We start from the raw sequence: 72,089 nt of genomic DNA, 5'->3' as shown, positions 1-72,089 counted from the left end.
GATCGAGTGCCATGCTATTCGATCGAGTGTGTTGGCTACTCGATCGAGTAGCCCTAGATCGAAATGCTTTTTCTTATGTCATCCTGCAGCTACTACTCGATAGAGTACGGGGTACTCTATCGAGTACCTACAGCCTACTCCTCATAAATCATCACGAGCTAACACCCATGCGCATACTTGACATATAAAATCGAGTCGGACGACTCCCGACTTCTAATACCCTGCACACTGGTTAGAATATCAAATTCGGCCTTATGGCCAATCATACAGATCCAACTAAGTTTCAAAACAAAAGGAAACAGCTATCAAAGTCTAGCAACCATACCACCATCTAACATCAACTACTATCAACAATCACGAATGAAAATAAAAACAAGGAGTATCACTCCTGCTGCTGCTGCTCGAACATCACCTCATCATCACCACCACCCGAAGTACCAGCTCCTGATGTCCCAATCCCCGCATCCACTCCTCCTCTGCTCCTCCTCCCGCTCCTGGGCCTGCGTACCATGGAGTCAAGCCGCCGTAAGGGAAGGACTGGGGTGTCCCCCACGTCGACTGATCCACCCCGTAGGCATGGAAAACCCCCGAGTAGCTCCCAACTCCACTCCACCAAACTGGATGCGGTCCCTCTGTCCCTATCCCCTGAGTGTACGCCATCTCATGCATGTTCCGGAGTGTCAAAGTAGATGACACTCTCTCCGACAAGTAGCTGGACCGCGTCTCCGGTGTATCAAGATAAGGGTAGAACGGGAAAGGCTGCTGCTGCTGCTGTGCCTCCGGCTGTGTCCTAGCCTCCGGGGCCCTCTCCCTCACTCGTCGGGGTCCCCTCACCACCCTAGGCCTCTCTGCCACCTGAACTCCCGCGTTCTCACCCTTCGTCGGCTCCGGCATCTCCGTGAGGATGGTGCCATCAATGAGATAGGTCTGCAGCTGGCGGGGTGTATCCTCGTCCTCCTCCTCCTCCTCCTCGTCGTCCCCATCCACAGTTACCACTGCCGGCTCCAAGGGCTCCGTGGCTGGAAGATGCTCGGGGGCTGGGATCTTCATCCAACTCATGCCATGTACTCTCCATGCTAGGCTACCGTCAGCTAAGGTTCTCAACCATTTCAGGTCGAGGTAGTACTCACGATCCATGGTAGGCACAGGGGTAGCTAGAGGCACGTCGCCAAGAAGCCTCAAAGGAGGTTAGCTTTTCAGCTAACCGAGTGGCAATGGCACCACACTCAGTGCAGAGAAGTAGAGGAAGCCATCAAGGCAAGAGCAGCACAAACTATGGAAGGAGCATTGAAGACCACTTTCTTGGCCCGCTCCGGATTGAGGTACGACATCAAAAGTAAAACCTCATGGTTATTCAACTTACTGATATCTTTCCGGTCATAGAGGAGGTTTGAAAGAGAACGGAGAAAAATTCTCAAGGTGATGTGATGAACGTCATTAATCAGCATATTGCTCGCGGTGGGAGCTTGCTTCCCAGTCAAGCAAGGCATTAGGCGGCGAGCCGCACTCACCGGGATGTCGGTGATGGAGTCCTTGGGAGGCTTGGCCAACCCAAGGTGAGAGGCAAACAAATCCATGGTCAACAAGAAGCTAGTATTCATCAATCTAAACTCGACCGTCTGACCCGCTGGGTCATAGTTAAAAGAGCTCATGAATTCTAGGGTAAGAAAAGGGTAAGTGTGCTTCCTCAGCCGGTACAAACCAATAAAACCCAAGGTCTCAAATATATGACGGACATCCGTCTCTATTTCCAACTCCTCTAGCACACCGGTGTCTATACACTTTGTGGGTCTCATCTTGCGTTTACGTAAAGCTACAAAACGCTCTCTTTGCTTAAAGTTAACAAAGACCACAGAAGGGTACTCAGGGACTGCGGGTACTACCGGTCCACTAGCCTCCCCCCTCTCAAGTGGATCAACCCTTCCCCGTTTACTCTGACGGGTTCCAAGGTTTAGTCTCGGCATCTGTTTTAGGCATAAGTCCAAACAACTTGTATAAACATCCAAACACTTAATTCATGTAATCTTAAATTCGCATACCCACTAAGCACGAGAATTTCCCAACAATTTTGACATGTGAAGCACATAATTCATGTTATTTAAACTTGAATATTAAGGTAAGTGCACGTGTTTATCAACAGATTTCAATTTTTGACATATAAGCTCAAGCAATTTGTATAAGACATGTTGGCATACACTTTACACAATTCGAGTTTTATACAATCAGCAACTTCACTAACTTGCTAACCAATTCCATGCCCGAGGCTCATAGTTAATGTCATTTAACTTAGATGTTTCGCTAGGTATTCATATATCATCTATAGTTGCCTCAATTTTATCCTATGATCTCAGTTTGTAGCCACTTATAAACCATAATTACGAATGTTTGGCCTGTGGACACATATACTCAAAGAATTTGAATATCCTAGCATGCTTCTAAAGGTTGTTCCATTTACATTACAAACTACATGTCACTAATGCAAGAGAAAGAATAATATATGACAAACCAATATCACCTTCACTATTATATAAAACAACTCAATCAAAATTTTCGATTTGGTCTTTACAAATGTGAGAATTGTGGCATGTATTCATCAATCATTGTTTCTTTTATCATATTGGAATCCTATTTATGCTTACATTGCCAATTACAACATCAATTTTCTCATTCTCGATCACGAATTTCTCATAAGACACTTTTAAGGCGGAGTTTTAAGGCAACTTTCTAAGGTGATAATCATCAAAATTCATACTTCCACATGGTGTACACAATGTATAGTACTTAATTCCATCATCTAATCAAAGTAAAGCAATCAAAAATCAATTTCAGATTTGTAACCCTAGAAATTTCGGGTTCACTATTGCAATTTCCAATCTAATTTTACAACATATAATCACCAACAACCATGAAAAGAAGTCATATGAATCATATTTCAACAATTAAAAGTACCAATTTGATCATTATAATCGAAAATTTCAGATTACTACACTATTTTGACATATTCAAAATAATAAATCACATAAATTGAGAAGAACTACATACCTTGATTGATTAGTAAGATAAAGAAACGAATTAAGCAAGAAAAATCACCCCTAACAATCACTACCAACCCAAGAGAAAGAGAGGTTTTGAGAGGTAGAAAAGGAATTGAGAGTGTTTTTAAGATGGTTGTGTCGAAATATGGAAGAATAAGAAGAAGAAATAGAAAGGTAAAGGGTTTTAAGAAAACCCGCAGAAATAACCGTACAGTAACCTACTCGATCGAGTGCCTGGGGTACTCGATCGAGTACCACCCTACTCGATCGAGTAGGAGCCCAAATCGTCGAGTATCTGCAGGAATTTTCCCACATTCCGACATCTTAGCCTCCTAGTTAGATCGAGTGAGGTCTACTCGGTCAAGTAAGCGCTCGCACTCGGTCAAGTATAGTTAAGTACTCGATCATAGGTACGAAGTAAGTCGAGGATACCTGCAAAACAACACCATGTGTCGAGTCCAACTAAGTTCGGGATTCGACACTAATTATCGCATTCAATCATGTTTCATAACCTTTGTTACACAAAATACAATTCTTCAACAACTAAGAGACATTTCACGTTACGTTATACAAATTACTCAACTCGGTCTACCTGTCACCGAGTTATGCCTAAACCCAGCCGTGCCATTTTATTACACTTACGTACTTTACATACTATTACTAAACCCATGTTCACATCAAATTGAAACGTATAAATATTACACAATTACATACCTCGCGAATTACTTAATCAATTATGTTTATGTGCTATTCTAAGCAATCTATTTTGCATACTTTAAATATATCGCAGCGGAAAAATTTCAACTAACTCATAAATTTTATAACAAACACCTACGTGTTCGCTATCCATATTGCACATTCCAATTCACGCTTTCACGCATTCCATGACGAAAAATTTCGTCACGCATCACATAGCTATCATATAGGTTCACTAATTATTCAAGGAACTCTATAATTTCATCAACAATTACTATATTCGATCCAAGCATTCCTGTTATTAATTCTAACAAAACTTAACCGGAGGTAGCTCCGGTACAATTATCATACAGAGCACACACAGAGACACACGGACTCCACATTCCCCATCCCATGTGACTGGCTTAAGTATCATGGGGCCAAGATTTTGGAATGAGGGCGCCTACCCACCCAAAATCTAGCATCAGCCGGGGCTCCCATCTTACATACACCAGGTTCATTTTATTAGACTCTCTACGTTCCTTATGTTCATTTGCTACAGGTTCCAAAATCGTCGCTCTGATACCACTTTGTAACACCCCGATATCCAGAGGAGCCTTAACTAGGCCTTCCTTAGCATATAAGGGCATTACCATCTCGGTTGCCCGAGGAAAGCAGTTATCAAACGTCAATAAAAGAACTATTAATTTATATTACAAGTGATTTAAGTCAAAATACAATACAAAGGGTACAACTCAAGGACTACTCGCTATGACCAACACAACTCGTGAAGACTCATCCCTGCCCGGAAATCAGCTATCCACATCATCAACACCTGCTAAGACCGACTGCTCACCATAAGGGATCACGGCAGACACATAACAAACAAACAACCACACAAGGTCAGTACTGAGACAAGACAATGCAAAGACCGCTACAAACAACAATACTATCAACGCTACCAAACCCAAATCCAGTCGCCACAACTTAAACAACCTGTCACTGACTGTCCACTGGACCAGCCCTGCCAGTGGGGGACCGCAGCCGTTCCCACCTAAGCCCCGCTCATCGTACGAGCGATAACCCTGCTCATTAATGTGCACATCCCCTTCCGTGGCGGGTTCCACGAAGGGCGAAACTAGGGCGTGAAGTCACTCCCGCAAGTGACCCCACTCAGCCGAGAACGCATCTCGAGAACCATCATCAGCAACCGCAACCACAATCGCAATACACACAAATCGCTATACCAAACAAGTGCAATATTATCACATCGACCGACACACTAGACTGTCTACAGAAACTGAGTAGGCGAACCTACCTTTACGCAACCGCAACCAATCCACGCCGACGATAACACATCCAGCCAAAAGCAAAGCCTATAACCATCATACAAACATCTATTACTAACGAACAAACCCTAGCTATAGAAACAGAGGCACGGATGATGATTATGACATACCTATTGGGGAGAGACAAGGCAAAAGACCGCTACCCGACTCAAGGAACGTTCTTCTAAGGCGTAAGGATCTTCAAGAGGCATCCATGGAGGTTTTGAGGTGAAGGGAAGGGAAAGAGGCGGCTGAAGGATAGGAGGAAAGTGGCGAAAGTGGTTTGCGGATATAACAAAACGCGATATATAACCCTCGCTGGAAACCGGGCACTCGATCGAGTACCCAACATACTCGATCGAGTAACACCCTACTCGATCGAGTACCCTAGCCACTCGATCGAGTAGCCTCTACTCGGTCGAGCACCACTCTTACTCGCTGCTCAAACAGGTTTTGGTATACTTCCCTAAGGTTACTCCGCTCCCAAGGGCAGTCAACGCTGGTCAAAGGTATCCCTAAAAGGGCGGGTATTACAGGTTTCCCTTAATTACCCACTAATCCTAGCTAAGAGACTACTCACTCATTATCAAGGTTAACATGCTAACAAGGTTGTCAATCATATTAACAAGGTAAAACATGATGGATAAGTAAGAAAGATTAGCAATAATTAAAACAAGGATTGAGAGAATTATACCTATGGGGATTCCAAAATAATAACGCAAAGAATAAAAGAAGAAACTTGATTGATTGATGAAGGGTTGTCAATCCTCTAATAATAACCCAATAATATTCAATTACCCAAAAGGAACAAACTTGAACAACAATTAAGGAGAGATCAATGTGAGATTTATGGAAAGATTAAAGAATAATCTATTCTAATCTACTCCTAATTGAATCTAAAAGGAATTTCTAACGTGGAGGTTTAATCTAATCTAAAACTCTCAATTATGATTATTTACAAATGGGGTATATATAGTATAGCTTCATTAGGTTAACTAAGGCTAAATTAGTAATTACATTTTTGAGTTTTAAGCAGGGAAATGCTAGTCTTTTTGGAGGGATGAGCATCTCGGCTGAAGACGTTGCAGTCCGTCCGTCCAAGAAGGGAAGACGCTCGGATTCTTAAGGGAGTGCACGGGCGTCTTTCTGCAAATCTGCTTGGATTGTCGTAGAGGAATCCGAGCGTCTTTGTTGCTTGGACGCTCGGATTGTCATTCTGAACGGGCGTCTTGCCTGTTTGGCCGCTCGGGTTCTGCTTCAGAATCCTTTTCTTCACTTTCTTTTTATTCTTGTAGGATTGGTCTTTAGTTCTTGCTTCATCTTAATACTAGTCCATCAAATATCGTCAATAAGCTTCCAAATATGCACGAAAGACGGGAATTTCCGCCTAATTATCTTCTTTCCTACAAACCATACGAAATGCACTAGGAAAGCAAATAGGAAGGTTTTGACGGATAAAATGGCCATGGAATGATATAATAGTATGCAAAATAGGCTCAATTAGGGGACTGAATATGGTCAAATAATGGTCACATCAAGGGCGTATTTGATTTGGTTATTCAAACTATATTAATACGCGAGTTAAAAGTTGAGAACCAGGTTTACCGAATTACCGCAAAGCAGCAAAATTACACCTTGACATTAATACTGATCAATATATAGCATGTTATAAATAGGTGGATGTATTCTTTTAAGCTGCCATATGGTTTGTCATGTGATGTTTCATCCGCTTACAGCCTTACAAGTTCCGCTCGCAAGCGTTCCGCCATCGTCAAACAAACTGAGCACACACTCTGCAAGTGAGAATCAACTGAAAGAAATTGTTATCATAATCACCTCCACCAATCCACCATCACGCTGACATTGAATTCATGACCAATTTTTTCAGCTTTGTGCGTTATTCATCCTCCAATGTCTGGTAACACTAATTTTATACTTCACTTAATGGGGCAAATTTATAAGGGGGTGACTTTCTGTTTTCTCTCAATTGAATGATAATAAGATATGGGCTTCAACTATAACCGATGCCATCAATTGAGGGGAGTAAAATAGATACCGAAAGCTTTTGAAATAGAGGAGAATAAGAAAATGTAGTTGAACTGTTGAAATAATGGTGTAGATTTTTAAATGGATACGTAAGAAATAAGGTGAAGCCTCCTTTGAGTATAGTATGCATTAGATATGATGTCACGTGGACTTGGCTGTCATGCATTTTAATTTTATTTATAGATAGATATTTATCCTTATACAATTAATGATATTATTGTGTTGTAATTGTAGAAGAAGAAAAATAGAGGAAAATGTTCAAGAGTAGATATGTTGTTGGAAACTCGTCAAAGGGCATCAGATAAATCTGTCAATTCTACTAATTTAGCTTGTAACATGCATGCAATAGTAAGGAAACATAATATCGCGTTATTTTATAATGTTTACAAAAAATAAATTCACTATCTAAATTATTTTCATTATTGCAGGATGAAGTAAAAAGGCTAAAGAAAGAAAGAGAGGAAGGACTTAATCAAAAGACAGATGATGAAATTATTGCAGAAGTTCTAGGAAAAGACAGTCATGGATATTTGCGTTGTTATGCACGTGGTAGAAGTATCACCCAATATTTTGGAGTAAAACCTTCACGGTTGGATCTTGCTAATGAAGTTATGTTAGTTAAGAGAACCACGATGGATACCTTGGAAGAAGCTAAAAAAGACATAGAGACTGCTAACAAAAATGCCGAAGAAGCTCGAAAAAATGCTGAAGCAGCCAAAAAAGAAGCTGAAGCAACAAGAAATGAAGTCGGTGAAAAAATTGCAGCTAATAACAAAATTTGGGAGGAGAAGTTTGCTCAATTGTTGAAAGGACTTTGTATAGGATCGTCTCGCCAAGGTTTGTACAAACTTTACATTTTCTAGGCAAATATAATAATTTCATAGATCATAAATAGGTGGAAAGGATAGAAAAAGCAGCCTCCTCCGTCTTAGTACTAAAACGAAAATAGGGTCAGATATCATTCAATATGGTTTAGTGGGACAAATTTTACGTTTTGCGTTTTTCTATGAAATTCACTTGTGTCTTATATATTCCATATGAGTATATTGGACTCGTCTTAAGCTTAAGCTTAAATGACAATTTGTTTAGAAAGAGCGACGTAGACATTCGTATTTGTAATTTTTGTTAAAGTTTACGAGTTTTTTTCCCAGGTTAACATTTTACTCTAACAAAGCTGACGCGTTGCATCCACATGAAGCAGGCACCTATATTAGATTATTTCAAGCTACATTTTTTAGTTATTTACAAGAAAGAATATTTTTTTTTAATAATTTGAGATGTAAATTTTGGTTTGATTAAAGACATATTTTTTTATGTTTTACTAAATACTTTGGTAATATAAACATATTTTTTTTTGGTAACATGTGAGCATTTTATATAAAATGAATCATCCAAGAGGATATTACAAATCAGCACATATTTCAACGTTTCTAGCAAGGCTAAGTACACAAATTACATTGAATTGCCAAATGACTAAGCCAAGCACAATCAGTTTACTGCACAACAGAATGCACATGATGTACAATTCTATAATGCAGTTGCTTCTTAAGAGCTGCTACCAGATGCTCAGGCCTTCGAAGTAGAAGTTCCATCCTGCAATTGTTGCGTTCAGTCCTCAGCATATAGTACACAGCCATTCTTACCATTCTACAAGTCTTCCTCTGCAACTTCGAATAATGGGTCATAGGGCCATTAAGACGAAGACAGAGCCACTGCTCAATACCATCTAACACCCGAGTGCTATAAACAGAATCCCCAAAGAGGTGTTCATGAGTTTCCTCCACAACTTCACAAAGAATACATCTATCTGACATACAGAAACCCAGCTGGTAAAGTTTAGCCCGAGTATTTAAGGCCATCCTCTGAATCAACAAGCCAATAAATGAATGTTTTGGTAAAATCCAAGTATCCCAAACATCTTTATACCAAGGAACAAGGGGGTGGGATCCCTTCAGCCATTGGTACCCTACACCTACTGAATAACCACCAGGGGTAGTTATCCAAGAACTGTTCTGAAAACCACTTTTCATCAATCTTTTGACACGACATATATTTCTCCAGTTCCAATTGGAATCAGGAGAAGGTACATAAGTATCTCACTGTGCCCCTTTCAAATACACATGATCAATCCAAAGGACCCAAAGTCTGTCAGCCTTTGTATATACCCAATTAACAAGCTTACCTACACTTGCATTATTCCACACCCCAGCTTCCTTTATACCCAGACCACCCTCTTTTTTACTGCAACAAATGCCATGCCATGAAACCAAAGGTGATCCGCTATAATCAGACTCTCCACACCATAAGAAGTTCCTACATATAGCTTCAATCCTCTTAATAACCCCTTTAGGAATTAGGAAGATAGAGGCCCGGTAATTATGAAGTGTGTTGAGGACAAAATTTATAAGAACAAGTCGCCCTGCATAACTAAGCTTTCTTACTCCTATGCCTCGAATTTTAGCCACAATGTTCTCTAAAAGGACATTACAGTCATATTTAGTGATCCTACCAGGTTGGATGGGGACACCCAAATACTTGAAAGGGAGATGACCCTCCTGGAACCCTGAAACCTGGGTAATGTCATACTTCAAATCATCAGCTACACCACCGAAAACCACCTCAGACTTGGATGCATTTACCTTGAGACCAAATGCAACATAGAAGGTTGCTATAACTCTCAGAATAAGCCTAATAGATTTTACATCCCCTTTACTGAACATAAGCAAATCATCAGCAAATAACAAATGAGTTAACTTCAGGATATTGCAAAGGGGGTGATACCTGAAATACCATTGATTAGTTGCAAAGTTCATAATTCTAGTCAAATACTCCATACACAGACAGAATAGCAGAGGGGAGATAGGGTCCCCTTACCTTAACCCCCTTTTACCCTTAAAATATCCAAAGTGGGCACCATTCAAATTGAGAGTGTAAGATGGAGTTGAAAGGGAGGCCATAACAAGTAACCTAAAATTGTCAGGGAATCTCAGGGCCTCTAACATCTGGTCCACAAAAGTCCACTCTATAGAATCATAAGCTTTCTGCAAGTCTAGCTTAAACATACACCTGGGTGATGCTCTACCTCTGTGATACATCCTTACTAGGTCTTGACAGATCAATATATTCTCAAGAATACTTCTACCCTTCACAAAAGCTTCCTGGTTCTTACTGATAATATCAGGTAGTGTGGGAATTATCTGTATGCTTCCCTTTAATTTTAACGATTATAACGAATTTATTATGATGAATACGAGTCATAAAATAAATTGCACAAACAAAAAGGTAGAAAAGAAAACTTGTTTTCGTTTTTTTTTTCTTGTTTGCAACTCCCACTTGTCCTCACAAGTGTATGTGCGATAACCGATTCTCATATCCTAAAATTTCTCCTACTCAATGTAAAACAATTTGCAAAATCTGTATTCACATAGGTCGTATTTTACAAGTGATCTGTATCAAGAGTGGTTTCCCCGACTAGAGAGTAACTTAACAGATAAACGAATCATCATTCGAGCATGGCCATGCATTTCAGTTACAACTCCTCGAGTGGCCCTGAGAAATAACTATACCTGATAAGGGTTGGATATTTTCTTCAACTCGAATCCTGCAGATGTAAGCACGATATGAAATGACCCGAAAAAAATCTACTTAGTCTCCAGTTACGGCAGACCATGAGAAAGAAACCAAAGTCACCCAAAAACTGCCTTAATCTCAAGAGACAGTCGATAGTCAAAAGAATCGACTCTAGGAACACAATGGATGTCCTATCCACGACCTGGAACCGAATGTTGTTAAACATTTAGGACTCCATTACGTTGTCACAAAAAAAATTTGTCCTACGAGGTATCGTTATAATCTCGCATCTGTGATCGATCAGTCAACCGTTTGATTTATGGCTCGTTGAACGCACCATCATTCGACTGCACAATATAATAGCTAGAGTTATCAGCTCATTAAGGCGATTACGGACCAAAACAAATACAATGTAATTCAGTTCACTTTGTGGCGTTCAAAGTTGTCGGTAAAATCCACATGAAAAACAAAATATTATAAAAACGATGAAGTTATAAATAGTATATAAAAATGATAATGTATCAAATCCATAATCATCTACTACAACTCAGGAACATGTTTAATTCCCATGGAAATAACGTGCCCTTCATGCTTATCAAAATTCAACGGTTTAGTGTAGGGTCCGCGATGTTATCATCCGAAGCTATCTTGTCAATCACTATCTCTTCTTACTCCACATAATCACGGATCAGATGAGCTTTCCGATGTACATGTCTAGATTTGTTGCTAGACTTTGGCTCCTTCGCCTGGAAGATGGCACCTCTATTGTCACAATAGATGGTGATCGGGTCATTCGAACTAGGAACTATCGTAAGTCCTTGGAAGAATTGACGCATCCATATAGCTTCCTTAGCTGCTTTCGAAGCGGCATAGTACTCGGATTCAGTGGTAGAATCTGCTAAAACACTCTGTTTGGAACTCTTCCAGCTGACCGCAGCACCATTAAGAGTGAAGACGAACCCGGGCTGAGATTTTGAATCATCTCGATCCGTTTGGAAGCTAGCATCTCACAGAATCGATTGCAAGATAGCTTAGTATCGCCTCCATAAGTCAATACTCTATCCTTAGTCCTCCGTAGGTACTTGAGGATGTTTTTAACAACTATCCAGTGTGTTTCACCTTTATTCTTTTGGTACCGACTCGTCATACACAATGCATATGCCACGTCTGGACGTGTGCATATCATGGCATACATGATTGATCCTATTGCAGATGCATAAGGAACACCACTCATGCGCTCAATTTTTTCAGGCGTCGTGGGTGACTGAGACTTGCTCAACTGCATCCCAGACGTCATAGGAAGGTTCCCCTTCTTGGAGTTGGTCATGTTGAACCTCTCAAGAATCTTATCCAAATAAGACTCCTGACTAAGTGATAACGTCCGTCGTGATCTATCTCGGTAGATTCGGATTCTTAATTTGCGTTGTGCCTCACCCAGATCTTTCATCTGGAAATGGTTCTTCAACCATCCTTTAACCGAAGATAAGAGAGGAATGTCATTCCCAATCAAGAGTATGTCATCGACATACAATATCAAGAAAACAATCTTGCTCCCACTCGACTTGATATATAAGCATGGTTCCTCGACCGATCGAGTGAAACCATACTCTTTTATCACCTGGTCGAAACGATGATTCCAACTCCGAGAAGCTTGCTTAAGTCCATAAATAGAAATCTTAAGCTTGTATACTTTCTTAGGATGTTCAGGATCTATGAAACCTTCGGGTTGAACCATGTACAACTCTTCCTCCAAATAACCGTTTAAGAAGGCGGTTTTCACATCTATTTGCCAAATTTCATAGTCATAAAATGGGGCAATCGCTAATATTATCCGAATGGAACGTAGCATGACTAAAGGTGCAAAAATCTCATCATAATGCAATCCGTGCACTTGAGTGAAACCTTTTGCCACAAGTCGTGCCTTATAGGTATCCGGTTGCGCGTCTACATAATGCTTTATTTTGTAAAGCCATTTGCATTGTAGAGGTTTTACCTTATTAGGTAAATCAACAAGATCCCATACGTCATTCTCATACATGGAGTCCATCTCGGATTGCATGGCTTCGAGCCATAGCTTTGAGTCGGAACAGGCCATAGCACCTTTATAGGTAGCAAGTTCATTACTCTCTAGGAGCAAAACATCATTCTCCTCGACCATACCAATGTATCTGTCCGGAGGATTAGAGACTCTACCCGACCTACTAGGTTCCTCAGGAATATTAACCAGATCATCAGTTGGAGGAACTACTTCCTCCATCTGTTCCTCGGTTGTTGGTTCTTTAATCTCCGATAGCTTGAAGGTTCTATTACTTGTCTTCTTCTCGAGAAATTCTTTCTCTAAGAACGTCGCACTAGCCGTAACAAAAACTCGATGTTCAGTAGGCGAATAGAAGTAATGACAAAACGTTCCTTTTGTATAACCTATAAAGTATGTCTTGGCCGATCGCGGGCCGAGCTTATCCTCGTGTCTCCGCTTGACATAAGCCTCGCAGCCCCAAACCCGAATAAATGACAAGTTAGGGACCGTTCCCTTTGTTGGGGTTGGTGTCCTTAACAGTTAGTGCAAGGACTAATAAACCTCTAAAAGGATCAAAGGGCATACTTTGGTATTATTATCAGTTGATCCACGTTTATCAATAACGGTTGGCTTGCTAGATAAGTTTGACGTTATTGTCATACAGATGGCGGTGATCAACTGGTCCCTAAAAGTCACACCTATAGGATACGTTCGAGAGATGTGACGGTATGAAAATACTGTCATGTAGATGCCAAAATTGACTAACCAGTTAGTCCGAGTTATTTGACTAAGTAATTAGTCAAATACGTGATGTTGAGATATTATATTTAATACGGATTAAATATCATGGGCTAAGGCGAATTAACCAGTTAATTCGTGAAATTAAATATACGTGATTTATATTTAATTAAATGTATATTAAAATAATTATACAATACTGTTTTGTCGGACACGTATTAATAATTCAGCTAACCCGTATTATTAGCGATGCCTTAATTTCCGATAACCGATAACGATTTATAATACAAACCCGTCATATACATTTTAGTAATTAACGAACCGGACCTCGAGTTAAAACCAAGAGGAAGTGGAAGCCCACTTCCCTGTGTGGGTCACGGTTCTCGGCCGAATAGGAGAACAAAAGGAGACCTCCTCCTTCATTAAACCTAATCATCATTTGAGAGAAAATTAGGGTTTCGAAAGAGCATTCTTCTCTGTAGAAACTGAGATCTCTCATCTCGACAAAACTCACATCAGTTCTCCCTATATTGCAAGGCAATCGGAGAACACTGTTCTAGCACAAGGGCATATCTCGGACCAAGTCTTGGGTGCAACGATTAGGAGGGAATCTGCTTAGATTTCGATCTTTACGCGCGCAATTAAAAGGACCCGAGGTTGATTTCTATACAATTATCGTTCCTATTGTTTTATCGTTTTATGACTATAAATTGCATGTAAATTTTACGTTATAGTCCTGCAATTTAAGGGGTAGTATACGGATATTAACCCACAAGTGGTATCAGAGCGAGGCCACGTGAATTTTTCATGTGTTTTTCATAAAACGATCTTGAAACGATTTTGTTTTGGCTAAAAATTTGTCTCGGACCTATTTTTCACTCGGCAGAATTTTTTAAATTTGCTGCGTTTTTTTTTTGTCTTTGCTTTGGGAACCGTGTCTTGTTTACACGGTTGCTCTTGATGTTGTTTTGTCTCGAAAACCAATCCGTGCCATGTTTTGCACGGCTGTTTTGCTTCAAATTTCATGTTGTTTTTACATGTTGTTATTTTATACGGAGATTATAGCAACATGTCAAGTTTTGTCAATTATCAAATTTGTTTTGATGCGTTTTGATCAAAAATTTTAATTGATTTTATCTCGAAAATCAGTTTTCACGAGGGTTTGGGATTTTTCAGAAATTTTTGTACTTGATCGAATAAAGTTTCAATCGATCGAGTGTTTTTTCTGCTTGTTTTTGCTCGATCGAGTCCCTGTTGTACTCGATCGACCCTGTGTCAAAAACCTTTTCTCGATCGAGTCCCTGTTGTACTCGATCGACCCCCTTTCTAAACCTGCCGCTCGATCGAGTTGTCCTCGTACTCGATCGAGTAGTGTTGTTGATATAGGTACTCGATCGACCACCGTGTTGTCGATCGAGCACCTCTGATTAGCATTCCTCTCGATCAACTTGCGATTCGATCGATCGAGCTCCCATCCCTCGATCGAGCACTTATGTCCCTGGATCGAGGGATTTAAATCTTTAACAGACTTTGAAAATTTGTTTCTTTTGATTTAAATTTTCCTTTGGCTTTAATATGTACTTTATCCGGATATAGTACACTCGCTTAATAGTGAATCGGTTCACTCACATACCATATAGTTGTTTTAAAGTGTCTTTAAAATGACGGATTATAATAGATTAAAATTAAATGATAGAAGCGGTTTTATCACACGAATTTTAATCATTAAAAGGTGGTTTGGATAAATTTAACATAATTACGGAATTATGTCACGAATGAATTTGTTTTTAGTTGATGCATTTTTATTTATCGTTTTGTTGAATGCCGTGAATGCCTTTTTATTACGTATTTAATTTTACAAGCGATTGTAACTTAGTGTGGCCTTAGTAGAACGTGTTACCGTAATGATGGAACACGGTCTTGGTTGTATTTTGAGATCTTGTATCTCCGTTTTGGATTTTTCACTTGTAATTACAGTTTTAATTAGAATGTAAATAGGTTTATATTTGTAATTTTAATTGTAATTTTTGAGAAGACCAAAGATGGAGACCGGATGCTCACTCCCGCTACTTGGATCAAGATGGAACATCAAGACAAGCTTTTCGGGTCCAACGGTGGATTCCAAAGTTGTATTATGTTCTTTTACTAGGATAGGCCACACTAGGACTTTTTTTTTACGTTTTTGCATTCATTTATTTATTTTTCGCAACGATAATTTGCATCATATTCCGCCTAAAAACCAAACCACCTAATTTATTGCATGAAAACTGACACATATAGAGGTCACGAGTTAGTTTTCATTGACATTCTCATGTCACACGTTTTAAGCCATCATCCAAATAAATTCATTCACGACAGACGCTAGTTATTCGTTCACTTAAAATGAATTATAATTTTGTTGATGGGATCTTCCTCGTATAAACCAAAATTGAGAACGGTCTTTATAGGTCAAACTCCAATGAGTCCCTTCTTCGTCGGTAGGCATACTATGACCCCTTCTACGTCGGGTAAGTTGGAACCGATTGACCTATTTTATCTCAACACTATGGTCACTCGTACGATCCTGTGATCATGGTGGACTATAGATAGGATTTACGGAAATCTATCGACCAAGAGTTCTTCCTAAAGAATTAGCTAAACAGTTGGCTTATCAATTTACTTTGAAATTGAGTCTTGGGATCACTTGTATCATTCTTGAGGGAGATCAATTATGCAAGTGCGAGAGTCTACATGTTTAAAATGAATTTTAAAATAGACTTAAATCACCTCGATGAGTTGCTTATTTCGTCTTGTTTTTCTTTCTTTTTCGAGTGTAGATCACGTTTTAAATCGCTAAACATCAAATGGATGGTTCAAGTGATAACCCAATGCCAAGTGCCACATTGGACCGTGAGTCCTGGCTTAGGATCTTCATGAATCGGATGAATCGTCTACTCGATCAAGAATGATGGATCCAACCGCGGACGGGAGGCGGCATTACGGAATCTTTGCCGCTGCTGACGGAAAGCTCAAATATCTACTTGAGCCCATGCCGCCACACCCAGTTCCCACGGGCCGAGCTAACGAGATCGCTACTTATAACGATTTCGTCATGGAAGCGGGTGCGATTAAAAACGTGCTCATTTTTGCAATGGAACCCAATTTGCCGAAACGCTTCATAGCCCAAGGTGCAAACAAGATTTTCACCACGCTCACTAAGGAATTCTCGAAAGCACCGAGAATCGTGACCTATGAGCATACCACTCGCTTCTTTGATGCGAGACTCGAAAGGGCCAACCGGTTAGCCCACACATTCTCAGCATGATTGAGAATGTCGAGAAACTGGAGACCTTTAACTGTAACATCAGCGAGAATATTGTTATCGACCGTATTCTTCACTCACTCCACGATGGTTATTCGCAATTCAGAGCGAATTACTATATGAATGATTTGAAGAAAACTCCCCATGAATCGCACTCCCTCCTCGTACATGCACCGAGAAGGACATGAAGTGCGTGGGAGCTCAAAAAGGATGTCCTCGTTGTGTCAAACAAAGGGAAAGGTAAGGGCAAAGCTCCGTGAAACCTAACGATGGGTAAGGCGAAGTTCAAGAAGTCGGGTTCGGGGAAGAGTGGTCCTGGTGAGTCGAGTAACTCATCGAGGCATGACAAAGAGCAAGAGTGAAAACATGGAATGCCATCATTGCCACAAGATTGGGCATTGGAGACGCACATGTCCTGTTTATCATGAGGACTTAAAGGCAGGTCGTGTTAAACCTGTTGGTATGTCTTCTCTCTCTTCTACTTTTATTCATATGATTGAGATTAACCACGCAAGTTACGGAACTTGGGTACTTGATACTGGTTGTGGTTCTCATCTGTGTAATCATGTGCAGGGGCTCCGAAACATCGAACCCCTCGTAAAGGGTGAGGTGGACCTGCGTGTTGGGAATGGAGCAAGAGTAGCTGCCATCTCCAAGGGGACATATGTGATCCAGCTTCCAAGCGGATTTGAGTTGTCATTATATGACTGCTATTATGTACCTAGTCTTTCCAAAAACATTATTTCGGTTTAAGCGCTTGATAAACTTGGTTTTTCATTTGTAATAGAAAACAATGCTTGCATTTTCTCATTACACAATATGATTTATGGCAAGGCAGTTTCCATGAACGGAATTTATGTTTTAGATCAGACCTCGGAAATATTACACGTAATGAATAAAAGGTTAAAGGTTGGTGACAAAGATCAAACATATCTATGGCACTGCCGCATGGGACACATTAATGAGAAACGCGTAAAACAGCTCATCAAACATGGAGCTATCTCGGCCTTTGATTTTCAATCATTTGGCACGTGTGAATCATGTCTCATCGGTAAAATGACTCGTATTTCCTTCAAAGGTGTTGGAATGCGCGCTGCTGACCTATTAGGGCTCATACACACGGATGTATGTGGTCCTATGTCAATCACCGCACGAGAAGGCTATAGGTATTTCATCACTTTTACGGACGATTTGAGTAGATATGGCTATGTCTACTTAATGAAACACAAAAGTGAATCCTTTGAGAAATTCAAGGAATACCAAAATAGGGTGCGAAACCTATTGGGTAGAAAGATAATAACACTGCGTTCGGATCGTGGTGGCGAGTATCTTTCTCACGAGTTTGATCAACACCTAAAGGACTTGTGGGATTGCCCTACGATTGACTCCACCTGGAACACCTCGGTGAACGGTGTATCCGAACGGAGAAATCGAACACTACTTGATATGGTTCGATCCATGATGAGTCACACGGTTTTACCTGATTCATTATGGGGTTATGCTCTTATGTCGGCCGCTCTAATACTTAACCGAAGTCCGTCTAAAGTCATGACAAGACTCCATATGAATTATGGAAGGGAACGGTCCCTAACTTGTCCTTTATACGGGTTTGGGGCTGCGAGGCTTATGTCAAGTGGAGACACGAGGATAAGCTCGGCCCGCGATCGGTCAAGACATACTTTATAGGTTATCCTAAAGGATCACGTGGTCATTACTTTTATTCGCCAACCGAACAACGCGTTTTTGTTGCGGCTAGTGCGACATTCTTAGAGAAGGAATTTCTCGAGAATGCAAAGAGTGATAGAACCTTCGACCTGTCGGAGATTCCAGAACCAAATACCGAGCAACTATTGGAGGAACCAATTCCTTCAATCCCGGCTGCGGTGAATATTCCTGAGGAACCTAGGAGGTCGGGAAGAGTCTCTATTCCTCCGGACAGATACATCGGTATGGTCGAGGAACATGACATAGATGACGTTCTACTCTTAACGAGTAGTGAACCCGCAACCTATAAAGGTGCCATGACCAGTTCTGACTCAAAGCTATGGCTTGAGGCCATGCAATCCGAGATGGACTCCATGTATGAGAACAACGTGTGGGATCTTGTTGACTTACCTGCTAAGGTTCGTCCCCTTCAATGCAAATGGCTTTACAAGATAAAGCATTCTGTGGAAGGTCAGCAAGATATCTACAAAGCACGACTAGTTGCAAAAGGTTTCACCCAAGTGCCAGGTTTGCACTACGATGAGATTTTTGCACCCGTAGTTATGCTGCGTTCCATTCGGATTATCTTAGCGATTGCCGCTTTTCATGACTATGAAATTTGGCAAATGGATGTGAAAACCGCCTTCTTAAACGGTTTTTTGGAGGAAGAGTTGTACATGGTACAACCCGAAGGTTTCATCGATCCAGTACATCCTAAGAAAGTGTGCAAGCTTAAGCGTTCCATTTATGGACTTAAGCAAGCATCAAGGAGTTGGAATCATCGCTTCGACCAAGTGATAAAAGACAATGGATTTACTCGATCGGTCGAGGAACCATGTCTATATATCAAGTCGAGTGGGAGCAAGATTGTCTTCCTAATATTGTATGTTGACGACATACTCCTGATTGGGAATGACATACCTCTCTTAACTTCGGTGAAAGTATGGTTGAAAAACCATTTCCAGATGAAAGATCTGGGAGAGGCACAAAGAATTCTTGGCATCCGTATCTATCGAGATAGATCACGACGGATGTTATCTCTCGATCGAGAGTCTTACATAGACAAAGTCCTAGAGAGATTCAGCATGACTAACTCCAAGAAGGGGTTCCTTCCCATGTCCCCAGGGGTGCATTTGAGCAAGTCTCAGGCACCAGAGACACCGGAAGAGAAAGAGCGCATGACACGGATTCCTTATGCTTCGGCAATAGGATCAATCATGTATGCCATGATATGCACACGTCCGGACGTGGCATATGCATTGAGTATGACAAGTCGATTCCAACAGCAACCAGGTGAACCACATTGGTTGGCTGTCAAGAACATTCTTAAGTACCTCCGGAGGACTAAAGATTGGGTATTGACTTATGGAGGCTCTCAAAAGCTATGCGCAACCGGTTACGCAGATGCTAGCTTCCAAACGGATCGAGATGACTCGAAATCTCAGTCTGGATTCGTTTTTACTCTTAATGGCGCTGCGATCACCGGAAGAGTTCGAAACAAACTGTTACAAAGAGATTCTACGACTGAGTCCGAGTACTATGCCGCGTCTGAAGCAACAAAGGAAGCGATATGGATGCGTCAATTCTTACATGGACTATCTGTAGTGCCTAGTTCGAATGACCCGATCACCATCTATTGCGACAATAGTGGTGCCATCTTCCAAGCTAAGGAGCCTAAGTCTAGCAACAAGTCTAGACATGTACAACGGAAAGCTCATCTAATCCGGGATTACGTGGAGCAAAAGATAGTAGTGATAGAAAAGATTGCTACAGATGATAACATAGCAGATCCTCTCACTAAAGCATTACGACAAGATAAGCATGAAGGGCACGTAAATTCCATGGGAATCAAACGTGTTCCTGAGTTGTAGTACTCTTTTATGGATCAGATTCATTCTCCTTTGTACTCTATACGACATCATCGTTTTGATATTTTATATATATATATTTTGTTTTTCATGTGGAATTGTACGACAATTTTGAACACCACAAAGTGAACTGAACAAACATCATATCTTGTTAGTCCTTAATTGCCCACATGAGCTGATAACTCTGGCAATTATTCTGTGACGTTGGTTGATGGTGGGTTCAACGAACCATAAGTCAACAGGTTGACTGACCAATCACAGAGGCGATTTATACGGATATTTCGTAGGACACAATTGTGACATCGACGTGGAGTCCTAAATGTTTTATAACATTCGTTGCCCGGTCGTGGATAGGACCTCCATGGTGATCCTAAGAGTCGATTCTTTGACTATCGACTGTCTCTTGAGACTACGGCAGATTTTGGGTGACTTTGGTTTCTTTCTCACGGTCATCCGTAACAGGGGGCCAAGTAGATTTTTTCTTGGTCATTTCATGTTGTGCTTAGATCGGAAGGAGTCGAGTTGAAGGAAATATTCAGCCTTTATCGGTACTCGATATTTCTCGGGGCCACTCGAGGAGTCAGAATCGAAATGCATGGCCATGCTCGGATACGGATTCGTTTTATCAGTTAAGTTACTCTCTAGTCGGGGAAACCACTCTAGATACAGATCGATTGTAAAATACGACCTTTGTGGATCCAGATCTGCAAATTGTTTTACATTGAGTGGGAGAGATTTTAAATGAATATGAGAATCGGTTATCGCACCTACACTTGTTCGGACAAGTGGGAGTTTGTTGGAGCTTGTGTCCTCCAGTTAGTGCGGATAACGTCATTGCACATACACTTGTACGGACAAGTGGGAGCTTGTTGGGGTTGGTGTCCTTAACAGTTAGTGCAAGGACTAATAAACCTCTAAAAGGATCAAAGGGCATACTTTGGTATTATTATCAGTTGATCCACGTTTATCAATAACGGTTGGCTTGCTAGATAAGTTTGACGTTATTGTCATACTGATGGCGGTGATCAACCGGTCCCTAAAAGTCACACCTATAGGATACGTTCGAGAGATGTGACGGTATGAAAATACTGTCATGTAGATGCCAAAATTGACTAACCAGTTAGTCCGAGTTATTTGACTAAGTAATTAGTCAAATACGTGATGTTGAGATATTATATTTAATACGGATTAAATATCATGGGCTAAAGGCGAATTAACCGATTAATTCGTGAAATTAAATATACGTGATTTATATTTAATTAAATGTATATTAAAATAATTATACAATACTGTTTTGTCGGACACGTATTAATAATTCAGCTAACCCGTATTATTAGCTGATGCCTTAATTTCCGATAACCGATAACAGTTTATAATACAAACCCGTCATATACATTTTAGTAATTAACGAACCGGACCTCGAGTTAAAACCAAGAGGAAGTGGAAGCCCACTTCCCTGTGTGGGTCACGGTTCTCGGCCGAATAGGAGAACAAAAGGAGACCTCCTCCTTCTGTTAAACCTAATCATCATTTGAGAGAAAATTAGGGTTTCGAAAGAGCATTCTTCTCTGTAGAAACTGAGATCTCTCATCTCGACAAAACTCACATCAGTTCTCCCTATATTGCAAGGCAATCGGAGAACACTGTTCTAGCACAAGGGCATATCTCGGACCAAGTCTTGGGTGCAACGATTAGGAGGGAATCTGCTTAGATTTCTGATCTTTACGCCGCAATTAAAAGGACCCGAGGTTGATTTCTATACAATTATCGTTCCTATTGTTTTATCGTTTTATGACTATAAATTGCATGTAAATTTTACGTTATAGTCCTGCAATTTAAGGGGTAGTATACGGATATTAACCCACACCCTTCCACATTTCATATGGAGTCTTGTCGAAAGCTTTAGTCGGAATTCGGTTAAGTATAAGAGCAGCTGACAAAAGAGCAAAACCCCAAAATGAATCAGGCACTACCGTGCGACTCATCATGGATCGAACCATATCAAGTAAAGTTCGATTTCTCCGTTCGGATACACCATTTAATTGAGGTGTTCCAGGTGGAGTTAACTGCAAAATGATTCCATAGTCTTTAAGGTGTTGATCAAACTCATTTGAAAGATATTTGCCACCCCGATCTGAACGGAGTGCTTTAACCTTTCTACCCAGTTGGTTCTCAACCTTGTTCTGGTATTCCTTGAATTTCTCAAAGGACTCACTTTTATGCTATATTAAGTAGACATATCCGTATCTACTCAAATCGTCCGTGAAAGTGATAAAATATCGATAGCCATCTCTAGCGGTAATTGACATAGGTCCACAAACATTAGTATGTATGAGTCCTAATAGGTCACTAGCGCGCATTCCAACACCTTTGAAGGAAATTCGAGTCATTTTTCCAATAAGACATGATTCACACGTGCCATATGTAGAAAAATCGAATGCGGGAATAGTCCCGTTATCGACGAGTTTCTTCACGCGTTTTTCATTTATGTGTCCCATTTGACAGTGCCATAGATAGGTTTGATCTTTGTCACCAACCTTTAATTTCTTATTATTCACGTGTAATACTTCTGTAGTTTGATCTAAGATGTAAATTCCATTTCAGCATCAGAAGTATTCCCACCTAGTCTTTCAACAGGAGATAATACTGTATTAAAATCCCCTTGCCATAAACAAGGATCATTACACTTACCAACAATCCCCTTAAGAATATTCCAAAGCTTTACTCTTTCATATAAACCATTAAAGGCATAGATCATAGTACGCAAGAATTTTTTTCCCATCAGTTTGAGAAGAAGCCAACATATGAATGTGTTGGGAACTATAAGAAAGAAACTAAATATCAAAAATATTAGGTTTCCACAAAATCCATATTCTACCACCCTTATGCCAGCTGCAGTTAGTGGAGACACTCCAACCATCACAAATAGAGGTATCACGTTTTAAAAGAGTTCCAGGTTTAAGCTTTGTTTCAAGCAAGCCAAATAAACCCACCCCATTATTGTGCATAAACCATTTCACCATCTCTTTTTATTCAGGTCATTAAGACCTCTAACATTCCAAAATCCAATGCTATGCATGGGCATTGGAAGAAGAAGGGTCCTTACCACTTTCCATCACCTGTTCATGTGCAGCAACATTATGTTTAAGAGCGTCCATGAATGTGTAGTTGCTAAATTTTCCAGACAGTTTCACACCCACCATTCCCTCCTGCCTATTAAGTCTAATAATTTGTTTCACAGGGGTAGACTTAACAACAGGAGAACTCCTAACATTATGCAAAGGGGGGAAATTAGTAGGAATAAGAATAGGAGGGGTTTGAACACCTGCAGGCACAGGCACTGATTTCACAATAGGCCTCCATTCAGTTCTTTGCTGGGGATTAGAAACCTTCTTATGTTCTTGAGTACGTACCCTCTTCTTAGCACCAGGTTTCCTGCACTGAGCAGCTTCATGGCCTACCCCCTTTCAGCTTGTACAAGAAACAGGGCGCCACTCATATTCCATAGTAATAGTCACCACATTCCCATATTCATCCAGAAACTTTACTTTCTCAAAGAGCTTTTCATCCATAGGTACCTCAATCATTACTCTTGCATAACTCAGGCGGATTTTATCCTGTGTGTCCAAGTCCATCTCAACATATTTACCAACCAAGTTGGCTATTTTAGGCAAGCAGGAACCCCAAAACTTCTGGGGAATACCATGGAGTTTGACCCACACAGGCACTACCGCAACCTTCTCTTTAATCATATCCATATTCTTGACCCATTGCTTAATAATAACTGGTTTATTATCAAACATGTAATAACCAGATTTCAACAAAGCATCTTTACCACCAGACTTAGAAAATCGAACAATAAAGACTCCATTGTCAAGGAAAGACACCCTATCAATTCCAAAATGATCCCAAACACGGTACACATAATCTTCCACAATGTCCCATGGCGGATTAGCACCAAGAATATAATAAGTAACAGAGTTAGTCCAAAAATCTACCTCAGTTTTAATGTCTTCATGAGAAAACTGAAGTAAATCTGAAACATCCTCCTCCTCTTCAATGATTTCCAAAACTAGGACATCCTTACCTCCTTTGCGCACCTTCCATCCATCTTTATCACCCGGTTCAGCTTCTCCAAGGTTCAGAACAGGGATACCCTGAATAACATTAATGGACTTTGTTTTCCCTGTATCAGACGATGAAAGAGCAAAGTTATGATCTTTTGATCTTGAATCATCAGAGGAATGTAAGATAGCAGCTTTAGAAGATTTGATAGCTGATTTATTAGCAGAATTTAATGGCGAAAAGCGACTTTGTGTGAATTTTAGAGCCGTCATTATTACGATATTATTAGGGTTTATTATAAAAGAGCTTTTCTCTCTCTAACTTTCTCTCTCATTATTTTGTTTTGTCTACTTGTCTAATATAACCATATTGTTTTGCACGTATTCCTCTCATTTGTTATTTGTGACAAGTAGTTTCATAATGTATTTGCCACGCCTTTATTTGTAATTAAAAATTGTTTAGCCATGTGATATAAATATTCTGTCACGGAAAAGCTACATCTCTTAACAGCATTTAGCCACGCAAACAAATATTCTGCCACGGAAAAGCGACATCTCATAACAACATTTAGCCACGGAAATAAATATTCTGCCACAGAAAAGCTACATCTCTTACCAACATTTAGCCATGGGACTTTTTTTTATTGCCACGGTAGTTTCATGTGGCTAACAAGTGTTAGTCACGGGAATATTTGTTTGCCACGAATTTATATGTTGTGGCTAAAAAGGTGCTTGCCACAGGAAAAATAGCTTGCCACGAAATTTAGCCACGTCAATCCGTGGCAAAAAAGAAAAAAATTAGCCACATATTAATTTTTCCCGTGGTTATTTGATAGCCACGGCCACTTGGGCCACGGAAGATTTTCCGTGGCAAACAGCTTTAGCCACGGGAATTTGACACTTGTGCCACAGATTTAAACGTGGCGCAAGTGGTCAATTGTTGTAGTGACACTCGCACATACTATGTTTTTCATCAAGTTCATGCTCCCTCAAGGTTTGCATCACTATTGTTAAGTGCTCCTCGAGCTCCTCCTTTATTTAGAGTAGACCAAAATATCGTCTATGAACGCTATAACGAACATGTCCAAATACGGGCTAGACACCCTATTCATGAGATACATGAATACGGTCGGGGCATTTGTTAAGCCGAATGACATCACTACAAACTCACAGTGTCCATATATTGATCTAAAAGCGGTCTTCGGGATGTCCTCATCATTAATCATCAATTGGTGATACCCCGGCCTCAAATCAATCTTTGAAAAGACACTGGTTCTACTAAGTTGGTCGTATAGATCGTTGATCCTTGGTAGAGGGTACTTGTTCTTCACAGTGACGCTATTCAACTCCCTATAGTCGATGCATAACCTCAAAGTCCCGTCCTTCTTCTTCACAAATAGAACTGGTGCACCCCATGGTAAAACACTAGATCTAATGTATCCCTTATCCGCCAACTCCCAAAGTTGCTTCTTCAATTCTTCTAACTCTTTTGGACCCATCCGGTACGGGGCCTTAAAGATTTCTCCTACACCCGGCTTCAAATCCACCCCGAATTCTACTTCCCTTGGTGAAGGTTGTAGATACCCGTATCTATCGATATTGGAATTTAAAGAAATCTTGCCAGCCACCCGATGACGATAGGACACATGTATTCTCAAGTGACGTGCTCCGTGATATGGATATGTCACATGGATGTCAAGCAAGGTGACGGCGACGGTTTTAGTTAATTTAAATACTTGTTTAAATTAACATTTTGAATGTTTTGAAATAAATAATTATTTGTTTCTTTGCATTTTGGTTTTGAAAATTAATGAAATAAAATTTTTAATTTCATTTATTAACGTTTTAATGATTTTTGAAATCAATCGAATATATTTTATTCGATTTTAATTTAATTCGAGTTTCAAGCTTTTATTTATGATTTATCGTTATAAATTGTTTTGAAAGTTTTAATTTGAATTTAATTCGAAAGTTGTTTATTTTGATTGAGAAATCAAAAATGTGTATTGTGACGGTTTTTATTTATCGTTTATTTCATTTGAAGTTTCGAGTTTTTTTAAAGCGGTTTTTTAAACCCGTTTTTAGAAATGGTTAGAGGAGCGATTTTTGATGCAATTTTAAGCCATGTTTGGCACAAGTCTCGAGGCAAATTAGAACCCATTACCTTCCACCATGATACCATGTTCGAACTCCACCATGGCCAGCCCAAACCCCTTCCCTTTTCCAACCCAAATTCACGTCCAAACCAACCCATCTACCAACCCATGCTGCTGTGTTTTCAGCAGCTCAAACACCCACCAAACATCTCAACACCCGACACCAACCCAGCCTAGTTCACTCCATACACCTAGCCCATGACCCCAACTTTTACCTAGCGTATACTTAGCCATGACATGAGCCATAAGAACCCACAAACTATGCCAAACCCGAGCATTCATGTGCTCTGTTTTCAGCACGTGAGATCGAGCTCTTTAGCTCAGTTGTTACCTATTCCTTCCCTTTGCTTAGCTTCCAAGAGATCAAGAATATCTACCCTAGTCATATCTTTCCATTTCCAACCAAAAAAGATCAGGAAAGATAGGAAAATCGTCAAAAAAAGATAGAGAAACTCTAGTTTCCTAAACCGTGTTATATCGCTTTCCAATTCTCTAAACCTTCGAAACATAGCATCTTAAGCCTATATAAGATTCCATTACCTCCTACCATGAATACCTAATGAAACCTAATGCTAGACAAATTAAATCATAGCCTCATGACTCGTAAAAACCAGCAACCATCTTCATCTACTCCACGAAACACAACCAACCCCACAAAACAGAGCATCTCCCTACCCTTCAAAAAAACACCTTCGAAACCCCATCAAAGGACCATTAATATTCACCATATTTGACGTAAATAATCTAGGTATTTCTCTTGATCGATTCGTACCATAAAGAAACGCACTTGGTAACGTTTTGAGCGTTAAATTGCTCAATACTTTACCTCGCGCGAATTTTAGAAGTTTCTGACCAGCACAATTGTGCTTGGTTTTAATCGTTTTAAAAATGTTTTGTTGTTCAAGGATTCCAAAAAATCTTTCGGATTGAAAAATCGTTAAGAATTGAAGTCGTGGTGATTAGTTGAAGTTCGCTGCGAAAATCGGTTTTACGGGTCAAACGTGTTTGTTTGGTTCAAGTTCGATTTCTTTTGTTGATTTGAAAACCGACGTAGATGTACCCAGAATCTTGTATCCGAGATACATATAAGCTGAGGGCGCCAAAAATCACTCCTTTTCTCCAATGCAGTTTTGTTTTTTTTTGGGGTAAGTTAAGCATATTAGAATCCAAATCTCCAAGTGTTTACATCCTTTGTGTGACATATAATAAAGCTATGCACTCTATGCTATGGCGAAACAAAAACTTTACAATCAATGAATGCTATGAAACCAGCTACTGTCCCTCAGTTTCAGCTTGCTCAGATTCAAACGCTGAAATCTCTGCTTGATATCAATAAGAACTTGCTGCACCACAACTTCAGTCCTCCTCACAAACTTGTGCAGTCGAGCCTCATTTCTGCTCTTCCAAATATAGTATAGGAGAGCAACATATGTAGCACCAAGAAATCTCTTTTGCATCTTCGTGACATTTCTAGCATTAGATAACCAATACACCACATTATCAGCCTGCACTCTCATTCTCAGAGAAACCAGCAGCAATTTGAAGCAGCATTGCATTTAGGAGCAATCCACAAACAGATGTTGATGATCCTCAGGACAAACTCTACAGATTTCACAGATGGAATCCACAGTCACCGCCATTCTAGGCAATCTATCCTTTTTCAATAATCTTTTATGCATAATAGCCCAGCATATGAAAGAAGATTTTGGGATGTTAAGATTATTCCATACCAAATGACACCATGGAACCTCTAGATGAGTCCCTCTCAACCAATCATAACCTTCTTTCACAGAATATTTGATATCAGAATTGAGCCACTTATCATTAGTATAGGCTTGCTTGACATTCTACATGATGTGAGTGATTTTCCTCCAAGACCAACTGTAGTCAGGAGGAGCATGGTAAGCAGTCTAGTGTTTATCTCTCATATACACATAGTTCACCCACTTTACCCACATATGATTTCTTTTAGAAGCAAGCCACCACACGTATTTGCCCAACAAAGCAACATTCCAAACACAACTCTCCTTGAGCCCAAGACCTCCCTCATTCTTTGGCATATAACAGGTATACCACCCTACATTTGGAGCCTTAGCATACTCAGCCTCCCCCCCCCTCCCCCCTTCCAATGCAGTTTATTTCGTTTAATTATCGCTTTTTATATTTATCGTATTAATTATTTTATTTTTGCGATATTTATTTTATGGTCGATATTGAATGAAGGAGAACGGGATTAGTAGCATGCATGAGCTGATGGATGGCTTTTCTGTGTGGTTTTGTTTTATGTTAAGATTAGATTTGTATCATATGCTTGATTATAACAACTTTAGCATGTTTTAATGATTAATTACGAGTAATTCTTGGCATGTCGTTAATTTTAATTATCAATTCGAAGTTATTGATGTTTAATTTATTTAGAATAAAATTCTTGTTAGATTTGCCATATATTATTCGTTCTTATGATTTTCACATGTTTAGTTTAATTGTTTGATTATTTAGCATGTTATTAGATCTAATTTATGTTTATTTATTTTTTACCATGTAAGAATTTATTTGTGATGATTTTCCAGATTGATAATTTATAATTTTAATTTAGGTTAATTTTCGTGATTTATTTCATTTATTTAGTATTTAATTTGCAATTAACGTTGTTTTTATACAAAACCCGCGCAGTGCATGGGTCTGATCTGACCAATTTCGAAATTCCATATCCGTGAAATGCACGGGTATGTCCATGATGTATTTTAAATTGCTTTTATTATTTTGATAATATTTGATTAACTTCGGTTTAATTTGTTTAATTGACTTTAGTTTTTAATTTACGTTGTTTGTAATTTATGTCGCGTTTTGACTGACCACTAACGTTTGCTAATCTATCTTTTGCTACGAGTAAGAACCTCTATCCCTCTCTTTGTTTGATTTTTCTAGAATAGCTAATGAACTCACATGCTAAATTTACTCGACAAGTTAGTTGCACTAAATTGACATAGAACGGAATTCACGTGTTGTGGTTAAAACGTTGTTTTCACTTTAACAAATACAATTCATTTTACTAGCCATCATTTTTCTATGTAGACGCCATCATAGTGACGAGTGTAGTTGCAGCAGGAGCTGATTCAAGGGTTTCCAATTCTGATCAGGCCACAGTCCAAGTCCCTGCAACATCCATTGAACCACCTCCAACTCAGCCAGTCAAGAGGTTCACCAGGTCCAGTTATCAGCTGCATGTATGGCCAGCTGAGGCAGGCCTCAACTGAAAATCCAAGCTAGCTCCCTAAGCATCCTGCCAGTCATCCTAAAATGCAATTTAACAGCAGAAATCCTAGCAAAAGGAAAGCAAGGCAGTCACATGTTGAAGTTAAAGCATAAAGTAACATTTCCTTATTTGGTGAGGCAATTGTGAGGCTCCTTGAAAAGTGTTGCTGCACCTTTTTCCACAAAGCCTGCCATAGATAACAACAAGAAGCCTTGACTTCGGCTAGCCACCAAATGAACATCAAACTGTGCACAAGAGGACAACTGACAGTGACAGCCTACAACCATGCTTTATTTCAGTCTGTTTTACACAATTGCTTTTGTTTTTCACTTGTTCACTTTATTTACCAGCTTGTAAGATAATTTATGTTGTTTGTATTCATCTTAGATTAATTCTTGACCATTTGATGCTAGGGTTTCAAATTGTAATGCCAAGAAAAGACCTATATAAGAGCCTGTGTCTCACCTGTATGAAGCAGATTGTTTTTGAATGGAAAATAGCCTTGAGACATCTCTCATTTTCTTTCAAACTTGTGTTAAACTGTAGTTTGGAAACCTGGCCTCATAATTAACCTGTGAATTGTTGGGATTCATTAATCTCATTTGTTTACATATTCAATATGTGAATAATTAAATTAGTCATAAAATTAATTCAAGATCTAATGCATGCATAACATTATAATGCAAAGTAAGAAGAAAACCGATCTACTTACAATGAGGGCCGAATGAATTATACTAATTTGAACTCCTTCCAAATTAGTATTCTTTAAGAAAAAACCAAATGCTCCAAGAAAACCCTTAGATCCAATGGTAGGATCTACTCCGTAAGGGGTTGTACCAAGGTAATCCCTCTTAATACTTTTACTAATTTGTTACTAGAAATTAGTAGAAGTACCCTAAAATTAACAACTAATATTATTGTATACTATTACTAGTAATGGGAATAATATTAGAGATATGTGTGTTATTCTTTCATATTAGTTCTTCACAAGATCTAGAGAGAATGTAGAGAAAATATCAATATAATTATGTTGTAAGAATGAATGAATTGTAAAGAACAATTCACAATACGATGAGAGAGGAAGGGGGTCACGGTTTCATAGGGTGTATGGGGAGCACACTCTCTTTTTAAGACACCCTTTTTCTCTTATCTAAGTAAAGGGTAGGGTGTTGTTCTTGTTATATGCAAAAGGCACATCATTATGTCCTTAAGCATGCTAATAAAATAATTGATAAAACAACACCCACTATCACACCCAATATTTCGGTTCTACCTCATAATAGGTGACCTCCATTTTAACTTTGTCAATTGTCAATTTGTGTAGTGTGACAAATTGGACATGTTACTAGACATGTCATTTAAATAATCCATTTTTAACAAATTAAAAATCAATATGTAAATGAAATAAATCACATACAAAAATTAACTAGTAATTAACAATTACCATCACTTAAAATGGGTCATATAATTATAAATCACAACTACTTGTATTTATAATAAACAATTCATTCTTATTTCAATTGTTTCATAAACAGTTAATAAACCTAAGTAATAAAACATTTTAATTACTTAGCACGAATCTTATTTAATCGAATTACAATAAAATACGTAATTTCACGCACAAAATCATCCGTTCAATTTTAAGGAATTAATAAAATTGTATCGACATACAATTAATTAACAAATCAATTAAGAGTGTTACCCTAGAGGTATGACCATAAGGGATCAACTGATCACCACCGTCATACGACAGTAATGTCAATCTCTAGTCAGCCGATCATTACCGATTAATGTGGATCAGTTGACAAAAAAATATTACTTTCCCTCATGTATTCTTAATATGAGATTTAACCATGTGATCGCATTATTGTCGAGGACACATACTCCAACAATCTCCCACTTGTCCGCGACAAGTGTGCGTCACCAATTCTCTTTTGCTATTACTATCTCCCACTCAATGCAAGGTGTCTTGCAGGTTGTACTTGCATTTGATCATATCGTGAGTGGTTTTCTCGATCTGGAGAATAACTGTCTGACCGGAATTTATCTACCATAGATACCTTCCGAGCGTGGCCACGCATTTCCAGTTCATTGCTCCTCGAGTGGCCTTGAGATATAAGATAACCTTGACGGGGATGGACAACTCCTATTGCACTCTTCCCTTCGAATATCCATAGCTCATCATGACCCAAAACATGCCCATTAGACCCCAATTACGAAGGTCGTAGAACATCAATCAAAGTCACTCTTAAACTGTGTCATCTTAGGCGAACAATCATTAGTCAAAGAATCGACTCATAAGAATACTATAATAGCTCTCGCCACGACCAGGCTATAAAAATTGCCAGAACTCTATAAGTGGTCATAAGCCCGACAGATTGGCCCATACAATCTGCCTATGTGATCGACTAGTCATCTCTTATGACTCTATGGCACTTGAACTTGCCATCAATCACATCACACTCTAGTTACTTAGAAACGTCACCTCATACAAGCAACTAGGGGCCAATACAATGTTAATCCAGTTCACTTTAATAGGGTTCAACGTTGTCCTTACAACCTATTTGGATATAACAAAGTAATAAAAGAGTTTTAATAAAACTCAAATGATGAATGCATTATCACATATGTAAAATTGATACCATATAAATTACTACATAATCTATAATCCATAATCAATATTGAATACAAATATACATCTCAACTCAATTGAAATGGCATGACTTATCATGTATAGCCTATGAAAAGGCCTTGGTTAGCAAGTTTTAGCAACACTTTGCACTTTCCCTAACCTTGTACCATTTCCCTTTGTGTAATTTTTATCACAACAACCTTTTGAGTACATGTCCAAATCCAATCTAGAGACAGGTTCCTTAGCCTTGGAATCAATCCCACTGTCCTCACAGTGTGTAGGGATAGGACCTTCAGTTGTTAGAACGAACTACCATGGTTCCTCCAATTCATAAAACTGAATCCTAATAACATCCCTTCCTACTTGCATTTCTTCATAATTGCAAGTGTACTCAATTTTCGTTGCAAATATCTCATATTTCTACTGCTTAAAGCGTATCTAGCAGATATCCTCCTTAATTAATATAGCCAAGATGGTTCTCTAACCATCCTAGTATGATTAGAATATGGTTATCGTCTAACTGCTTGCACATAAATCCATATCAATTCTAATCACTTAGATTTATTTCTTTAGTGCTCCAAGAGAAATAATCAATGAACTATATGGCTATATTGAGACTTCTCTCAAAAATTTGATTTGTAATTTTTCGTCATACTCCAAGTATACGAAATTTAAGAATGGTGATACATCTAGGCGTAATGAATTAATCCCGCAGCGAAAGCAAGTGGATTCAATTTCTACATGTTCAATACCTTTGAACATGACTAGACTCTTATCAATATAAGAATATTCATTTAACGCTAATGTCCTCACATAACTATCTTTATAGGTATGGATATCTTAGAGATGTATTATTCTTCTCCTAAGTCTTCCATCATTCACAATGATCATTATGTCCCTTTCATATAAGACTAATAACACCACATTACTCCCACTAAACTCCATGTATAAAAACAACTACACGAGAATTCGAGAAATATTTATCACATGATCAAAACATAAAATTCAACTCTTTAACATCTACTTAAGACTACCTCTTAAGTTCGCATCCTACTTTAGGATAGTTGCGATTTACAAAACTCATGCAAGATGATTTTAAAATCCAACTATATCAAATCATATCCGAATACAATGAAGCATTGTTGTTACGTGCAAAACCCTTGCCACCAACCAACCAAGCTAAATAAACATTTTCATGTTTATGCTTGCTTCGGACTTTTGCGGAGTTGAAACTAGATAAAACAACTTAATAAGTTACATGTTTGTTAATAACATGACTCCTGTCTACTTAGAATTCGAAAAAATAATTACTGATTTTGACTAAGAAGGAACATCTTCCTACGTCTTATTCTCGATTTGTGGCTCTTGAACATTTTCTCCCACTCTGTCTATAAGAGATAATCCTCTTTTCTCTAATAGACAGCATCACGAGCCACTAACCCTTTGCTCTCGTGATCATATAGGAAGAGAGACCACATGTTTTCTTTCGAAACAAGCTACAACTCAAGTACCATGCCTAATCATATCATATATGAATTGTACTTGATTGCTTTAACTATGTTTTGTTTTAGTGGAATAAATAAATACTAGACAAATTGTGATAGAAACAACTTCCAATTTTATAGTAAAGATACAATCATATCGTATAAGATTCTTTATCACTTTCCAATATTATGAAGGTGAACTTGTGATACTATATCACACTCTTTTGGGTGCATAAAAGTCTTTACTTTATTGTTCCCTATAATAACAAAGTACTAATACTTTGGTCATAATCTCTAGGTTTTGATACTTTTAGACATTCATTGAACTTATTCAAGGAATTTCTCTTCTTACCTCATTAAGTGGATACCAAGTATCTACCTAGTTCGTAGGCAAAAGAGATGAAGAAGTAATAACCCCTTTTGATTCAAATTGTATTCGACTATACACTTCAAAGTGTAAATAAGGCGAATATCTTGCTTAATTCATAATTCTTTTCTAGAAAGAAATCATGAATTAATCTTGTTTTGAATACAAGATTTGCACACATACCAAGAGATTCCCAATCAGATGGTTGGGACACTAGTCAAAACTAGTCTCTAAGTGCAATTTCAATCGAGAATCGAGAAATAATTGGAGTCACCAATTTGAGTCTTATACAATGAGTACAATAAAACACTTATATATCTATGGATGGAATGGCAACTACCCTAGTTCCATTCAAGTAAATTTCTGAATTTATTCTTTCTAGTCGTCGTACGATTATTCAACGTTAGTATTCTAAGGATTTATAAAACCCTTGGATTGTGTTATGAACACATCCTCCTCTAAATACCCATTTAGAAAGGTGTTTTTGACGACCCTTTGCCATATTTCATAATCATGAAATGTGGTATTTTCTAACATTGTTCACAAATTTGTATCAAATACTCAAGACGTGATAATTCGCAAGAAGGCCATGTCAATGTCATACATATTCAAGAAGGAATATGTTGGTGTCACACGACCAACTTCCTAGGGTGTATGGGGAGCACACTCTCTTTTTAAGATACCCTTTTTCTCTTATCTAAGTATAGGGTATGGTGTTGTTCTTGTTATATGCAAAAGGCACATCATTATGTCTTTAAGCATGCTAATAAAATAATTGATAAAACAACACCCACTATCACACCCTATATTTCGGTTTTATCTCATAATAGGTGACCTCCATTTTAACTTTGTCAATTGTCAATTTGTGTAGTGTGACAAATTGGACATGTTACTAGACATGTCATTTAAATAATGCATTTTTAACAAATTAAAAATCATTATGTAAATGAAATAAATCACATACAAAAATTAACTAGTAATTCACAATTACCATCACTTAAAATGGGCCATATAATTATAAATCACAACTATTTGTATTTATAATAAACAATTCATTTTTATTTCAAATGTTTCATAAACAATTAATAAACCTAAGTAATAAAACAATTTAATTACTTAGCACGAATCTTATTTAATCGAATTAAAATAAGATACGTAATTTCACTCACAAAATCATCCGTTCGATTTTAAGGAATTAATTAAATTGTATCGACATACAATTAATTAATTAATCAATTAAGAGTGTTACCCTAGAGGTATGACCTTAAGGGATCAACTAATCACCACCGTCATACGACAGTAATGTCAAACTCTAGTCAGCCAATCATTACCGATTATTGTGGATGAGTTGACAATAAAATATTACTTTCCCTCATGTATTCTTAATATGAGATTTAAACATGTTATCGCATTATTGTCGAGGACACATACTCCAACATGAACTCTGTGGTTAATTGATCAAAGTCAGTTTGACATCATTAAGTTGAACCTGTGTCGATCTGTGGTTCATTTTAATTGTGTTGAGGAAAGTTCAACTTTAATTCTGTGTTAATCTGTGGATTTGAGTCTTAAATTTGTTAAGTTATAATCTTAAATTTCCTGTGAATTATATGTGGGAATTTAGGGTCATAGTTATATCTCTGAGTCCTCATACAAGTCACATAATACTTTTGAATCAGTCTGTCCGTAATCTCAGCATTTCAGACTGTTTCAGGTAACATTAAAAATACTTAGATTTCTCCAAAATTCATGAAATTTGGCTCAGTCTCAGTTTATTATTCACATTTAATTACCACAAATTTTCAGAATTTTTCAAGGTCTTTTGATTTTTTAAAAGTGTCCTGCAAGATCCAGTGCATGGATGCCTATCCATAGGGTTTACACTGCAATTTTGGTTATCAGAGCCCAGGTTTAACACAATTCCACCTTTGTGTTAGTCTTAGGTTGAGAGAAGCTGTGAGATCATTATCCCTACCTACATTAAAAACACAAAAACAACCATGAGTGAAGAGTGACTTGCTGGTATTGAGACCAGAATAGAAACATTTGCAGGAAATGTAGACACACTGCCCAATGCTGTTCATGTGGTGATGAAGAGGTTTCCAAACCATGATCCCAGGACACAACCATCTCCAAGAGGAAGAGGCTTCTTTATGGGAGCAGGGAGAGGACAACCATCACCTGGTCATGAGTCAGATTCTGAGGATAGCATCAGAACACAAGAGGAGGCTTTTGATCAAGCAGACAAGAATCTAAAGGTAGAAATTCATGATTTTTCTGGTAGTCTTAACCCTGGTGACTTACTAGAATGGATTAGGGATGTTGAAAAAATATTTGAGTTCAAAAATTACAATGATGTTAAGGCTTGTAAAGTTACTGTGTTAAAGCTAAAAGGTTGTGCATCACTATGGTATAACAACCTTAAACATCAGAGTTTAAGGGAAGGGAAGGAACCCATTAGATCTTGGTCTAAGCTTAAAAAGAAAATGCTGGATAAATTTGTTACCAAGGATTATACCCAGGATCTGTTCATTAAGTTGTTAAAGCTTAGGCAGGATGAGAGACCACTTGAGACCTATTTGAGAGAGTTTGAACAACAAACCTTACAGTGTGAGATAAATGAGAACCCTGAACAAAGGATTGCTAGGTTCTTAGAAGGGCTTGACAAGAACATTGCTAGTAAGGTTATAATGCAACCATTATGATGATGTTGTAAACTTGGCACTCAGAGTGGAAAAAATAGGGAAGTCTAAACCTACCACACCTTACCCAAACCTGTCTTTAGACCCTTCACTGGTGTTAAGATTACTGAGACACCTAAACCAGAGTCCCAAACTAGAGGAGACAAGGAGAAGGCACCCATGTTCCCTATGTCCAACCCACCTCTGACCAAAGAAAAGATCAAATGCTTTCAATGCTAAGGGTATGGTCACTTCAGGAAGGACTGTCCTTCTAAGAAACCATTGAAAAAAATGGAAGTAAAGGAGTGGGAAAGAGAGGTTTTGATTGAGTATGAGGAGGAGCCAGTGAATGAGGAGGCAACTCTTGAGGAGGAACCCAACCAGGAACAAGTCTTGGCTCACCCTGATACAGGCCATAGTCTTGTTTTGTGGAGGGTAATGCACTCTCAATAGGAACCATTGGAGGAGGATCAGAGATCCCTCATTTTCAGGAGTAGATGTACCATTCAGGGAAGGGTATGCAATTTAATCATTGATGGTGGGAGCTATACCAATGTGGTGTCTGTCACCATGGTTAATAAACTCAATCTCAACACCCAGGAGCACCCCAACCCTTACAAGCTCAGATGGTTAAATAAGGGAGCAGAAGTCAAGGTGGATAAACAATGCCTGGTCCCATTTTCAATTGGCAATGTTTATAAAGATGAGATCTTGTGTGATGTGGTCCCTATAGATGCTTGCCACCTGCTGTTGGGTAGACCATGGGAATTTGACAAGAATTCTATCCACCAAGGGAGGAGCAATACCTATTCCTTCAAGCAAGGTAACAAGAAGATCACATCGACCCCTCTACCACCAAATAAGAAGAACTATAGGAGTCCAAGTGTGACTGATTGACTCAATGGAGTTTTATTTCTATTTGAAGCAGAATTGGTTAAGGAAATTTAACAAGAGCAACCTGTCCTCATCTTATTGTCCAAGGAAATTCATGAAGATGTGGAGCATCAACTACCAGCAGAGGTTAGGCCATTACTGGAGCAATACCAGGATGTCTTTCCTGCTGAATTGCCTAGTGGATTGCCCCCACTAACAGGTATTGAGCACCAGATTGGCTGTATTCCATAACAGACATGCATAAAGGTGTGACCCTGATGCTACAAGAGATTGCAGAAGCAAATTGATGAGCTAATGAACAAGGGGTTTGTAAGAGAGTCCCTGAGTCCTTGTGCTGTCCCAGCACTACTGGTATCTAAGAAAGATGGCACTTGGAGGATGTGTATTGATAGTAGAGCCATTGACAACATCACAGTCAAGTATATGTTCCCTATACCTCGACTGGATGACATGCTAGATGAGTTAAGTGGTGTTAGGATCTTTTCTAAAATTAATCTTAGGCAAAGATATCACCAAGTGAGAATCAGGGAGGGTGATGAGTGGAAGACTGCCTTCAAGACTAAGCAAGGGCTCTATGAGTGGTTGGTTATGCCATTTGGGTTATCAAATGCCCCCAGCAATTTTATGAGATTAATGACAGAAGTGTTGAGACCCTGTTTGGGAAGGTTTGTTGTGGTATACTTTGATGATATCCTTATCTACAGTAAATCCACAGGAGAACATTTGAGCCATCTTGAGAAAGTGTTCCAAATCCTGAGAGGCAGCAAGTTGTTTGGAAAGTTAGAGAAGTGTACCTTCTTGGCTTCTGAGATCAAGTTCTTGGGATACATTATCTCTGGGAGGTGAATTTCTGTGGATTAGGATAAGATTGATGCCATAAAATCTTTGCCAATTCCTAAGAGCATCACTGAAGTGAGAGGCTTCAATGGCCTTGCTTCCTTTGACAGGAGATTTATTATGAACTTCATTGTTGTTGTTGCCCCAATCAAAGAGTGTATGAAGAAAGGAGAGTATAAATGGACTGAGAATGCTCAGCAAGCATTCACCCCGATCAAGAGAATGTTGGGTGAGGCACCTGTTCTCAGGCTACCTGATTTCAACTGTTTGTTTGAGGTAGAATGTGATGCTAGTGGAGTTGGCATAGGAGCTGTATTGATTCAGGAAAGAAAGCCTGTGGCTTACTTTAGTGAAAAGCTGAGTGGAGCCAAACTAAGCTACTCCACTTATGACAAAGAGTTCTATCCAATTGTCAAAGGCTCTTATGCATTGGAGCCATTACCTGAAACCAAAACCTTTTATGCTGCATTCAGATCATGAAGCTTTGAAGTACATCAATGGGCAGCACAAGCTAAATCACAGGCATGCCAAATGGGTTGAGTTCTTATAATCCTTCACATTCTCAAGTAAGTATAAGGAGGGAAAGCAAAACATTATTGCTGATGCACTTTCCAGGAGATATTCATTGCTAATAGTCATGGAACAGAAGGTTCTTGGGTTTGAGTTCATGAAAGAGCTGTACAAGGATGATCATGATTTCTATGAAGATTGGTTGGCTCATACCGAAGGGACTAAGGTTCAGGGAACTAAATTCTTGCTTCAGAAGGGTTTCCTGTTCCATGGGAAGAAGTTGTGTGTTCCAAGAGGTTCATACAGGGAACTACAGATCAAGGATGATGTGTAAACACCCACCCCTTACAATATTTTGACAATTTGGGAAATGGCAGGAAAAAGGACCAACTTCTAAATTTGGTTTGAGCACTCTATTGGACTCCTAAATTCATGAAAATTTGCAGTAATTACCCTGGACACCTTAGCTCAATTCTGTGAAAATTACAAGATTTTAGGAGACTCAGAAGTAATTTAAATAAATTACTAAACCTGAACTGACAGAGAAGGAACAGACTGACAGTGTGGGTGTAATTGTGAAGTAAAGGAGGTAAATTTGAGATATAATTGTTCAACTACCTTCCACAGCAAGCACAGGAAGTTAACTAAACAATTTGGGATGTTTAACTCAAGAAAACCACAGCTTAACACATGAATACTCGAGTTGAAACAGACAATAAAGCTCAAACAATCCACAGCATGCACAGGACTGTTCTCACCCTATTACCAGGTTCTTATTCAATACTCACAGCAAGCACAGAGTATCAATAAGCCTGACTCTACCCTATATTTCTAACATAAGATTTAAGAGATTTGAATTGAGAGTAAAACTAAGGTTTTCATTCATAAATCAGTTGCCTCTAACAGTCTGATGCAAGGGTCCTTATATATGCCTTGCTTTTAGGTTAAACATGAAATAAAAGGTTCATCTAAGGGCCAGGATTGTCCCATAAGTCAGGACAAAAGTCTAGATAATATATTACAACGGCAAAAAGATCATAAATGTAAACTAGAGTGAAAACAAATTGAGTTTGCAGAGGACAGTCAGGTGACAGTGACATCTTTGTTGCCTTTCAAGCTTTTCTGTGGTAGTTGTTGCTTTTCCTGCTTATGTGAGGACGAGTGGTCTCCTTGGTCTTGACTTAGTGTCCAAGCACCCTCTGATATATGGAAACTTAAGTTAAAGAAGCCTCACACACAGCTTTTCCTTGGTTTGTCCAGAAATGGCAATGTACTTTTTGGAATCTCTCCTTTCCTGCAACTTGCTTTCAGACTGGTTTTTCAATACTTTGCAATGAGAATTTGACCTGGCTCCCTAGGACTTTTTGATGCTCATATGAGTGTTTTATCAGCTGGCCATGGTGGCAGCTGGTGATTTGCCTTGTACTGGTACTTAGGAGCCTGCAAAGTAGACTGATCAGTGGCTAGGTAGGAGTGGTTATGGCCTGTTGTTGCCTGAGTTGCTTGACCATGGAATAGTTGGTTGTCCTGGTTACTAGCTCCTGCATCAACCCCTCCTGGTTGAACAGGGCTTGTCCTCAAGCCTGTAACCTCCTCATCTCCTGAATCTTCATAGTATGGACTGAGATCACCGACATTAAAAGTCCCATGCACCCCATAGTCACCTGGCAGATCAATCTTGTATGCATTTGGCCCAATCTTTTCAACAACTTCAAATGGACCATCTGATCTTAGCATGAGTTTATTTTTCCTTTTTGCTTGAAATCTTTCCTTTCTCAGATGTATCCATACCAGATCCCCTGGTTCAAATTCTTTCTTCCCCTTAGACACCTTAAGATGTTTCTGGTATTGTTCATTTGTTCTTTCAATCTGCCTTTTCACTGTCTCATGTAGTTTCAGCAATTGCTCAGCTCTTTTCTTGGCATCCAGGTTGATGTTTTCCTTGGGTACAGAAGATAAATCCAGGGGCATAAGTGGATTGACCCCATAGACTACCTCAAAAGGACTGTGTCCAGTTGCAGTTGATGGTCCTCTGTTGAATGCAAACTCTGCTGCTGCTAACTTTAGGTCCCAATCTTTTAGGCTCTTGCTGACAAGACACCTTAAAATCCTTCCCAATGTTCTGTTAGTGACCTCAGTTTGGCCATCTGTTTGTGGGTGGTGAGAGGTGCTGAACAAGAGCTTGGTTTTAAGCAACTTCCATAGAGTCTTCCAAAAATATCCCATGAATTTTGTATCCCTGTCTGATACAATGGTTTTTGGAACTCCATGGAGTCTCACAATCTCCTTCAAGAATAGCTCAGCAACACTTGCTGCATCCTCTGTCTTTTTGCAAGCTACAAAGTGAGCCATCTTACTGAACCTGTCCACCACAACCATTACAGAATCTTTCCCTCTCTGTGTTCTTGGTAGGGCCACAATGAAGTCCATGCTTAAGTCTTCCCATGGTTTGCTTGGCACTGGTAGGGGAGTGTATGGACCAGGTTGGAAAGAACTCTTGGAGTGCTGGCATTTTGAGCACCTTTTGAGGATAATCTGAACATCACCCATCATTCTTGGCCAATAGAATTGGTCCTGTAATATCTCCAAGGTCTTTTGGACACCAAAGTGCCCACCCATTCCCCCTGAGTGGACTTCCCTGATCAAGAGATCTCTGTAAGACCCCCTTGGAACACATAGTTTGTTGCCCTGGAATAGGAAACCTTCCTGTAGTAGATATTTGCTTCCTTGGTTCTTATGCCCTTCAGTCTGAGTAATCCATTCCTCTGAGAAGTCAGGATCTTCCTTATACAATTCTTTCATGAATTCAAACCCAAGAACCCTGTTGGACATAACTGAAAGCAAGGAATGCCTTCTTGACAATGCATCTGCTACCACATTTTTCTTGCCTTCCTTGTATTTGATGGAAAAGGTAAAAGACTGCAAGAACTCCACCCATTTGGCATGCCTGAAATTTAACTTGTGCTGGCCATTGATGTACTTCAAGGCTTCATGATCAGAGTGTAGTACAAATGGCTTAGGTTTAAGGTAATGATTCCAATGCATCAAGGCTCTGATGATTGCATAGAACTCTTTATCATAGGTGGACTATTTCAGTTTGGCCCCATTTAACTTCTCACTGAAATATGCCACAGGCTTCTGGCTTTGAATCAGTACTGCTCCAATTCCTACCCCACTAGCATCACATTCCACTTCAAATAGCTGATCAAAATCAGGTAGCTTTAGGATAGGAGTGTTACACATGAGTTGCTTGATTTTTTCAAAGGACTACTGAGCTTGTTCAGTCCATTGAAACTCCCCTTTCCTCATACATTCAGTGATGGGTGCCACCACTGTGCTGAAGTTCTTGATAAATCTACTGTAGAAGGATGCTAACCCATGAAAACTCCTTACTTCAGTGACTGTAGTAGGGGTTGGCCAAGATTGCATTGCTGCAATTTTCTCTTGGTCAACTGAAATGCCTCTTCCTAATATCAGGTAACCCAATGCAACCTCCTCAACCATAAAGGTGCATTTCTCCAGCTTGCCATACAGCTTCTGCTCTCTGAGGATTTTAAACACCACTTCCATATGCCTAAGATGTTCTCCCTTGCTCTTGCTATACACCAGTATGTCATCAAAGTAGACAACAACAAACTTGCCTAGACATGGCCTCAGCACTTCAGTCATTAATCTCATGAAGGTACTGGGTGCATTTGACAGTCCAAAAGGCATTACAAGCCACTCATACAGGCCATGTTTTGTTTTGAAAGCAGTCTTCCATTCATCCCCTTCCCTAATCCTCACTTGATGGTATCCTTGCCTTAGATCAATCTTAGAGAATATGCTGGCACCACTCAACTCATCAAGCATATCATCTAATCTGGGGATTGGGAACCTATACTTGACTGTAATGTTGTTTATAGCTCTGCTATCTGTGCACATCCTCCAGGTGCCATCTTTTTTTGGTACAAGGAGTGCAGGGACTGCACAAGGACTAAGAGACTCCCTCACAAATCCCTTTGTCATTAGCTCCTCAATCTGATGTTGTAATTCCTTTGTAGCATTTAGATCACACCTATAAGCTGGTTTGTTTGGGAGCACTGAACCAGGAACAAGATCAATTTGGTGTTCAATGCCCCTTAATGGAGGTAATCCACTAGGCAGCTCATCTGGGAACACTTCCTGGAACCTTTGAATCAAAGGGGCAACAGCTGTGGGCACAATAGTGTTCTCTTCTTGGTTTACTTCCCTGGATAACAGCATCAGAATTGGCTGTTCTTGCCTGATCTCCTTAATCATGGCTGCCTTAGATAAGAACAACACACCACTCATTTCTTCTGGGACAATAGGACTGCCATAGTCCCTCTGGTTTGGTGGCAATGGGGTCAGGGTGACCTTCTTGCCTTGATGTTTGAATATGTAGACATTGTCCTTCCCTTGGTGTGTGGTATTCCTGTCATATTCCCAAGGTCTCCCAAGTAACAGGTGACAGGCATCCATGGGTACCACATCACACAACACTTCATCTTTGTACATTTTCCCAATGAAGAAGGAAATAATGCACTGCTTGTCAACTCTCACTCCTGAATCCTTACTTAGCCATCTCAATTTGTTAGGGTTAGGGTGTTCTTGTGTTGGTAAGCCCAGCTTGCTAACCATGGTGGTGGAGGCAACATTAGTGCAGCTACCCCCATCAATAATGAGGTTACAAACTCTTCCCTGGACAGTACATCTACTCCTGAATATCATAGACCTCTGGTCAGCCTCTAAGGGGGCTTGCTGAGAGTGCATGACCCTCCAAAGGAACAAACTGTGCCCTGTATCAGGATGAGCAACAATCTGGTCTGGACTGGCTTCTTTCTCAGACTCCACCTCCTCTAAAACAAGAGCCTCATCCTCCTCATACTCTACCAAACCTTCCCTTTCCCATTCTGCAACCTCTATTGCAGTGAGTGCCCTAGCAGAAGGACAATCCTTCCTGAAATGGCCAAATCCCTGGCACTGGAAGCACTTAATCTTGTCTCTGGATAAGGGTGGGTTGATTTTGGGGTTCATGGGTGCCTTCCCCTTATCCACAGTGGGTTGGGGGGTTGTTTTGGGTGGGTCATTGATTTTGACACCAGAATAAGGTCTGAAAACAGGTTTGGGTCTGGTTGCAACTGGTTTGGTTTTCCCCATTTTCTCCACTCTTAGTGATAGGTTAACCACATCATCATAAGACCATAAAGGTTGCATTCTAACCTCTGCAGCAATGTTTTTGTCAAGACCCTCTAAGAACTTTGCAATTCTTTGTTCAGGTTTTTCATTGATTTCACATTGAAGTGTTAATTGCTCAAATTCTCTTAAATAGGCTTCAACAGTTTTCTCTTTCTGTTTAAGGTTAGACAGTTTGATGAATAAATCCTGAGTATAGTCTTTGGTGACAAACTTAGCCAACATTTTCTTTTTAAGTTTGGACCACGACCTAAGAGGATCCTTACCCTCCTTTAACCTTTGATGCTTAAGATTATCATACCATAGGGAAGCATAACCTTTCAGTTTCAAGACTGCAACTTTACAAGCCTTAGCATCATTATAATTTTTATACTCAAAGATTTTTTCAACATCTCTAATCCATTCTAGTAGGTCATCAGGGTTCAAACTACCAGAAAATTCAGGGATATCTACCTTTATATGTCTGTCTGTCTGCTCAAGATGTTCTTCTTGTGTCCTGTTGCTTTCATCAGAGTCTGATCCATATTCTTCCTCTGGTCGTGGGTATCTCCTTCCTCCCATGGCAAAGCCTCTCCCTCTACCCCTTCCTCTGGCAGGTTGCCCCCTGGGGTCTGGGTTTGGGATTCTCTCCATGACAGCATGCATAGCATTCACCAGTGTACCCATATTTCTAGCCAGATCTCCAACTGTGGCTTCAATGCCAGCTAGTCTCTCTTCACTCATGGTTATTTTTTGTGTTTTTAATGTAGGTAGGTTGATGAACTCACTATTCTCTCAATTCCCAAGACAAACACAAGATGGAATTGTGTTTAGCCTGGCTCTGATATACCAAGTTGATGTGTAAACACCCACCCCTTACAATATTTTGACAATTTGGGAAATGGCAGGAAAAAGGACCAACTTCTAAATTTGGTTTGAGCACTCTATTGGACTCCTAAATTCATGAAAATTTGCAGTAATTACCCTGGACACCTTAGCTCAATTCTGTGAAAATTACAAGATTTTAGGAGACCCAGAAGTAATTTAAATAAATTACTAAACCTGAACTGACAGAGAAGGAACAGACTGACAGTGTGGGTGTAATTGTGAAGTAAAGGAGGTAAATTTGAGATATAATTGTTCAACTACCTTCCACAGCAAGCACAGGAAGTTAACTAAACAATTTGGGATGTTTAACTCAAGAAAACCACAGCTTAACACAGGAATACTCGAGTTGAAACAGACAATAAAGCTCAAACAATCCACAGCATGCACAGGACTGTTCTCACCCTATTACCAGGTTCTTATTCAATACTCACAGCAAGCACAGAGTATCAATAAGCCTGACTCTACCCTATGTTTCTAACATAAGATTTAAGAGATTTGAATTGAGAGTAAAACTCAGGTTTTCATTCATAAATCAGCTGCCTCTAACAGTCTGATGCAAGGGTCCTTATATAGGCCTTGCTTTTAGGTTAAACATGAAATAAAAGGTTCATCTAAGGGCCAGGATTGTCCCATAAGTCAGGACAAAAGTCTAGATAATATATTAGAACGGCAAAAAGATCATAAATGTAAACTAGAGTGAAAACAAATTGAGTTTGCAGAGGATAGTCAGGTGACAGTGACATCTTTGTTGCCTTTCAAGCTTTTCTGTGGTAGTTGTTGCTTTTCCTGCTTATGTGAGGATGAGTGGTCTCCTTGGTCTTGACTTAGTGTCCAAGCACCCTCTGATATATGGAAACTTAAGTTAAAGAAGCCTCACACACAGCTTTTCCTTGGTTTGTCCAGAAATGGCAATGTACTTTTTGGAATCTCTCCTTTCCTGCAACTTGCTTTCAGACTGGTTTTTCAATACTTTGCAATGAGAATTTGACCTGGCTCCCTAGGACTTTTTGATGCTCATATGAGTGTTTTATCAGCTGGCCATGGTGGCAGCTGGTGATTTGCCTTGTACTGGTACTTAGGAGCCTGCAAAGTAGACTGATCAGTGGCTAGGTAGGAGTGGTTATGGCCTGTTGTTGCCTGAGTTGCTTGACCATGGAATAGTTGGTTGTCCTGGTTACTAGCTCCTGCATCAAAGGAAGTCCACTCCAGTGGATTAGAAGGTCATTTTGGGGTCCAAAAGACTCTGGATAGCTTGCAGTAACAGTTTTATTGGCCCAGAATGATGGGAGATGTCCAGGTGATGCTCAGGAAATGCTCCATCTGCCAACAGGCTAAGAGCTCCTTCCAAGGAGGCCCTTATACACCATTACCAGTACCAAACAAACCATGGGAGGATGTGAGCATGGATTTTATCATAGCCTTACCCAGGACTTCAAGGAGGAATGATTCAGTAATGGTTGTAGTTGACAGGTTCAGCAAAATGACTCATTTCACAGCCTGTAAGAAAACGAGAGGATCTTTGTGAGTATTCTTTGAGCTTTATTTCACTAATATTGTCAGGTTACATGGGGTCCCTAAAACCATAGTCTCAGACAGAGATGTCAAGTTCATGAGTTATTTCTGGAAGACCTTATGGAAGCTGCTCAACACCAGGTTACTGTTCAGTACATCACACCACCCACAGACAGATGGCCAGACTGAGGTCACTAATAAAACCCTGGGAAGAATATTGAGATGCATTGTTAGCAAGTCTTTGAAGGACTGGGATTTAAAACTGCCACAAGCCGAGTTTGCTTTCAACAGAGCTCCTGCATCTGCAACTGGTCACAGTATATTTGAAGTGGTTTATGGGATCAATCCTCTGATGCCCTTAGATCTTTCAAGTGTACCAAAGGAAGAGATGAACTATGATGCTACGAAGTGGGTGGAACAAATGATGAAGCTCCATGAAACTGTCAAGAGCCAAATTGAAAAGGCCAATGACAGGTATAAGAAGCAGGCCAAGAGTCCTAAGCAGAAGAAAGAATTCATGTCGGGTGATCTTGTATGGATCCACTAAGGAGGAAGAGGTTCCCTGCTAAGAGGAAGAACAAGCTGATGCCTAGGGCAAAGGGTCCTTTTGAGGTCATTGAGAAAATTGGTCCAAATGCTTACAAGATAGACCTTCCTGGTGAGTATGGGGTACATGACACATTCAATATAGGAGACATGAGTCCTTACTATGGAGAGTTTGATGATGAAGAGGGACCAAGCTTGAGGTTAAGCCCTTTTAAAAAAGGGGAGGCTGCAGCAGGAGCTGATTCAAGGGTTCCCAATTCTGATCAGGCCACAGTCCAAGTCCCTGCAATATCCATTGAACCACCCCCAACTCAGCCAGTCAAGAGGTTCACCAGGTCCAGTTATCAGTTGCCTATATGGCCAGCTGAGGCAGGCCTCAACTGAAAGTCCAAGCTAGCTCCCTAAACATCCTGTCAGTCATCCTAAAATGTAATGTAATTCAGCAGAAATCCCAGCAAAAGGAAAGCAAGGCAGTCACATGTTGAAGTTAAAGCATAAAGCAACATTTCCTTATTTGGTGAGGCAATTGTGAGGCTCCTTGAAAAGAGTTGCTGCACCTTTTTCGACAAAACCTGCCATAGGTAACAACAAGAAGTCTTGACTTCGGCTAGCCACCAAATGAATAGCAAACTGTGCACCAGAGGACAACTGATAGTGACAGCCTGTAACCATGCTTTATTTCAGTCTGTTTTACCCAATTGCTTTTGTTTTTCACTTGTTCACTTTATTTACCAACTTGTAAGATAATTTATGTTGTTTGTATTCATCTTAGATTAATTCTGGACCATTGGATGCTAGGGTTTCAAATTGTAATGCCAAGACAAGGCCTATATAAGAGCCTATGTCTCACGTGTATGAAGCAGATTATTTTTGAATAAAAAATAGCCTTGAGACTTCTCTCATTTTCTTTCAAACTTGTGTTAAACTGTAGTTTGGAAACCTGGCCTGATAATTAACCTGTGAACTCTGTGGTTAATTGATCAAAGTCAGATTGACATTATTAAGTTGAACCTATATCTATCTGTGGTTCAGTTTAATTGTGTTGAGCAAAGTTCAACTTTAATCCTGTGTTAATTTGTGGATTTGAGTCTGAAATTTGTTAAGTTATAATCTTAAATTTCCTATGAATTATCTGTGGGAATTTAGGATCATAGCTATATCTCTGAGTCCTCATACAAGTCACATAATCAATTGAATCAGTCTGTCTATAATCTCAGGATTTCAGGCTATTTCAAGTAGCATTAAAAATACTTAGAGTTCTCGAAAATTCATGAAATTTGGCTCAGTGTCAGTTTATTATTCACATTAAATTACCACAAATTTTGATATTTTTAAAGTGTCCTGCAAGATCCAGTGCATGGTTGCCTATCCATAGGGTTTACACTGCAGTAGTTAGGTGTCTTATTAACGGACTTCCTACTTTTTCTCTAGAACGATTTTCGAGTTTTCCTTAAAACTAGGTGGCGACTCCTTTTTCAAAAACCCCGACGATTATCAATTTCCCACATCCACATTTTGGTGACTCTACTGGGGAGTAGTGTTACTTGAAAATTTAAATGATGGCCAATCGATTGAATTTGTAGTTGTTTGCTTTTTTTTATCATGCATAAACTCAGTTGAGAGTTTAGGTTCGGACCATCTCCCCCTTGGTTTTATTTAAAGGTAAAGAGATGACGTCCAATATACCTGCTTTAAGTACCAAGGCGGTCTTTACTAAATCTTTAAGTACTTGTTCTACCATATTGCTATGGGCTTATGGGGGACTTAGATTCTTTGATGAAGTGGGATAATTGGCATAGGCCCAATTTAGAAGACCGACCGAGACTTAGTTGAGTCTAGGTTCATGCATTCATTCTCGTATGCGAATGACTACTTGTCATGTGAATCCTGTGTCGAGTCTTTTATTTTATTTTAATTTTTTCAAAAATCGCGTTGGTTATTAAAAAAAAGCCGTTTTTGTTTGAAAATTTGAGTCGTGTCCAGCCCATTTTTTCGAAAATCCTCTAGTCCATGTTTTCATACCCGAACTTCTAAACTTACCTCTTTTGGAAAAATTATGTTTTTTCGTCGGAATGTCGTCGAATTAGCATTAGAATTTTGACAAAATAAGCCATTTATAGCCGGCATGCTGCCCATTTAAAAGTTCATTTTAATTTAACCCTTTTCGATTTGAAATTCAAATGAACCATGTTCCGAATCTAACCGAAATCTAGATTAGTGTTTGAGTCAGTCAGGTCAGGTTTAGCCTAGTTAGGCTTGTGGTTGTCTATGTTAGTCATGTCTAGTCTTGTTCGAGGTTCAAGTGAACCATGTCTTATCTAGAACACGACCCAGTTGAGTCACCTAAGCTCACTCTTGGGTCCGAGTCATGCATGTCGACCAGTTGGTCAAACCCAGAGCACCAAAAACGTCTATCAGGCCACACTAGGCGTTTTTTCTCGAACCTATAGACCATGTTTGGTTCAATCACGGGTTAGTCGCACTGAGTCGGTGTCAAGTCTATGTCAGAAAGTTTGTTTGAGTCGAGTTGTTGTCCTTGTTAGGTCAAAGACCCCCTCTTTCTCGCGTGAGACTCCTTCACAAATGAGCCACTTTGTCCATTCCTGAGTTTTAGTCTCTCATTGAGTCTGGTTTCAGTCAATGGTCAAGCCTAACTCAAGTCCATCCAAGTTCATCTCATGCCAGTTTAAGTCGAAGACCCGAACTAATTTAGTTGAACCTTTCACAAACGAACCACCATGTTCAATTCAAGTCCACCCATGTTACGTTGAGGTCCATTTAGGTCGAGGACCCAGATCCAACATCAATTGCATTCTTCCTAAATGAACTACAGTGTTCATTTTTATGTCAAATCCGGTCAAGTCCATTTGTATCCCGCGCCGATAATTAGAGTGAAACCTGCAGGAGCTAGACTCCTAATTAGACATCTCTAATTAGGAACAAAATTACTTTTAATTTTAGTTATAATGGATCTCGTTACATGCATGTTTATAAGATGGCCTAAAAGATGGAAAATTAGAATTTCCTTACATTGCTTTAGGGAAAAATTGGGCAAAAGACAAGGACATTTTCCTCGTGTTGTTCTTGAGCTATAAAAATTAGGATGATCGTCCTGTCTTCAAATTTCCATGGTAGGAAACCTCCTCTTGGTGGCACCCAATATTTGCCCAAATAATACTAGTATTATTAACTAGATAGTAGTAGTATTAAATCTTGTATATTACAATGAATATTATTACTATAATAATAATTGATGTAAATTATTATTTATGTGAATTTATTTGGTTAAATGATCAATAATTTGATCAATTTTTGATTATAAAGCATGAAGAAAAATAAGAGCATTTGCTCCATATAATGGGCCGGCCAAAGAGCTTGTTTTGGTCAATTTTTTTGTCTAAAATTTTCAACATTTTTGTATGTGGTGTATGATGGGTATTTATAGGCAAATTAAGGGGACAATCTAAGTGGAATTTGTCAACTAAATTGACACATGTAGGGTGGAAAAAAAACCTTCGTAAAATCGGCCCACTTGTCAATTTAGGTCCATTTCGATTTCCGACATTTGTCCCACAAATGCATAAGTCTTATATTTAATTATCTTATATAATTAAATATTAATTTGATTACTTAACACGTAAAAAATACAAATTAATAACTAATAATCACTTGACTATTAAGTAATTATTACACCAATTTATCAATATAAATTGTGTCTTATGGACCTTTATTAACTAATTTTACAACCTCTTGTAAAATTAAATAGCTAATTACCTCCGCCTCAAAACATACACATACATCATATAAAACTAATTAATTAAATATTAATTAATACATTCTAATTAATTATCATTTAATTAAATGGTAAATCCCCTTGGCCCGAGTTTGTAACTCGTCATCAAAAATAAATTCACTTGACTTAATAAAAGTCAATCTATACAAGATACTAATTATACTATATCTTATACAAATAATTAGTCTATCCATTTGGGCATCATCCTATAGGTGTGACCTAAAGGGATAAGCTAATCACCGCCGTCACACAACGGTAATGTCAAACTCTAGTCAGGCAGTCATTACAAATTAACCTTGACCAGCTGGCAAATATATATAATATAAATCCCCGATATTCCTTGTACGAGATTTAGTATGTAGACGCACTATTGTGGAGGACGCTCACTCCAACAATCTCTCACTTGTCCGTCACAAGTCTGCGCTACCAATTTCTTGTCCATAATATCTCCCACTCAATGCAAGATGTCTTTTAGGTCATTCTTGCATGTGATCATATCATAAAGTGGTTTACTCGATCAGGAGAATGACTGTCTGACCGAATAATCTACTATAGATTTTATCCGAGTATGGCCACGCATTTCCAGTCACCTCTCCTCGAGTGGCCTTGAGATTTAAAGTTACATGGGTGGACAATCATGTTAACCTATTTTTATTCATTCAATACAGATCACAATGACCCAGTAGATGCCCATTGGCCTCCTTTTACAGTGTGACCCAGAGCAAAAACCAAAGTCATCGGAAAACTGCGCCAACTTAGACAAATAGTCACCAGTCTAAAGAATGGACTCGAAGGAATAAATAGAAATCTTTGCCACGACCAGTCAACATGAGGACTCTATAAATGGTCGTTATCCAGCAAATCGTCTCACAATCTGCCTATGTAATCGACCAGCCATCTCTATGGTCATATGACAGTCAAACTCGTTATCGATCGCCTTACAATCTAGTCACTTCGAGACGTCACCTCATTAAGTAACTAGGGACAAAATACAATGTTAATCCAGTTCACTTTAATAGGGTTCAACGTTGTCACTACAACCTATTTGGATAAAACAAAGTATATAAATTAAAATAAAACTGAACAATAAAAAATAGAATTTTATACACTATAAAAAAACTCAACCGATGAATGCGATTATCATATATAAAATAATTAATACAATATCTAATTATTACATATCTTATAATTTACAGCAATTCAGGCATTCGTCTTAATACAATAGAGACGACATAACTATCATGTTTCACCTGCGACAAAGGTTTGGTTAAAGGATCAGCAACATTTTCATCCGTCCCAACCTTACAAACTGTTCTTTCCATCCTTTCAATGAAATCTCTAATTACATGATATTTCCTGGGTACATGTCTGAACTTATTACTAGACTTGGGCTCTTTCGCTTGGAAAATTGCACCACTGTTATCACAATAAATAGTGATAGGATCTACGGCAGTCGGAACTACGCTTAGTCCCTTCAAAAATTGTCGAATCCACACAGCTTCTTTTGAAGCTTCAGATGCTACAATGTACTCAGCTTTGTAGAATCCGCAACGACCGACTCTTCAAAACTTGTCAAGCAAACCGCAGCTCAATTTATCATAAAGACAAAACTAGCCTAGAATTTCATATCATCCATATATGTTCAGAAACTGGCATCTGTGTTACCTTTTATGCGTAACTCAGAATCCCCTCCAAATACGAAGAACGAATCTTTAGTTCTTCTCAAGTACTTAAGAATATTCTTGACGGCTATCCAGTGACTCTCACCTAGATTATTTTGGTAACAACTCGTCATACTCAAAGCATACGAGACGTCGGGACGGGTGCACATTATAGCGTACATGATCGATCCAACAGTTGAAGCGTAAGGAATCGATTTCATGCGTTCAATATCCATAGGCTCAGTAGGACTCTGTGACTTACTCAAAGTAATCCCACTACCTATTGGCAAAAATCCCCTCTTAGAGTTTTTAATATTTAATCGATCAAGAAGCTTAACTCATAGCTAATATCCTTTTGGTTCTATATCTCTATATCCAGATACCCAAGATGCGCTGGGCATCTCCCAAATCATTCATCTGGAAATGACTTCCCAACCATTCTTTTACTGAAGTAAGCATTGGTACATCATTCGAAATGAGTATTATGTCATCTACATACAATACAAGGAATACAACCTTAACCACACTAAACTTCATGTATAAATACGGCTCCTCGACATTTCGAGTAAAGCCATTCTGTTTAATAACATGATCGAAGCGATGATTCCAACTCTTTGATGCCTGCTTAAGACCATAAATGGATCTCTTAAGCTTGCACACTTTGTTAAGATTTTTAGGATCCACAAAACCTTCAGGTTGTGTCGTAGACCCTTCCTCTTCCAGAAACCCGTTCAAGAAGGCGGTCTTGACATCCATTTGCCATATTTCATAGTTATGAAATGCAGTAATCGCTAACATAATCCTAATGGATCGAAGCATTACAACTGGTGCAAAAGTCTCGTCATAGTGTAAGCCATGAACTTGTGCAAAACCTTTTGCCACAAATCGCTCTTTGTAGACATCTTTATGTTAAAGATCCATTTACACAGAAGAGGTCTAACATCTTCAGGCAAATCTTCCAGGTCCCATACCTGATTGTCGAACATGGAATCCATTTCAAATCGCATGGCCTCAAGCCAGTTTTTTTGAGTCGGGACTAGATATAGCTGCTTTGTAGGTTATAAGTTTGTTACCTTCAAAAAGCAACACTTCATAATCACCATCCTATTAGATAACCCCCAGATATCTATCAGGCTGGTCACTAATTCTACCTGACCTCCTAGGTTCAGAAGGAACTACAACTGAATTGGTTGCAGAAAGAATATCTTTCTGCGTCATCTCCTCAGTTTCTGGCTCTTGAATTTCTTGTGGTTCTTGAATTTCGGAAAATTCAAATTTTCTCCCACTATGTCTTCTAAAAATAAAATCTTTTTCTAGAAAGACAGTATCGCGAGACACAAACACTTTGCTCTCTTCTCGATCATAGAAATATTAACCACGAGTTTCCATTGGATAACCTACAAAGAAACACTTGTCTGATCGGGGAGCTAATTTATCGTCATATTTTTTCTTGACATAAGCTTCACAACCACATACACGAAGAAACGACAAGTTAGGACCTTCTCATTCCATATCTCATATGAGGTTTTCACTGCTGCTTTAGTCGGGCTTCGATTTAGTGTAAATATGGCAGACAAAAGCGCGAAACCCCAAAATGAGTCAAGTAGTTCAGTTTGACTCATCATCGATCAAACCATATCTAATAAAGTTCGATTCCTCCTTTCAGCCACATCATTCAAATGTGGTGTGCCTGGAGTAGTTAATTGTGAAACTGTTCCACAGTTTTTCAGGTGATTATCAAAGTCATGACTTATATATTCCCCTCCATGATCTGATCGTAAGGTTTTGATCTTTCTTTGAAGTTGGTTCTCTACTTCACTTTGAAACTCCTTGAATTTTTCAAATACCTCACATTTATATCTGATTAACTAGACATAACCATATCTACTTAAATCATCACTAAAAGTGATGAAGTAGTTATAACCACCTCTGGCAGTGATTGTCATTGGTCCACATACTTCGGTATATATAAGACCCAATAAGTCATTAGCTCGTGTACCATTTCCAGACAAAGGGGTACGAGTCATTTTGCCAACTAAACAAGATTCGCATATTCCATAAGATTCAAAATCAAATGGTTTGAGACCTTTTATACATATGAGTCTCCTTATACGCTTCTCATTTATATGACCTAATCGACAATGCGTGTGGAAAGATTGATTAGAATCATCTGTTTTAATCCTCTTGTTATATATATGATAAACATCTTTAGTTAGATTTAGAATGTATATTCCTCCAATCGCTATAGCTTGCCCATATACCAAATCATCATATGAAAAGGTGGGACAATTGTTTTTATTCATGAATGTGAAACCTTCTGTGTCTAACACAGAAATAGAAATTATATTCTTGCTTAGAGTTGGTACATAATAACAAATATTTAATTAAAACTCTTGGCCTGATCATAATTTGATTACATATGTTCCTACAGAACCTGCAGCTACTCTAGCTCCATTTCCCATACATAGGTCAATGTCACCTTTTGCTAAACGTCGTACGTTGGTTAACCCTTATAAGTGTTGTCAAAGGTGTGAACCGTAACCAGTATCAAATACCCATGTTGTGGTACTAGCATAGTTTATGTCTATAGTATAAATATTGGAAGAAAAAGAGTTTGCTAACGTCACACGTTCAACTATTTTATCGTCCAAACATTTAGAATAATTTCTTTTAAACCACATCTTGTTATTAACACTTACGATTTTTTCCCAAAACTCCCACTAATTTGTGCATTATTGTCTTCATAAGAGGATCCAATAACGTTTATTGCACAATTATAAGATTTGGGTGAATGAGTTTCAGCTAAATTTCGTATGATTTCGTCTGCCTTAAAGTCTTTATGGAGATTTGCCTCCCGATTATGGTAATGTCTTTTTCCAAGGAAACGCTTCCTAAGGATAAACGTGGTTGTGAATTATGAGAAACGGATTTATCGTCGTTTGATGTCATTGCGCGATAAAGAAAACTACAAAAAACCGGAAAAAGAAAATATTAACATTCATCGTATAAATTACTCGAGAAACAATTTCAACCGAGTTAAAGTAATTAATATTTATATAATGATCTCTCACCTAAATTATATAAATGATTCCAAGATTTGTGTCTAAATAAATCTCGGCCCAGTGACGCCAGACTTACGAGATCTAAATAAATTCGGTGAGTCAACTCCTTGAGTGATTCTACTCCTAGAACTCTCGGTCGATAGATTTCAAGTAAATCCATCTTCTAGTCTCGAAACACAAAATTGGGCCCAGTGTAGCCAGACATACCAATCTTGTAATTCCGTCGAGTCTAACCAACTTTTACATGTAATAACATTTATTACCCTACTTATCCAACGTAAAAAGGGAACACCACGGTGAGCCGCACCTGCCCCCTAATGAAGAAAGGATTCATAGGTGTTACTAATAGGAAGGGCTAGTCTCAATATTTAAACAATGTGAGAGATCTTGTCAATTTATTATCAATTCCCTTTAAGTGAACTAAAACGGCGAATTCTCGATAATTTTAATTGACAATAGTCGAAAAACAAATAAAAAAAACATGTTATCGCGATTCGGAATGAATGCATATAAAAATGTAAAAATAAATCCTATTATGGCCTCCTAATCTAGTTAATATAATTTACTGTTACAACTTCGGAAACCAACTCCTTGGTCCCTTGAACGTCATTGGAATGCCTTCTAACATATCTTGGTATTTTGGAAACTCTGGTGTTCATCAGAACTCCTTTTCGAAAGGCTCCGTCTTCAGGACACCGTCGGTCTTCGTAATAAATAATTACAAGTATAAAAAATGAATTACATAGCACTTCCTATTATACATTTGTAAAAAAAAAAAACTATTAATATTACAAAACTTCGATGCGAAATCACATTTAATTATATAACAAATTGGTATTCCCTTACACTACGGTAATACCAATTAAACTAAATAGCCCATACTAGACAAATTACATTAATAAATTACATAAATTTAAAGACATTTATTTTAAAAAATGCAGATTTAAAATCAAATTTAAACATTTCCTTAATTACCAAATCGCCCTATAAACCTTCATTTTGATATGAAGCTCGAAACTTTGGTTAATTAAGCGATTTTTTAACCATTAAAAATGAAAAATTAGAACTTAAATCAAATTTAAGCATAAAATAACTTCCCCACCTGTTTTCAAAAATTAGTACTCACTAACTTCATCATGATCTCATAACGTTTTATGAATTATTGTTAATTAAATCTTATTTAATCATAACATTTATGAAATAAATCCAAATAAATAGAGATTTTTGTATCATTTTGAAATAAATATTCTGGAACATTTATAGGAACTTAAAATTTCAAAAGTTTTGTCCAAAAAATTTTCTATCAAATATACAATTTAAACATTGTTTTCGCAATTTTTTATCTATTAATTCCAAATTAAATATAAAAATTCGAAAAATCACCAAATAAATTTTTTTAATGATCTGGAACATTTTTCAGAACCTTAAAATGCCAAAAATTTTACTAAAAAGTTCCGATTAAAATTTGAGAAAAATATGGTCACATTTTATCGGTTTTATCACATAAAAAAATAATAAATATGTAACAATTAATCAAATTAATTTTCTAAATATACATCCAATGTATATAACATGCAAGTAACCTTATATAAATTTCTCATGTTAATAAAATAAATTTTAGTAATTTTGAACCAATATAATCACATTTTATTGGTATTTAATTATTAAAAATCACAAATCATTCAAAATTAATCAAATTAATTTTCTAATATTCACTTACTCAAAGTAAATCATGCGTGTGTAAATATACTAAAATTTCATGACCATAATTAACATGCAAATATTTTAGTCAACTATTAACCAATTTTATGCATATTAAGACGGTCTTAAGACGAAAAAATCAATTAATTCGCAATAAAATTTCATAATTAACCAAATTTACCAAACACATTTTTAGGTCAGAATATATACATGCAACAACAAATTTTCATGCTAACCCAATTTTACACAAAAATTCCGATTTTATTAAGTCATCTTATAACTCGATAAAATGGTCGAAAATCAACATGCATGCAACAACAAAGCTCTGATACCACTTGAAGGAGCTAGACCCCTAATTATACATCTCTAATTAGAAACGAAATAATTTTTTAAATTTTAGTTATAATGAATCTATTTACATGCATGTTTGTAAGATGGCCTAAAAGATGGAAAATTAGAATTTCTTACATTGCTTTAGGAAAAAAATTGGCACAACACAAGGACACCTTCCTTTCCCTGGTAGGAAACCTCCTCTTGGTGGCATCCAAGATTAGCCCAAATAATACTAGTATTATTAACTAGATAATAGTAGTATTAAATCTTGTATATTACAACAAATATTATTACTATAATAATAATTGATGTAAATTATTATTTATGTGAATTTATTTGGTTAAATGATCAATAATTTGATCAATTTATGATTAGAAAGGATGAAGAAAAATAGGAGCATTTTCTCCATATAATGGGCCGGCCAAAGAGCTTGTTTTGGTCAATTTTTTTGTCTAAAATTTTCAAGATTTTTCTATGTGGCGTATGATTGGTATTTATAGGCAAATTAAGGGGACAATCTATGTAGAATTTGACAACTAAATTGACACATGTAGGGTGGAAAATAAACCGTCCTAAAATTAGTCCACTTGTCAATTTAGGTACATTTCGATTTCCGACATTTGTCCCACAAATGCTTATAAGTCTTATATTTAATTATCTTATATAATTAAATATTAATTTGATTATTTAACACTTAAATAATAGAAATTAATAACTAATAATCGCTTAACTATTAAGTAAATATTACACAATTTTATCAATATAAAATATGTCTTATGGACCTTTATTAGCTAATTTTATAACCTCTTGTAAAATTAAATAGCTAATTACCTCCGCCTCAAAACTTACACACATCGTATAAAATTAATTAATTAACAATTAATTAATAAATTCTAATTAATATTTATTGATTAATTATCATATAACTAAATAAAAAATCCCCTTGGCCCGCGTTCGTACCTCGTCATCAAAAATAAATTCACTTGACTTAATAAAAGTCAATATATACAAGATACTAATTATACTATATCTTATATAATTAATTAGTCTATCCATTTGGGCATCATCCTATAGGTGTGACCTAAAGGGATAAGTTAATCGTCGCCGTCACACAAAAGTAATGTCGAACTCTAGTAAGCCAATCAATACCTATTAAAGTTGACCAGCTGACAAATATTTATAATATAAATCCCTGATATTCCTTGTACGAGATTTAGTATGTAGACTCACTATTGTGGAGGACACTCACTCCAACAAAACCTCTGTCGATCTACAAATAACTTCAAAACTCTTGTCGATTCCTGAACCCGAGTCACATAGTTTCTTTCCCAAAGTCAAAATCGAGTTGCAAAAGTGGGCTACTTTTTCAAACCGAGCATCTGAGTCAACTCTTGAAGAAAGGAATGTTCAAAACCAAGGTTGATGATTATGAGTCGGAATTTGTATTCGAGTCTTTGTCCGAGTCGATTCTAAGATTTGTTTTTCCTGCAACCATATCAAACTCCGTTTCAATATAAGTGAAATTGATCCCCTTTTCAATCCCGTTTCCATTATCAAACTAATGAAAATGCACAACGCACTCGAAGGGTGCCCTTGGATAGAAATATGTATTCTGTTGTAAATGGTAGGGTACTTTAGGATCCCGTGTCTGTTCCCTTTAGCTATTCCATGTCTGGCAGTAGAAAACCTCCATCAAAACCTGTGCTCAAGACAAGCCTAATAGATGGTTCTATGACAAACTTAGACTAGCTCTTTGTTCCCGTGTTAACGAAGAAAATTAAGCCCATTCCCCACAAGAAAAACCCATCTTGAAGAGAGAAAATGCCAATCTATTCTAATAAGGAATGCTAGTATGAACCCAAATCGATTGGCGAAATTCAAATGTTTGAATATTAATCTAGTTGCAATCGAAGGTGTTGTTTCGATAGAAAAACTGAGAAAAGAAAAAAAAATGAGAAAAAAAACCGAAGAAAAAAAAAGAAGAAAAAAAACAGAAAAGAACAGAGAAAAAAACAGAAAAAAAAACAGAAGAGATGACAAAATTACAAAACGCTTGTGGTTGAATGTCGAACATACAGAAGCCAGAAGTCAAGCCAAGTACCCGTAGTTGAAATTCAATGGGCGAAGTCCAAAACTGTAAGAAGTAACCACTCTACCCATAAGTCCTTCTCGAGATAGTTACATGGGGATAGATGGGAATTTTGAGAATCATTGGCCTCGTGTTGTTACACCCAGTCTTTAGGGTCCAGACATGGAAATTTAAATCCACATTGTTTTACCAACCTATTTGCACTCGGGTTTCGTCAGACCCGAGAAACCTTGTCCAACTACAATGTAAGCCATAAACCACTGGCCTAAGCACAAGAAAATGAACCTTTAGAATGACAGTCCGCTATTGAAGCCTTTTTTGCCAAGCTCCACATCCTAGCTAGAAAATCACAGCCTCCTACACCAACCCCGGACACGGAATTTGACGGTACCTTACAAGCTAGGACGGGATACAGTACGATGTCTTAGGTGAAACCTTGGAGTGTTACACACAAACAAAATGACTATTTTATGCACCTTGATCAAACTATGTTGGATCTGATTTTGCTCCACGCGAATACGTAAGCAGTCCTTCATAATAAGGGATTAAATCCACCACCCACGATGTGTCTTGTCGGTTTTATACGGGTCTTAACCAAAGTCCAAATGAAGACACCTATGTTGAGTCAGTCTTAGTACTCGGTTTAGGCTAGGATGAAGATGTAGATTCACGATAACTAGTTGTCAAGTCTCGTAATGAGTTCTATATGATGATGTTTGCAAAAGATGCTTGGTACCCCGTGCAGAATGTTGGTTCCATTTGACGGAAAGACGAAAGCCTGCTGAAAATAAAGGAGGCGGAGGCAAAAATAAATTAGCCCGCTTAAAAGAAAGGAGGCGGAGACAAAAATAAATTCGCTCGTTGAAAAGAAAGACGGTGGAGGCAAAAATGAATATGCCCGCTAAAAAGAAAGAAGGCGGAGGCAAAAATGATATGAAAACCCGCTGAAAAGAAAGAATGCGGAGGTGAAAGATGAACGATGGTGTAGATGACGGTTCCCGATAATAATGATGATTGATGGTGTAGATATTGTACCTAAGCGGGACGATGAATGATGGTGTAAAATCTGTTCTCGAGGGAACAATCAACGATGGTATAACAATGATGGTGTAGTAATTCATGATGGTGTTCTCGAGCGAACAAACAATGATGGTGTAGAACTTGTTCTCGATGAGAACAATCAATGATGGTGTAGTTTGAGTTTGGGCCATAACAGCAGAACGCTCAATGCCAACTGTAGAGGTTAAAATTTGGGTCAGTGTCTTTTTAGGCGAGTGCCAGTAGCCGAGAATTTAACCATTCATAAGCGATGGTTTGAGAGGTTTATCAAGTAGTGTTTGAAGAGGTTTATCCCGAAGATTTAACCATTCAGATACGATGGTTGGAGAGGTTCATCAAGTTGTGTTTGAAGAGGTTTATCCTGAGAAGTTAACCATTCAGAAACGATGGTTGGAGAGATTCGTCTAGCAGTGTTTGTAGAGGTTTACCCGCGAGAAGTTAACCATTCAGAAGCGATGGTTGAAGAATTGTACCCCCGATGAGTCGATGTTTGAATAAAGACCCGTACACACTTATAGATTTTTTATTTCTAGGTAGCTGGCTATGCCCTCTCTATGTTTATTTACGGGTCATATGTTTGAGTCAGGTCGTGTCTACCCATCCAATCCAAAATGCTAAAATGTGAAATTTCAAAAACTTTTTTTTAAAATTGTTTTCAAAATGTTGGACTTGGAAGAAGCTCGATTTCAAATGTTTGCGAGTTAGTTAACCCATTTCATAAGATATGCAAAGATCAGGTTGGTAACCCATTTATTTTCAAATGTTTACGTTTCGCGCCGAACGCCTATCCATGATATCAAAATTTTGAAATGTCACGGGAATTACATGTTATAAAATTGATATAATATATGCATATATGCACCAACCTGGGGCTCTAAATTCGGAGACTTTAGAACTTATTACAACTGGGGGCTCTGAAGCCATTGCTTCAGAGACCATTTTGAACAGGAGAGTTCTCCGCCGAGCAAGGTGATCCACAACGTATTACAAAAGATGCAGATGAATCGCTCCACAGCGGAGCACAAATGGAAATGTACCCCGACAGGGATAATGCAGTTGACATTGATATTCGACTCAGAAAACATAAGGTAACATTGCTCGGGTTCAGGAACTGATAGTATATGAGATGTATCTCCACTGTATAATGGCAACCTCCTATTGGAAAGCTCCGTTTTGGGCCGAGGGTTGCGGAATATAGAGGCCATGTTTGGCGAAATACGATGCGGGTTTGATTCCATCACAAACGGATAGTTAGGCACCTAAGTACAAGGGTCAACCCAACTTTGAATCGAAATGAAAAAGAATTTGCGGAATGCCAAGGCCATGTTTGCCGAACTATGATGCGGGTTTGATTCCGTCACAAAGGGATACGTAGGCACCTAAGGATAAGGCTCAACCCACCATTGATGCAAGTAATGTAACCATGACGTTCAAAATGCCGTGGTCAAAATATCGAGGTTCAAAATGTCGAGGTCAAAATGTCAAGGTTCAAAAATCAAGAAGGTTCTAAATGTCGAGGTTCAAAACACAAAGGTTCATAAAAACGATCATAGAATAATGAAATGATGTTTTTTTTTCTTGGTTCACATACCTACCCTGGGTTCCCAAACCTACTTATCTCCGGGTTCCCGCACATTTTTGAAGATTCAGACTCCCATGTTCGGATTCTCCAGCCATTCCGAAGTTTTGGACTCCTATGGCCAGGTTCCTAGACCGTCTACAATGTTTAGGGCTCCAATGCCATTATAATTTTTGGACTCCTATGTCCGAGTTACTACACTAGTTTGATGTTTTGGACTCCCATGTCTGAGTTCCTACACCGTTATTGTAAAACTCCGTGTTTTAGAGACTGCTCAAAGGTTAGTCAACAAGAATTTACGAAAATGTGTTTTATAAAAATGTATTTTATATTTATTTAACGAATAATTTATGAGACGTGTATAATAATAATAAAATAATATATGATAATATATGATGGAAGATGCATGAGATGTGACGTATACTACATAGATATTTGTGGTGACGGTATTATACAACTAATAAGGTGATACGTATTATATACAATATTTATATGGTATTTATACAATATTATAATATGACATAATAAAATTAGGAAAGAGCCTAGAAGGTTCTTCCACGTACCTTCTACTAGTATAAATGAGAGCTTCTAGCTATTTTTTGGTTCACTTGTATTTACGTAAACCACAATTAAAAGTAAGAGAGAGAAATAAGAAGAAAAAGGAGCTTTACATCTATCATACGGCCGTCTTAAGGTAACCGTCTCATAAACTCTTTCTCATGATTAAATTAAAAAAATAAAATGTTGACTCGACCATTGACCCGACCTTAACCTAAACTCGACCTAGGGCTGCCGTTGACCACCTATGACCGGCATTGACCACGGCATTGACTGGTAGGGTACGGTTTGGGATTCAAATTATTTGAATTATTGTTGTGTTGTGCATTATTGGACCGAGAAAGAGACCGGAAACCAGAGTCCTTGATTCTCTCGACCCAACCAGGTTCTGAGTAGGGTTCGAGTGAAGTACGGGGGTCATGTTTATGGTGTTATTGGCGGAGGTCAGGAGGGCAGTGGGTTGTGGTGGTCGTTTTTATAGGTGGTGTTGTGTTGTTTGTTGTAAGTTAATTATTGGGATGCGAGTGTCTATTATATTATGGAGTAAGTTTGAGTTAGAGTTAAGTTAAGGGGGAGTGTTTTTATTATTCTTTGTATTTATTTTTATTTTTAATTGTGTATCTTTCCACGCCATGACTAAAACTAAGCTGCTTATATTGAGGTATTATCTATTACACATCTTTTCGGCTGACGTGTTTTCTCCCTTAGGGGCTGCTCGTCATGGGGGTAATTCCTTTCTGTCTTCTGGTTTAATTTTTAGGTCTTCCGCTGTGGTTTAAAGAGATTTTCAAGTCAAGATTTTATTTTAATACTTTGTAAAGTTTTTGGATTCATTTGTATTTGATGTGACTCATATCTGCGTACATTTAGACCCCTACTTGAACCTATTTTGCATATTATTATAGCGTCTCATAGCTATTTTACCCGTCAAATGTTTCCTATTTTGCTTTCCTATTGCTTTGTGTTTGATTTGTAGGAAAGGAGACAATTAGGCGGAAACTTCCCGTCTCTTGAGCCTATTCGGAAGGACATTGAAGATCTTGGTTGAACGGGTATTGAAGGAAGGGCAAGAACTAAAGACCAACATTGCAAGAATAAGAAGTTTGCGAAGGGAAGGATTCTGAAGAGGAATCCGAGCGTCCAAGGAGCTAAGACGCTCGTCCAAGGAGTCCGCAATCCGAGCGTCCCGACTCATCAGCCGCTCGTCCCTCCATGCAAGAATCCGAGCGTCTTACCTCTTGGACGAGCGGATCGTGGTGTCTTCAGCAAAGATGCCCATCTCTCCGAAATACTTGCGATTCCATGTTTAGAACTTAGAATTGTTAATTACTAGTTTAGCCTTGGTTAACCTAATGAGGCACTACTAAAAATACCCCATTTTGATGATAATCAAAGGGGGCTTCGATATTAGAAAATCTTCTTAGATTAGATTAGGAGTAGACTAGAATAGATTACTCTTTAATCTTTCCACAAATCACATATTAATCTCTCCTTAATTATTGTTCAAGTTTGTTACTTTTGGGTAATTGAAGATTATTGGGTTATTATTGGAGGATTGACAACCCTCCATCAATCAATCAAGTTCTCTTCTGTTATTTTTTACTTTACTATTTGCATCATATCAAGTTTGGTATAATTACTTTACTATTTACTCTTTACTCTTTATTGTTTACTTCCTTAAGCTCTTATCATATTTATACTTGTTAATATGATTGACAATCTTGTTGACATGTTTCCTATGATAATGAGTGAGTAGTCTCTTAACTAGGATTAGTGGGAAATTAGGGAAAATCAACATGGGATTAGTCATGCTTAATCTAATATGTTTTCATAATTAAATTGCTTGCTTGTTGTGATGTCAACCTATGCACATGTTATGTTTCATGAAATGCTAAGCCTATGAATCCTTGCATTTATTGAAGGAAATGTAGATCTTAATACATACTAACATACTCATATATGTTTAAATTAATTTGTCATAAAATTAAATACGGATTTTATGCATGCAAACAATATTAAAATAGAGGAGAAATCATGTCCTTACATTGATGATTTCGGTTTTATTGGGCAAAAAAGAAATCTCCTTTTCTTTTGTTCTTGAGCTTTCCTAAGATGGAAGAACAAGATCCAAGTATAGGATCTCTCCTTAGGATTAATACCCAAAGCTTTCTCTTAATTTAATTAATATTACAAGAACTAGTATAATATTAATTAGTAGAAAATTGACCCAAAATTATTATGAACACTTAACAATTTCGGTTTTGTAGAGAGAAGAAGGAGAAGATTATTATTCTCTCTAGAATTGTATTTTGGATGATGGTTGGAATGAATAATCACTAACACATTTTAGTGTAATATTAGGTAAAAATTAGATGAAAAACCATGATGGTTTTTGTCATAAAAACCCGGGTGGAGGGGGCTTAATGGGTGAGCCAATGCATGCCCATATTTGTCTTCACAAGGTTAATAGGGTTGCATGGCTACTCTTGCTTTTTAATCATTATGTTTACCACTAAATTAAACAATTAATTAGCTTAAACCTCTCTTATTATTTCGGTCCATTTAATAATATGGAATCCATATTATTTTTGTCAATTGTCAATATGTCACATGTCATATGTGACATAAATTTGTTACGTATTTTTAACATATTAAAAATCAACGTATTAATAAAAATACGTCACATACAAAATCGACTTAGTAATATCATAATTACTTGTACCAAAAATTTTACCAATTTATAAATCACAACAGTTTGTATTTATAACAATTCATTCAAATTTAATTGTTACATTAAACAATTATTTCATCCGAGTAATGATACAATTCAATTACTCAGACCGTATCTCATTTAATCACATTTCAATTTGATACGTAAATTTTACTTCCAAAATCGTCCGTCAATTTTCAAGTAATTTAATTAACTCGCAACATTATACGATTAATTAAATAATCAATTAAGAGTGTTGCCCTATAGGTATGACCTAGGGGTCAATCGATCACCACCGTCATACGACAAGAATGTCAAACTCTAGTCACCAATCATTACCGATATATGTTGACCAGTTGACAGTAACAATCTTACTTCCCAATTGTATTCTTTATAATGAGATTTAAACATGTGATCATCATGATCAACAGTCATGATCGCATTATTGTCGGAGGACACATATTCCAACAATCTCCCACTTGTCCTCGACAAGTGTGCGTCACCAATTCTCTTGTCCTATTACTATCTCCCACTCAATGCAAGGTGTCTTTCAGGTCGTACTTGCAAGTGATCATATCGAGAGTGGTTTCCTCGATCTGGAGAATAACTGATTGACCGGACTTATCTATCATAGATACTTTCCGAGCGTGGCCACGCATTTCCAGTTCATTACTCCTCGAGTGGCCCTGAGATATTGTTATAACCCTGACTAGGGGTGGACAATTCCTATCGCACTCATTCCCTTCGACTAGCCACAGCCATCATAACCCAAAATATGCCCATTTGACCCCATTTACGAAGGTCGTAGTAACACAAATCAAAGTTAATCTGAAACTGTGCCATCTTAGGAGAATAGTCTTTAGTCAAAAGAATCGACTCATTTGAATACTATAGTAGCTCTTGCCACGACCAGGCTATATAAATTTGCCAGAACTCTATAAGCGGTCATTAGGCCCGACAAAATGTTCCTAACAGTCTGCCTATGTGATCGACTAGTCATCTCACATGACTCTATGGCACTTGAACTTGCCATCAATCGCATCACACTATAGTCACTTCGAGACGTCACCTCATTCAAGTAACCATGGGCAAATACAATGTTAATCCATGTTCACTTTAACGGGGTTCAATTGTCTTCACAACCCGTTTGGATATAACAATGTACAAGGTGAGTTAATAATAACTCAAACGACAAATGTCGACATCACACTCGGGTAGTCAAAATCATATTACAACCTTGTGATGCAAATCATAAGTGTAAACACTCATTGACTGCAATAGAAGTTTAACATCCCATGTGTCCATGTGTTCAAACTTCTTACACTTGCATTTCCTTTACATTCATGTTCTCTCTCACAGCATGAATCTTACCAAGTACACATCAAGGTTCCGGACCTTGGTTTCGGTTCTTTAACTTGAAAGAACTTTCTTATCAATTATCTCATAACGAATGAATTTGTGATGAATGATATAACTTGTACTGATCAAGTACTCCATCCACACACAATGCACTAGGTACATGTTTTGTAGAATCTTGTAACAATTTGTCAAGATTATTAGCTTAGTACTTCTCACAAGTCCTAGCTTAACTTAGGAAAGATTATTTTTGAATAACTTCTTATTCGACCAAGCATCTTTCCAAAACTTCTTATTTCTCTTTCTAGGCTTGTAATATTTGGGATTCTCATAAATCCTTACATGTGCTCGGACTTTCTATAATATGTGCAACCTCTTAACACACAATAGAGCATTCTGTCAAACACTGAAATCGCTCATCGGATTCTACTTGAGAATGCATGACGTTTCTATTATGGCTCACCAATCAATCATCATGCTCTTATGCATATGATTCATAATTGGACATGTACATGATTATTCTAATGGCGGAAATATTAGTTACTAATAATCATGAGATCAACCGTTCATAGATTCAATGAACGACCATGACTGCTAATGGTAATTCAATTTTCATCTATATCAATAACCTATGTGAATGTTGATACAATGTGTATCTCTTAATACTAATCCAACATCCCTTGATGTAATTGGATTCATCATAGTCCATTTTCATCCAGAATTGAAAACTCAAATGCTTCTTTATGAAAGAAGGTATTAGCTCGTCATTCTTTAATGAGTGATGAGTCGTAAATATTCAAAGGATGATAGCTCCCACTAAATTCCATGTCTTCACATGAGAATTTCCTAACTCCCACTCAATTCTACACATTTCGAAATTGACTTCTCAATCGAAATTTATTCAAGAATTGAAATATAAATTGCATTGCCAAGTTATTAAGACAGAACCATATATGTTCCCATCATATCCCTTCAAAATACCTATTTTGAAGTGGTCTCATCTTAACCTTACGGAAAGAGATTTTAAATCTCCAACACACTCATGTCATAATGATGTGTAACAATGTCATTATTCAAATATAAATAATATTTAGAATACGTCCTTCGAAATACCCTTTTGAAAGGAGGTTTAACCATTTCATAGTGAGGTTAAGTAATGACATTTGCGTTGTTAAAACTTTGGCCATTGAAGATATCGGTATATCAATCTTTGCAACTCGATCATAACTAGTATGTTACTATGATTCATTTTAGGCTCTTAAGTAAATCTCAAGGTTGAAACTATTGGTCAAATGTTTCATAAACTTAGTCAAAAACTTGTTAAGACTTTACATTAGTCATTTTTCTTCCAAAACTTTCTTTTGGTCTCCTCGTGTAGTTATCTTGAGAATATTCTCTTATGTTTACTACACTTGGTCTCTTTAGTCATATAGAACTAACCTGAGACCATAGATCTCATCTATTCGGCATACTATGTAAATAGATATACCTCCATTCAAATCATTCTCTCTTGCGTAGATCTTTATTTACACAAGTACACAATTTTATCTTGCTTTGTGTGTTGTGTCCTCATTTTTCTCCCATTCTATCTTTAGAATAAATACACTATAGATTCAAAGATAGCATATGAGACACAAATTAATGATGTTGAAGTATAAGGAGAACTATCTCATAGATAGACTAATAGTTATTGAATTCACATGTGTTCTTGGTGATTGACATTCCTTTAAGAGAGTTCATAAACTCAAAATCACTTTATAAATGATCATACACACGCCTTAAGCATGTGGACATATAATGAAACCCGTCATTATATTTGTCTATTAGATCACTTTAAGTGACTAATCTTATGTTTCAAAGTGCAAGCATTTAAAGATGAATTTTAGAACATAAAAGGATAAATGATAAATCGGGTGACTTGGGTTGCAAACCAAGTCACCATCATCAAAAATACAAACCATTATCCAAAATACCTTTCCATGTCGAACACGGAAACTTAAAGTTCTGAAGATTCAAAACATAAATTAAAGTAAGACAATGAAAAGCAAAGCTCCATAAAAGCTATCCATAGCTTCTCCATGGTTTCTCATGCTTGCTTTTCTTTTCCCTTGTCTTTGCTTGGTGGAGGCCCTATTTACAATTAAAAAGGGAGATACATTATCACAACTTTGCATCATATTACCATAGTTGAATTAGAAACATAAAAGAAGGATAGTCATTTACCTACTGGAGTGATCTTTCCAGCTTTGATATCACCAAGGTATTTTGAACAATTTCTTTTCCAATGTCCCATGCCATTACAATAATGGCATTTATCAAGAGGACCCTTCTTGACTTTGGAGGTGCTAGCTTCACAAGACTTAGCTTTGGTGAATGTGGGAGCTTGCTTCTTGCCCTTTCTCCCATTCTTCTTAAACTTCCCCTTACTCTTAGTGCTTATGTTAAGCACATCCTTGGTAGGGTTCACATTTAACCCCATGTCCCTCTCGGCTTGCACAAGTAACTTGTGCAACTCCTCAAGAGACACGTCCTTGTCTTGCATGTTAAAATTCACCCGGAATTGCACATATGCCTTGACTTTGGACAAGGAGTGTAGAATCCTATCTACGATGAGTTCTTTGGGGATTTCAACCTTTTGAATTTTCAAGGTCTCGACAAGCTCCATGAGTTTGAGCACATGAGGGCTAACCTTTTGGCCCTCTTTGAAGTCGAGATCAAAGAATGCCGCGGCCGCCTCATATTGGACGATCCGCGGAGTTTGTGAAAACATGGTCACAAGTTTGGAGTAAATCTCATTAGCATTACCCATTTTAAAGGCTCTCCTTTGGAGGTCCGCCTCCATCGCAAATATTAAGACATTTTTCATTGCGGCGGACTCCTTTTGGTAAGCCTCATATGCTTCCCTAGTGGCCGCGGTGGACCTAGTGGAGGGTTCGGGTGGAGAGGCCTCGGTAAGGTAACGAAGCTTGTCGTCACCTTCGGCGGCTAATTTGAGTTGGGCATCCCAATCAGAGAAATTTGACCCATTCTTTTCAAGTTTACATCGATCCATAAAGGATCGGAGCCATGATGAAGTAGCGAGAGGTGTGGCGTTAGGAGTTGGTGTTGGTGTTGCCATTTGTTATGAATAAGAAGTGGTCTACAAAACAAAATATATGGAGTAAAACAATTGTCGTTTTAATAATACTCGTAAAAATGTATGATTTAAACAAGTTTTTATGCATTTTTCTAGTGACCTCTACCCAACTAGATAAATGATTCCAAGACCCAAATTCATATCAACTTAGGCACGGGGTAGCCGATGCAACCTTTATCAATATAACTCGGTGGATTAACTTTTTAATCGATTCTACTTTTAGAACTCTTGGTCGATAAAATTACTCTAATGTTTATCTATAGCCCAAAACACATCAACAAGGGCACGGGGTAGCCGATGCAACCCTTATCAATAACTTTTGTTGAGTTCAATCGAAATTTCGAATAAATGTGTCCATTATCCAAACCCACATCAACTTGGGCACGGGGTAGCCGATACATCCCTTATCAACATGAATTCGGTGGATTAACATTCATCACCCACTTCCCCTACGTAACAAGGTTTGTACCCCGGGGTAGCCGAGTGCACTCCCTCGCGAAATAGGTTTTCATGGTTTCTACTATTTGGTAAGGCTATGTCTCAATTAATTGTTTTAGCGAGAGGTCATGCCAATTTATTATCTATCACGTTTTAAGTGAACTAAAGCGGTGAACTACGATAATTTTAATTGACACGGTCGATAAACTCGATAAGATAAGAATGCATGTTTTAGTTATGGCGATTTAGCGATGCATGTGACATAAAATAAAATGCAAGCATAAAGATAAATAAATCCTAGTATGGCCTTTCCTAAAATAGAAAAACTATTTATCTATTACATATTCGGAAACCAACTCCATTGGTCCCTTGAACTTCGGTTGTGGCACGCATCTCGAGGTAACATCGTCTTTATGTATCGCCATTCTTGAAGAAATCCGTCTTTTGGAACTCCGGAATGAATAAAATTACATAATAAATTACATAATTTCCTATTATACATTTGTAACTAAAATAAAATAAATCTATTAAATTACAAAACGGTGATACAAGATCACAATAAAAATTACAACCGAATCGATATTCCCATACATTTCGGGAAATACCAATTAAAATCTAACGCCATACTAAGTAAAATTACATAATTCAAAATTACAAAAATTAAAATTATGTCAATCATAAAGAAAATGCAGCATTATAATATGTATGAACATGCTCAATTTTTATGCTAAATCGCCTTTAATTAGCCAATATCGTATATTACTCGGTTTTTACGGATTTGCGTGATTTCAACATTTTATAATCACAAAAAAATACATAAACTCATATTTATGCATAAGTTAATTACCCTAACCTCTTAGGACTCAAAATTTAGTCTTCACTAATAATTTGACCATAATTAACCCATATTTTATAAAATTGTTCATAAATGGACCAAAAATACAAAAATAAGCTATTAAACTTCAAATAAATCACAAAATTTCAAATAAATTCAAAATTTGAAATTTAAATTCATGAATATTCTGGAAAATTACCATGACACTCATAATGTTCAAAATCTTAGGTTAAAAATTTCGAAATTTTTCCGGAAAAACAATGTTGCGGTTTATCGATTTTTAATAAAATAATCATAAAAACATGGAAAAATTATTTTCATTAACTTTTCAATTTTAGATCTGAAAAAGATAATAAAATGCAACATTAGACGTTTTTCCTAAGTCATAGATTATGTTTTATTAATTTTTCACTAATAATGTCACTATTTATGCTATTTTACTTCAAAAATCCATAAATCATGCAAAAAGACTTCTTTATAGCCAATTATTTTACA

The 72,089-nt window shown here is 38.0% G+C and overlaps 2 protein-coding genes across 2 annotated transcripts; both read right to left on the bottom strand.

The window, feature by feature from the left end:
- Positions 1 to 42,430: 42,430 nt before the first annotated feature.
- LOC141601316 (uncharacterized) lies at positions 42,431 to 45,082 on the bottom strand. The gene has a single exon (XM_074421586.1). It carries the CDS (start codon positions 45,080 to 45,082, stop codon positions 42,431 to 42,433), a length of 2,652 nt encoding a protein of 883 aa, XP_074277687.1.
- Positions 45,083 to 51,746: 6,664 nt separating this feature from the next.
- LOC141601315 (uncharacterized) lies at positions 51,747 to 53,956 on the bottom strand. Its single transcript, XM_074421585.1, has 6 exons — positions 53,890 to 53,956; positions 53,122 to 53,229; positions 52,919 to 53,018; positions 52,424 to 52,637; positions 52,272 to 52,327; positions 51,747 to 51,822 (listed from the first exon to the last, which is right to left on the bottom strand). Exons 1-6 carry the CDS (start codon positions 53,954 to 53,956, stop codon positions 51,747 to 51,749), a joined length of 621 nt encoding a protein of 206 aa, XP_074277686.1.
- Positions 53,957 to 72,089: the final 18,133 nt, after the last annotated feature.

Source organism: Silene latifolia, chromosome 9 (assembly GCF_048544455.1).
Source record: "Silene latifolia isolate original U9 population chromosome 9, ASM4854445v1, whole genome shotgun sequence".
Taxonomy (NCBI): domain Eukaryota; kingdom Viridiplantae; phylum Streptophyta; class Magnoliopsida; order Caryophyllales; family Caryophyllaceae; genus Silene; species Silene latifolia.
The sequence above is the reverse complement of the archived record's forward strand: the minus strand, read 5'-3'. Positions and strand labels throughout refer to the sequence as shown.

What these genes read in the sequence shown, in the direction of transcription:
- LOC141601315 (XM_074421585.1), bottom strand. Translation starts at nt 53,956, where the DNA reads ATGACGCAGAAAGATATTCTTTCTGCAACCAATTCAGTTGTAGTTCCT. An exon ending in TTCTGAACCTAGGAGGTCAG is followed by an intron (nt 53,230 to 53,889) that starts GTAGAATTAGTG and finishes TATTGTATGTAG; the next exon opens with ATGACATAATACTCATTTCG. An exon ending in AGACGAATGCCTGAATTGCT is followed by an intron (nt 51,823 to 52,271) that starts GTAAATTATAAG and finishes AAGTTGGCGCAG; the next exon opens with TTTTCCGATGACTTTGGTTT.
- LOC141601316 (XM_074421586.1), bottom strand. Translation starts at nt 45,082, where the DNA reads ATGAGTGAAGAGAGACTAGCTGGCATTGAAGCCACAGTTGGAGATCTG.